The sequence below is a fragment of the Furipterus horrens genome, unplaced genomic scaffold (genome assembly GCF_987537825.1).
Source record: "Furipterus horrens unplaced genomic scaffold, mFurHor1.1.pri manual_scaffold_6, whole genome shotgun sequence".
Lineage (NCBI taxonomy): Eukaryota > Metazoa > Chordata > Mammalia > Chiroptera > Furipteridae > Furipterus > Furipterus horrens.
This window is the reverse complement of record NW_028327176.1, coordinates 102317228-102389316: the sequence shown is the minus strand read 5'-3', so window position 1 is coordinate 102389316 and position 72089 is coordinate 102317228. Positions and strand designations below refer to the sequence as shown.

Here is a 72089-nt window from a genome sequence, read left to right as displayed (position 1 = left end):
AGGGTTGTTTCTTAGTTTTTTGTAAATACAAACTCTAGGAAACATGTTAACCACATTTTATTCTCAATCCCAATCTGGCAAGGTCAGGGTAAAGTTTGATCTATCATTCATTATTTCTCATTCAAGGTCCACCTGTAATGAAGCTCCTTTTTTCTTTAGGGACAGTTTCATCTACAGAAGATAGAGGTATCAAGCTGTCAACCCCTCGCCAAATTTTTCCAAAGTAAATAAATGTAACTACAGGTATTCAAATACTTTAATAAACCATTTCCTCCTCCTTGATACTTCCTGTAATGCTTTATGAGTTTTCAGTCACCTAAGTACTAAATTCATTGAATAACTATAAAAAAGGTAATGATTTTTGAAACTTACTTTTACACTACATGATAAAAATTGATAACATTTGGACTCTCAGAATGTCACATGGCATTTCAGTCCCCTAAAGATATAGGAGGAAAAACCAATGCATTTCTTCTATATATACTCAGTCTGTCCAGAAGGTATCTATTCAGCCATTAATATGAAAAATAGAGACATTTATTGAAGAAGATACAAGATACAGAAACATTGTACATAGGATGATGCCTCAGTTCCCTTCAAAGCAGGCACCTTGGGACCTCACACGGTTCTCTTGATTGTCATCAGCTTTTCCATAGTATTTTCCTGAATCTCATCAACAGTCTGAAATCTCTTCCCATTCAAAGGTGATTTTAGTTTTGGGAAAAGCCACAAGTCACAGAGCACCAAATATAGGCTGTAGGGGTCTGAATCACTTGGGTGATATATTTCACAAAAAAACTGTTCATCAGCCGTGATGCACGAGCAGGCGCATTGTCAGGATGAAGCTGGCAATCACCAGTTGCCCACAGCTGCAACCTTCTGAATCATCTGAATAGTTTCCGTGGAGGAATGTTCAAGCTTAATGCAAAATTTGATGCAGCTTTGTTGCTGTGCTCCCTTAGTCATTTTGATTGTGACAGCCACATAGTACGCATGCTCACTGGACAATGAATTTGTCATTGTTCACACATGCACATTCCAGTCCACTTTCCTTACCTGTCAGGTTACATCAATGCAGTGCAAACCATTCTTGTTATATTAACAACAGCTGGACTTTTTCCAGACATACCTCATATATCTTTCCACCCCAAATATGCCCAGAAATACAAGAAATAAATAATATTTATAAGCCTATTTTTCCCTAATATAAGAAAAAATTATCTCAAAAATCTTAATGTTAAGGATATAAATGGGCTGAGATTCTGAATCAGGCAATGCTAATGCTGCTAGTCCATCGACCACTTTTGAACTGCAATGTTCTTGAACTTAACACCAGTAATTACATATGACAACTCTGTATGTGAGACTTCCTTCAGAATCAGCACATCTTTCTTATACTTTCTCATGTATCTTTTGGCCTCTCTCCTAAGAACATGTCAGCACATTACACCTCTTCCTTCCTTCATTTTAAATCTTTCTCCTATTCTTTTATAGGTATTTAGATACTATAGAGAAGTAATTAATTTAGCCCTATAAAGATGAACAGGATAGTTAATCATCTTTTTATTGTCTTTGGTCATGTACTCAAAAGGCATCTAAAGCTAAAGCCAAAGTTTTCAAATTGAAAAAAAAAATCTTCTCTTTAGAGAATTGCTTGCATAGGCGGAAGCCAGCCATTCTAAATTATATATCACTGTGAGTCGTCAAGTTTCTTGATATCAGAACCCACTATCTAATATGTTTCACATAAGTCTATTTTTTCTTTATTCTTTAATGTGCATGTATGTTTGTGTGTGTGTGTTTGGGTTGGGAATTTAATTGCTAGTTGTTGCAATGAAATTTGGCTTTGGGTGTCTTCATGTTGATATTTACATCTCACATCTATTTAAAAAGTCATCTTCAATGTCCTCCTACATTTTAAAAAATTATTATTTCATAGAAAGTAAACACATGAGCCAAAAGCATTACTTGGTAGTAAAATATATTATTAACTAAATAAATTTCTATTTATAACTTATTTTATTAACAGAGAACTTCAGTTATATCCTATAATATATATGAAGTGAAAATTCATACAAAAATATATAGAAAATATTTAAATATTTACATGTCACAGCTGTCTTAAAGATTGCACATGTATTTCCTTAATCATCACAACAATTCATGAGTTAGGCAATACTATTCCTGTCCACAGATGAAGAAACTAGAGAGAAGCTAAAGGTCTTGCCAGTGGTCAGCCAGGTTGTATTATGGGCAGAGGCAAGATTAGAATGCTTAACAGTCTGATTTCAAACCCTATGTCCCATATGCTATAATGCATGTATTTCTCATCCCCACTTTGTTACTTGACAAGCTCAGGTGACCTCCACAGCTTCTGGATGAGTTCTGTCAATGGATACAGATACTAAGGTTTCCAGAATGAGTGCAAGCTTGCTCTATTGAAAATCAATTATTTACTAAACAAATGCAAGGATATTAAAACTCAATGGGGCACAGAGATAAGATATAAGAATATGTATAAATAATACAAGACTGGATATTCTATGTGACAAGTATTTAGAAAAAGCTAAAAGAATTCTCTGAAAATGTTGTCAATAGTTTTTTACTTAAATACTTTATGTCAGAGATTCATTAAGTTGAATTTTGAACAGGTAGTAACTGAAAAATGATATGGTTGGCAGAGAGCAGGGTGAGGGTGTCATGAATCATGACTCCGAAGAGTGAAATAATAAATCATGACCACTTATAGTGTGTTTTCAAGAAAAATCTGTTGACCAAGCTGAATTGTAAAAGCCTTAGTAATGAAGATACCTGCTTTATGTTCCTCAAAGTATCTCCAGAACACTGGAAATTTTCAGCCAATCATTATTGTGATTAAGCTTATTAGAATGGTAATGGCAGAACATTAAAAATATTTCATCTAGAAAATCTTTTTAAATTCAATATTTTTAATTCTCCTTAAAATTAATTTTACAAAACTGCACTGTGGGCACACCATTTTGCCAGTTTTTCCTCTCAGTATGACAAACACTCCCCTCAGTAACCCGAAGGGCTGGTGCATGCATTAATTCATACTTTTACAGAAGGTAGAACTGCTATTATGTACAAATATAGATATATAGTTTTTATTTTGCTTGGGACATATTAGAAGGTCACACAGATATTGCAATAGCACAGAAATTACTTTGTTATAAAAAAATTTTCATAAACTGATTAATATCATGATTTGTGTTCCCTGTAATAGGATTTTATTTTGGTGTTAATATTCAAACAAACAAATATTATCTAATCCACAGCCTTAATAAGGAAAATAAATTGCAAAACATATCCTTATACTATATACAAACTAAATCATATGAAAATTAATAATATCAATTACATTCAGAAATAATTTTGTAATTGATTACTGAATAATTATTTATGATGTTCTTGTTCAATGCTTCTCTTGACAGAATGTTGTCAATTCTAATATAACAGATTGGGTCACATTTGACTGGTGCCTTAATTCTTCTTCACTTACATGTTCAGGATTTTTCTTCCCCATTGGCTATACACATTGACTACTTGCATAAATCTGAAAGTTATTGGACCTTATATTTATTTTGGGTAGCTATGGAAATAACTTAGTGGTACAATTGGAAATAGAATTTTGGGAGTTAGGTAAAAAGTTAAATCGCTTCTTAATTTTATTTGCTATTAGAAGGAAAACTAGCCATAGAAGGAAGATATAGCATTGTATCTACTATTTTTGACTGTAGTCTTCGACCTGCCTCTGATTCCCTTCTATGTCACACAGACTAAGAATGTTTTGTACTTGGTTCCTAGAAGATACTAAAAGGCTGTTTCAAGCAAACCTACTTGAGCTTTCTTGTTCTGACAAGGACCAGAACAGCAGAAGCAGAGTCCACCTCATCATCAGTATCACTGTCAAGGAAGGAAGAGTGCCAGCTGTGAGCAGTCTGCTCAGGCCTCTCTTGGCACCAGCAAGCGTGGTGCTGACAGCTTCTTGGCTCACTGAACATTTCCAACATGCCACATAAGCCATACCCTGAGGGCCTAAATGGGCTGCACCTACGTTTTTCTTGTAACTTAGCATTAAGTAGAGTCATGTATGCATAAAAAGATTTAACAAATGTTCTGCAACCATTTAAGTTATTGCAATAAATACATTCTTTAACATAAAATTAGGACTTCGGTAGTCATCTGAGAAATGACTTCTTTCCTTAGAAATATTGTCTAAATGGGATAGTAGTGGTCCAGTTAGGTAATAATAATAGGTGGTCAGAGTTGTATAGAAGGCTAAGATTTATGGAAATTTCAAGTAGTTGACAAGTGGGATTTTTAGGTATTAAAGATTCTAAATACTTGGGCATTTTACTAAACTTTGACTTAAATGTTTGAGATATATGCTACTCTTTTTTCTCCTAGCTCAGTTATTCACAGGGCAACTCATACCAATTCAGACTTTTCAAAACATTGATAGGTTCAGGGCTGTATATCTGGATTAGGGGGAAGATGCATCATTGACTCAGGAGACTTTAACATCTAATTTTAATACGTTACTTTTTGCTACCAGGCAAATTCAAGGCCTTATTGAGGATGATCCTAATGAGAGATCAATCAGTGGATAATAACCCTGTGAAATCCCAGACTCTCATGAAAATAATCACCTCTACTGATTCAATCTTGAAGTACATGAAAATTCTTTCTGCAAAAGAGATCTATATTTGAATGACTCTATTTTCTTACTTCTGAGATTACTAGTGTGTTCTTTTTACATATCCAACAGTTCTTGATACATATCCAACTGTTTTTGTTTCAGTCTTCTGTTTATTTCTAGAATGCTAATCATATTTTTGAGAAGCTTATTCAGTTTTATTTTAATTTCCTCTTAGATTACGCTTTTATTTATGTTACCTCAGGAGCAATCTCTTATTGGGATCCATCCACTAAATTAATTTTTCTCATGGCAGCCTTATTTGGGGAAGGAATTTCTTGGCTAGTTCATTGTTTTCTCTCCATGGATCCTCCTCCTTATTTGTTTTCTCTGTACCCCAGGGTTCGCAAATGAGAACCAGCTCTTTTATTTCTGATTCTGTATTGATGCCTGAAGAAAGCATAACCAATCCATTTCTGGAGTCAGTTTGTCATTTGACTCAGTTCTTGGTGGCAGGATCTTCATGGCCCTGCCTTGACTCTCCAGAGATACTGTCCATTAAGCATACAGATCCTATCCAGGGTCAAAGCCATTTCCAGCTTCCATTTGCAGACCCAGTGCACTGTTCCCTGACAGGGGATGGAATACTTTTAGAGCAGCGTCTCGTGGAAATTAAGTACAAAGGTGCTATGAATCATTTCCAGTAGTAGAGCCCTATAGGTTTGCCTCTTCAAGTTGCTATTGTGTGTTTTTATTTCATTTCTGCTCCCCAGATAAAGATATTGTGCTTTAGATAAGAATATGACTTTTTTAATGTGTATTATACAAATAATATTTCATCTGTCATGTTGTGTGTTTTGAGTATGGGGATCAGAACAAAAACATTTCTTAAAATAGATTTTTATTTAACTTTGAAAAATGTTATAATTTATATCTACTACAAAATCCAAAGATCAGAAGTAATACAATAAAGAAATACAAATCTGAGCATAAGATTTCTAGATATAAGTGTGGAAAGACATAGAAGGTAATTGTTTAGATTGGTAGACAGAGCCCTGGCCAGTGTGGCTCAGTTGATTGGAGCATTGTCCCATAACAGAAAGGATGTGGGTTTGATTCCAAGTTGGGCTACATACCTGGGTTGTGGGTTTGATTCCTAGTCCTGGTACATATGATCCCATGTTCGGCTGCATATGGGATACAACTGATTAATGTTTATCACTCACATTGGTGTTTTGCTCTCCCTCTCTTCCTCTACAAAAACAATGAAAAAAATGTCCTGGTGATGATATTAAATAAATTGAGTAAATAAATAAATACCCAGAATATTTTAAAGTTTCAAGATATTTAACACAGATACAAAATTTAAAATATCAAAACATACCCATTGGGATCAATCTATTTATTGATCAATTAATAAGTCAATAGATAAATATAATGAGCCTAGTTTAAGGAATTCTGAGACTGAACATGTGATTCTTAGGTGCACAATTCTTCAACAAAAAGGACATACTAAGAATGTAATTAATAAAGTACAATTGATTTATCTTATAAAATATTTTGCTCTATAAAATAACATCTTACTCTATAAGAATATTTTAAAGTATCGTCAACTGGTTTTTGATTTTAAAAATATAATATCACATTAAATTACATTATTGCTTTAGTACAAAAAAATTAACTTAAATTGGTAATATAAATAAATACTCAGAATGAACCATAGTATTGTGGTAGGCAGTAGATAGACATGAGCAGAGCAAGGACTATGGGCCAGGTACAGACAATCACCAGGGCAGAAAGCCTTGGGTGTCTAGCAATGGGCAAAACTGGGAAAACAAGGACCTCACCCCCATGATAACCATTCCTCCCCTAGCATATCACAGGTCAAGTGGTTTGGACACCCTGACTAGTCATATCTCTGGTAATGCAGTTCAAATTTTGCCCTGACATTTCCTTCCCTGGCATGTTGTTAGTCATACAGATTAGACCACCACCCCCCTCACCCCCTTAGAAGGAAAACAAACAAGGGGCCTGGAGTAAAGCATTAAGCCCTCAGGACAATGAGGTTCTGACCTGAATCAAATGCGTATTATAGGCTCAGTTGTGTTTCAGCTGCAGATCCAGAAAAGTGGCAAAATCAGATGAGCAATGCTATGCTGCCATCAAGACCAGCTGCAATGACTAATGACCTCCTGCCCTTGAGCCAATCAATCAGTAAAGACCATGACCCTGAAAGGACACACCTGGAAAGCTGATGAATATTTTATTGGGATCTTCCCCTGAGACCTCCAGATAAATACCCTCAAGGTGGAGGCCCCTGTGCAGCTCTTTCTCCGGAGCCTGCCTCTGCCTTTTCCCTCCCCCTCCCCCGGGTGCACTTTCCTTGGTTTTCTTTTTCCTAAGCCCTAAGGGTCTCTCTTTTGCCTCCATAAATTATTCCCTGAATCCACACACCTCAAGTGGCTCACCTTTTCCATGGCTCACTTCTAACTCTGTGACTTTCTAAATAAAATTCTGCATATATTTGAATCTTGACTCTGAATTCTTTCTTACCAGAACTCAAGTATCAAGGTTGCTGAACCAAGGTCCAATTGCTCGTAACATTCTGGTGCCGTTTTTGCTGCCAACAGCATAAGTCAAATTTATTGCTGGTTTATTCAATTTAAAACTGCAAAAACCAAGATAGGAATAATAATTACTTTCTCCATTAGAAAAAATCCATTTCTTCCAAGAATTTATATATTGATTCTTTTTGATGTTAATAAAACTAACACAAGTCAAAATTTTACTGTGGCCAGACTCAAAATTTAGCATACTAACTTTTTTATGTGTATTAGGCAATAAGTATACAAATAAATTTGAACCATTCATTGATTTAGTCAACAAGTATTTTGGAGCATCTACTTTTTATAGAGGATAGCTAAGTTTTAAGTGAAACACAAACCCAGTCACACTTTTTGCTACAGTAACCACCTATTACTTTTGTCTGTAACACACATACTTTTCTTTGTGGAATTTTCTGTCTCATAGAGCACCTGCACTTGGTATATCTACTTTCAATATGTAAGGAGTCTATTGATAGTTATTAAATTAAATCATTAAAATTAATTCTTACAATATAATTTAAAAGATGACAAATGTAGCAAATAATTTAAGAATATAAGAAAGATACTATAACTTTAAGCAAATGAGAATGCCATAAAATGATTACATTATGTTGGATATTTAAAAATTAATTTTCTGCCTCATAGAGAACACAAGAAAGAAGTTGTTCTACATATATAAGCCAGTAGTGAAAATCTGTCCAGTATTCAATAAATACTTGCTGAATTTAAGTGACTACCATTCTGAGATATTTCATTTGGGGGATTCTCAGCCATCAGGTCCTCACTTCTTCCCTCTTCTGTCTCTCCTTAAAAGCATGTGTTCTACCCTTAATAATGTCTTTGGAATATGTAGATAAAGACATGGACTTTGTTTTGTTTTGATCACATAGCATCTGCCATCACTCCACATGTCCTTCCCAGATTGCCTGTGACAGAAAATGTCACAGAGATTTTATATGTCAATATTTCTCCTAGTTGCTCCCAGTTTTATCCTTTCCATTATCTATTTATTCAAAAATAAAACACATTTTTATAAGAGGATTATGTTAAAATGTCCAACCCTATCTTTCTTAGACGTCTGCTCTTTTCTTCTAAATACCAAGATTTACATATTGCTAAAAACAACATTCAGCCAAGTAAACTTTAAAATTGAATTGGCCTTATTAAAAGACTCATGAATAGTGCAGTGCTTCATCTAGCAACTATTGCAAGGGCACTTGAGGGTGTATACAAAATGGAATGCTTTTCTAGGAAGAAGGGTGGGGCAAGGGAGCTATTAGCAAAGGAAAAGGGATTCCTTTCAAGCCACTAAATCTTTTGGGGGTTAAGGATCCAAGAAAAGTTTTATCATGCAGATTGCTTCTTCTTCCTATGGGGGATGCATAGGACCCAATGAAATTACCTCATTTGTGTTGACCAGAATATTCCAGACTGGTTGGTTAAGATTGCATTTCTGGAGATGGTCAAAACTGCAGTTATGTTAAGCATTAAATGTAGGTTTTGTAACATAAGCTTTCAGCATAAATGATGCCATTTGGGCCCATGGGTTTTGTTTTGTTTTTTAAATGACATCTCCATATTCAGTTTTACTTTATTGCTTTCATTGTCCCAAACTCTTACATATCAGCAAGGCTTGTTCTCATTTAACTTGAAGGGTGAAGTTAGGATGGTAAGAAATGAAAGAGCCATTGAGTTGGCACTAGCCTTTTGTTGGCTACTGAAAGCTCACTGTTTTAAGGAGATGTTTCAAAGGAGAATGAGGAATACTCAACAGTCTGAGTGAATTCATGTCATTACAAAATTATATCTTTTATAATTATTCATCTTACTCAAACAGCACTCATAATAAGTAGTTTCTATCCCCAAACTCTTACTAATTGATTGTCCTGCTATCTCTTTCCTTTTAGTTGCCATACTGAAAGAATGAGTTAAAATTGCATAAAAATGTATTACTACAGTAACCAAATTTAGAATCGTCTGTTGGGAAATAATGTAACTTGGTAATACACTGATAGTAAAAACACAAATCAAAGAATAATAAGCGCTATCTGTAAAATCAGATTCACAAAATGATGACAGACATTGGTGTGTTATGGGGGAAACTCCCAGAAACTTGATTCTTCTCACCAATGCAGTAAAGACTTAGAGATCAGTGCATCTATTAGCATGCAAGCAGGGTTTATTGGTGATCCAATCTCATGGAAGAGAACAGGCCCAACTAAGGTGGGGTTAAAGGTCTCGGCAAAAAAGGGTAAGGGCTGTGAAAGTAAGAGCGTCCAGAGGCCAGGCACCCAGAGAGAACCAAGAGGCCTGATGGGGGAAGGTGAAGTTACATATTGATTGACAGGTAAAGGTGGTACCAGCTTTGGTTGGGGGAGTGTGAATACCCAAAGTTGTTAATGGGCTTCTTCCTTTAGGCCCTATGGGCCCTTTCTGGCCTTTCAGGTCTTGGTATGAAAGCACAGTTTCAAAGGCTTTCCTTCCCAGGTAATGGAAAAGATACATAGAATTTCAAGGACTGCTTGAAATTCAGTGAGTGGGACATGTATCCCTCTTCCACCCTGCCTTGGTTTGCTGTCTATCCTGCCTAAGACATGTTCACATAGTCAGTCTGGGCACTCTTAATCGTCAATGTCACTACTTAGAGATTAGCTATTTTAAGTATTAAAGTGTTTTACAAACTTACTTTAAAATAAAAAATTAAATCTTATTAGGTGGAGGAATTTTAATGTGCTTGCAGTAAACAGAATTAACTATGCATCTCCAATGTAATATTTTGTTTTATATGTCAATTCCTAATTCATTAACTGAAATATATGGCTCTTTGACTTCCATCAAATTGATGATTTTTAGACTGAAAAGTATAATATTGAGAAAAAACATCCATAAGATAAGATCAATATCATGCCTTGAAAGGTCATGATCAGAAAATACAAAACACTGAATTACAATCCTAGCTCGAGAATTTCATAGCTATGTGACCTCTTTCATAGCTACTTAACCTCTTTCTTTTTTCAAGCAAGTTCACTGCAGGGTTGTTGTAAGAGTTCAAGATAAAGTAGCTAGCTGAGTATCTGGCAGTCAAGACACAAAATGATAAACTTCATCATATTCATCATTATTATAAAAAGTTCCTCTAAAAGTATATGCTATTTTTCTATCCCTTCTGTCAAAGATCAGGCACTGAGATATTCTGAAGATATACTTTGCTCGCAAAATATTTTGCAAAACTCACATATTCAAGATTGCAGAACAAAATGTTTACTTTGTAGATAAACTTAAAAAGACAGGTCCTTAACACTAAGTGTAAAATAATGGGTCTCTCCATCTTACCAGCTAAGTACGGGCATAGTAAACATTATTTGAGTTACCTGTAATGAAAAGTAAAAAGCATGTTAGAAAGTTGTTAACTAAGAAAATCCCTCTGAATGCACAGCGAAAGCTCAGTTGATTCCCACAAAAATAAAATAAGTCACATAAGTGTTTTTTGAAGCTTTCTTCAAAATGAATCTACAATGTCATTTTGGGACTGTCAACTCATAAAATATGAGTAGATTAAGAGCAAATTAATGGATTTCTTTAAATGGTGAATTAAATTCATTTTACATACATAGAAGAATCTCTTATTTAGACAAGATATTTTAGAATTAGTTTCCCTAAAATAAGTGGGCTTTTTATAACAATCTTTATATACCTATAAATAGAAAATAAGCAGAAACAAGTTCAGGTTAACTGGTCATGAAAGTAACATAGATCATCTAGGCATAAAGAGACTACATAAAATTACACATTTAATGTCATTCTGTCTAGTGTACACACTTTTACCAAGTCAGATGTCTCCTCTCTGTCTGTAAACTCTCTACAGAGGCAGTTTACAGATAACACAGGTGTTGAATAGAACCTACTACTTTGATTAGTTACCTTTAGAACTCCATATATTCATTGACTTAAGAAGACAACAGAAGCCTTGACTGTTTATGTATTAGTGAGGTAAAGAAATTTTAGGGGGATATTTTAGCCTAAGTTAAGGTTAGCATACTTCAATTTCTATTACTCAAAGGACTGCTAAGTATACTTGGGAGTGGGATCTGACACTATACATCACCTCACATCTGCCAGATCCTGACAATAACCCATTTGGGGGCTAATATCCTGACAAACATCAAACTCTTGTAATTTATGTTTGGCATATATGCAAGTATTTATGAACACTGCCAGAAAATAAGTTATTCCTATAGGAACTTTTAGAATTAAAATGATCTTTTTAGTTATGGTTATTATGTATTGATATAAAGTAACAAAGCAGGAAAATTAATGGGCAAAATAATTGCTTAATTGTATTGATCACATGTATATAAAATACTAACCATGATTTTATAATTTGATCTTAAAAATCAAAAAGAAAAGAAAAAGATCACAATTACAACATTAATAAGAGCAAAGAGGAAAATTTTCTCAGGCATGGCTGTGTGTTGGAAGAGATGCCTCTGCATATGTATGGCTGATAGCTAGTTTCTTAGTTATGCAAATGGCTATGGCTGCTCCACTGCACCAAAGAGATGGGAGGGGCTTTTACTATAGGATAGTGATGAAAAAGCTTACGGGGCCTGTGTTAGATTCTGCGAGTGGCCAGGACCAGTTACCACACCGACTGCATCACAGGCCATGATCAGGGTTTAAAAATAAGGCACCAGCCATTAAAGTGAGCCATGTGGTCTGAAAGAAGGAGAGGAGCCAGGCAGAATGAAAGGCAGCAGCCATTTGGTGTGCTGAGCCCTGCGGTTTTGAAATGATGTAGAAGGACCTCCACAAGGTCTGGTGTCTGAGAAGGGAGCTATAATGTAGCAAGTGCAACTTTGTAGTCAAGCTGGTTCTCTATGGCAGAGGGCCATGCGGCCTGGGCTGGTGAGAAAGCAGGCACACTGCTACTTTGATCGTACCAGCTCCAGCTGACTCAGAAGCCACAAAGTACTCTGCCTTGCAGACCTGGACTCTTTCTCTGGGCTCTTGGAACTCAGGACATGTGGAGAGAACACTCTTGGGACTTGTGCCTTTCCAGGACTTCACCATGTTTTTCTGAACTAATATACAGTGGCTGATGACGTTATACCCCAGAGCCTGAAGGAGAGAGCTCACAGATAAGGACTGGAGAACTGTTGGGCTTTGTTTTGGCTTATAGCCTTTTGGGGAGCAAGGGAAGTGCTGGGTCTCAGGGAAGAACTGGGCTCTGAGCTGAAGTGCTCCCAGCTCCCAACCCCAGGTTGGAATATTGTAAATAAAGACCTGTTTTTCTCAACACTATTTGTTGGGTCTTACACCAAGGCACCATGTGAAGGAACCCCACTTTACTCAGTAACATTATGTGAAAAGTTTGTAGTTAACATTATAGATAAAAGTGACTACTTTGCTATTCTTCACTTAGATCCTGTATTTTTTTTAAAAGGGAGATTCTGGTGGTATTTTGCTAATTATGAGTTATAATATGCCCAAAGCACAGTTTTTAAAGATAAAAGAAGGCAGCAAAATTTCCCCTCTAATTTGGTCAGTTCAGTTGTTCATGTTTTAAAACCAGGAATATAAAATCTCACTACATTACATAGGAAGCAGAGTAATTTACAACTAGCTGTAAAAATAAAGACATATAAATGTCAGAATTACTTTTTAAAAAATCTGTGATTTGAGGACCATTTAGAAAGTGAAAATTGTATAAAAACTAAAATAGATGGTATATAGCTTAAAGTTTCTGAAAATTAAGTTGAATTTTCCCCCTCAATTTAAGTATTGACATTATATTCATATTTGAGACATAGTTAAGGTTTATATCATGACAATCCTTTCCTGAAATAAAAACATGATTTGTGTTGGTTATGTATCATTGAATAACAATGGTACTCACCAGATATTCCAGCTGCTTCCCCATACTTCTCTGCCCCCTGAAGTTAGTGGGTATACAAACATCTGCAACTATTAAATATGATATGAATTATTTCTTGGTCTAAGAATATAAACTAATAAGTAATAATCTAAGGGTATCTTCCAAAGCTACAGTGATTCAAGAGTTCACAATGTATGTGAGGAGTTTAAATATTGCCTTAGTCATTTTATGTTTGTGTTTTATTTAATATTTTCAGATATCCTATGTAATAATGTTATATTTATTTTATAAATTAAGAAGTTGAGGATAGAATTTGTTGATAAAATTTATTGTCACTGGCATGATGGACATAGTGATTAAAAATATATGTCTTGAGATCAAACAGAAAAACATTCAAGCCCTGTCTTTTGCCCTTTTCTTATGTGATCTTGGCCAGGTTATTTAATATTTTACCATCTCAGATACCATCAGCTGAAAAGTAAGCATTATTATAGTACCTCCTTATAGGATTGTAGTGGGAGTTAACTGATATATTACATGCTAAGCTCTTAATGTATTATAAACACTCAATAATAGAGTGCCAATTTTCTTATATTGTTACAAACCCACAGGCTGTTTGACATCTTTTAACCTTTCACTTCTTGTTAGTTGGGTCAGAATGCAGGAAAAATCAGGTTTAAGATGGGGAATTTTCCTATTTCAGAGAACCAAGTACAATTAAGTTTCCCAGCATGGCACAAAGACATAAATCCTTACATGAATTACATGAATAGCATTCTTTCCTTGGTGGTTCTCCTCCTTCTCCTCTCTCCCTTTCTCCCCGTGCCTTACTTCTTAATGTGGATAATGCAATTTACTGTTCTTGTCTAAAATAAACATTGCAGAATTATAGATTCTGGATTCCATAGCAAATTTTTTTAGAAAATATTTGTTTTTTATCCCTTTGTCAATTTTAAAATGAACACATTTTAAGGAAGTAAGATGGAGGTGTGATAGGAGTTCCATTAGTAAGATTCCTTTGTTAAGATGTCAGGAAGTCTATGAACAATATTTGTACCTAAGAATAAAAGGGGTGATAAAGGTGATTTTTTTAAAATTACTATCTAAGACTGCCAATTGCCTAGCTATATTTTTTAATTTTCTCAAGAATAAGGTATTGAGCAATGAGTATTTTGAACTGCTCTTGAAACTAAAGGCCCCTATGACTTTGATTAAGTTTAGTTTTAAAGCTTAGCTCTAAAAAATTATCTACCCATCTATCTATCTACTTATCATCTATCTACACCTGAGAAACCTAGCCTTTCCCCCCAGATAATCAACAACCTCCAGGGAAGCAGGACACAGTAGTCCAGACTTGGCCAATGGTCAAAAGGTCTGGACCATGGCAGTAAAGATAACATCTCCATCCATGTGAGAGAGAAATATGGATCAGCCCCCCCACCCCCCATAGTTGCCCCAACAAGGGATCAAATTCACAACCTATCTGTGTGCCCTGGCTGTGAATCAAATTCACAACTTTCTGATGTAAGAACAAAACTCCAACCAATTGAGCCACCAGGCCAGGCAGATAACATCTTGACTGGTTATGTTTTAAACCCTGAGCTCTAAGGTAGAACAAACTCCTGGATACTTTCTTATGAGACCAAACAGGACACGGGAGCAAACTTCATAACTGTGTTCAAAGCCTGAGAAATGATTTATTACCCTTACCTCACCTCCAACCAATCAATTCCCAGCATGACTGAACAATATCATCCGTAACCCACACTCCATCAAGGAGTTAGGACTTTAGAACATTAGCTTCTGTATTGGCCTCCATATTGACCAATTCAATATTAAACCATTTTTCTTTCTATACTGCAAACTCCTGCTCATGCATCTCTTTGGGCCAGTACATGCAGTCAGAGACACTAAAGAGAAAAAAAAATTGGGGTCCCAGTAACAATTCTGTTGACTTTTCAGGCCCACTTCCCATTTTGTTCTATTTAGAGTTGAATAGAGCTGTACTCAATTTCTCACATGATCCATACTTCCATTTGCAGCTAATTTCCATTGCAAACATGGGAATTACTATTTTCCAAGATGGGAATGTAACCCAAATAAGAATAGAGTCATTTTCAGGGATGAGTAAAGAAGTTGTTCAGAAAGTAAACCTAAATATCCTATAGAAAGAAGCCCAGCAGAGACAAGCAGACTAGAGAACTGGAGATAAAGCATTTGAGCATATGAGTGTAGCCTTATAAGAAGTCGGAAGTATCCCATCTGAATTCCCATATACAGACGACAAATATAATACCATTTCTTCTATTTGCAACTCTACTTATTCACAGACTTTCATTTTTCTCCAAATTCTCTTAAACTGGGGACTCTAAATTTAGTGTGCATAAGAATCCCCGAAGAAAACTGTTAGTTACAATTTTAGGGCTTTACTCCTAGAATTTATCTGTGAACCATTTTAGGAAAGAACCCTGGAATATGTATTTTAAGACAAAATCTCATGTGTTTCTTATACCTATAAAGGTTTTCATACCTTAAGAAAAACTTCCTAGAAGAATTAATAGTTTATACAATTTAGTAGTGCCTGAATAACATTATCACAATGCTTGACGCAAATGTTAGGTCTCCTTGTATCTATGTAAGTATAAATTTAATTATTAATATCTGCTTTACTCAATAAGATTACTGAAAATATGAAATCAATGACTATTTTTACAAAGACATATTTCTGATCAATAATCATTGGTTGTCTTTACCTAACACTCAACACCAGTGCACCCTAACAAATAATTATTTGAATTAATGACTTCATTTTGTAACAGGTTCAGGACAGCTGTTCCAGAATCTTTGAACGTGAACTTCTACTTCTCACTGCTGATGGCTGCTGTGACCTATGCCATTGCACCACCTGCTCAGCAATCACTCCCCACAGCTGCTCTCCTTGCTTTGGCACCCTCCTCCTGGCTATCTCTGAATCCCATCTGTACTTCTCCTTGGCACTGCTAAAATTACAGCACATTTCACTCTCTGCTCCTAAACAGAGGAATTCCTGAGTCATTTCTCCTTTTAGGGTTAGAAGAGCCCTTTGTGGAACATCTACAGGACTGACTTTAAAAATCCCTTTTGTTTTACACTTAAAAATTTTATACTATTAATGACTTATTAAGTTTGAGGGGGACTTGGTCCTGTTTGTCACGGCAGAAATACAGAGCTTCACAAATGCAATTTTAATGATACTTAGTGTTCAGATAACAATAATAATAATAATAAATAATTAAAATAATTTTATTTTATGTATTTATTTTAACATTAGTAAATGTGTAGGAAATGGTAGTGCATAAATGCTTTCACAAATATTGTCATTATTGAAACATAAACACATTAGAGATTTTTTATTATTATTGTGGGTTTTTTTTTTGTTTTGTTCTTGTATGTTTTATTGATTATGCTGTTACAGTTGTCCCAACTTGTTTTCCCTTTGCTCTCCTCCACTGAGCTCCCCCCCTTCCTCCATCAATCCCACTCCCTTTAGTTCATGTTCATGGTTCATGCATATAAGTTCCTTGACTTTTCCCTTTCCTATGCTATTCTTAACATCCCCTTCTATTCTGCACCCTCCTACTATGCTTCTTAATTCCTGCACCATTTCACTCCTTCCCCCCTCTTTCCCGTCCCAGCTGACACCTCTCCACCTGCCCCCCATACCCATGATTCTGTTTCTATTCTGGTTGTCTGCTTAGTTTGGTTTTGCTTTTATTTTTTTAGATTCTGTTGTCAACAGTTGTGATTTTGTTGTCAACTTAATGTTCATAGTTTTGATTTTCTTTTTCTTAAATAAGTCCCTTTAACATTTCATATAATAATGGCTTGGTGATGATGAACTCCTTTAGCTTTACCTTGTCTGGGAAGCACTTTATCTGCCCTTCAATTCCAATTGATAACTTTGCTGGACAGAGTAATCTTGGTTGTAGTGCCTGAATAACATCATCTTTGCTTTTCATCACTTTGAATACTTCTTTCCAGCCCCTTCTTGCCTGCAAAGTTTCTTTTGAGAAATCAGCTGATAGGCTAATAGGTACACCTTTGTAGGTACCTCTTTTCTCTCTTGCTGCTTTTAATATTCTCTCCTTATCCTTAATCTTTAGCATTTTAATTATGATGTGTCTTGGTGTAGTCCTCCCTGGGTTTACCTTGTTTGTGACTCTGTGCTTCCTGAACACTTATGTCTATTTTCTTCCCCAAATTAGAGAAGTTTTCTTTCATTATTTTTTCACATAATTTTTCAATTTCTTGCTCCTCTCCTTGTCACCCTTATGATTCAGATATTGGCACATTTAAAGTTACCACAGAGGTTTGTAAGCCTCTCATTTTCTTCAATTCTCTTTTCTTCCTTCTGTACTGCTTGTCTGTTTATTTCTTCCTTATATTCCAATTTGTTGATTTGAACCCTGGTTTCCTTTCCTTCACCACTAGTTTCATGGGGATTTTCCTTCATTTCATTTGGTATAGCCTTCATTTCTTCCTGGTCCTGCTTAATCTTTTCTGTCAAATCTGTGACTGTCCTTATCACCAGTGCTTTAAACTGCACATCTGTTAGGTTCGATATCTCCTCATCTGTTAGATTCACTATTCCCTCATCACTTAGTTCTCCCACTGGAACCTTGATCTGTGCCCCTGACCCCTTTTGGGCTGCTTCTCTGTCTCCTCATCTTGACAGTGTTCTATGTTTGCTTCTGTGATTTAGGTAGAGCTGTCACACTCGTTATAAGGGACTGAAGCTAGGTATTCGTTAGTGCTGGTGATCCATTTCACCACACTGTGGCGCTGTATGTGGGGGAGGGGTCTGAGAGAGAACAGTGCTGGTTGCCGCTGCTTTTGGCTGCAGCTACCGACCCTGTGCCGCTGCCGCCGTCTCCAGCCCCACTGTCACTGCCAGGTTCTGTCTTGACAGCAACACAGCCCTGCACCTCTGGCTTTCCATCCCTGGTTCACCCTCCTGCCTTTCTGAATGAATATTTCTTCTTTATTTCTTTGTTGAACTTTTATGTTAGTTTGATTTTCTGGATCTTCTGGGTTTTTTTAGTTTTGAAGTGGTTGTAAATTTCTTCTTAGTTGTGAGGGAGACACAGCATATCTGTTTATGCCTCCATCTTGGCCGGAAATTCAAATTAGAGATTTATTTCAAGATTTTCTATTGTTATTCCTCAAAGAGAGAAACCGAATACTTAAAATAGTCACTAACAATTTGCTTCTAAGTTACTCTTCTCTGAAAGTTAAAGCCCATATATTCATTTAGGTTCTAGATGTTAAGATCTTGAAGTACTAATGCTGCATAATCCATATAGGACAGCCTCTCCATTTTCCAGGGTTGATGAACGATGATGGAAGAGAGGCAATTGGGAAAGTACGTGGGAGTTTGCCTTATAATACCTCCAGCTTGGTGAGTTAACCTCTCTAACTATAGGTCCAGAGGGAAAGATTCACTTTCCCACAAACTATTCAGAAACTGGGATGCCCACTTCTTCACTCAAATGTGTTGTGTACCAATAATGTACAAAGCTCATATGTTACTCAGCAAGACTTACAATTTTTTGTTTCACTTTGCATTTCTTAAATTGTTTAACATTTCCTAATTTCTCTCTTTCTTTTCCCAGATTTTCTAACTAACCTGAGTCTAAGTGACCTGTTGTCTCCTCAAATGGATGGTACACAACATCAGATCTGGAACATAAAATATGAAAAGGAACTGAGGAGGTAAGGGAACTGAGGAGGTAAAGAAACAGTAATGCAGATAAGGTAAAAGAAAAATTGCGCCTAATACTTGCTAAAAAATAGGAAGGAAACATGTATTCAAGACTGTTAAAATAAGGGTCAAGACTATATTGCAGACAGGAAGAGAGATTGAACTCAACTCTTAAAACAAAAGTCAGAAGGATTTTTAAATGCTGGCATGGGTTAAATGAAAAGTACTGAAGAATCCAGGAAGTAGGTTGGTCAATGTGAGTAGCCCATCTGTGTTAACTTATTATTCCTTCCTGAAATTAGGCTCCTACACTCCCATAGCATCTGGGAGTCAGGAGCTCTATTTTTCTTCATGGTTACAGTAAAAAGAATAGTTCCAAAGTCCTTGAAAAAGACATTCCTGGAATATAGAAGGTCCACATCTCAAAGAGGCGGAAAGAATCTACAATTGCAAGTTTTCTAAAGTTGTCGTCGGCAGCCGTCCGTCTCGAGAGACGATGGTGTAGCTCCTTAAGGGTCTATCTGCACCGCCGAGAATGGCTGTGCAGTCCGACTCGGGAGTGACACGGTATCTGTCTCCTCCCGTGTTGAATCGACATCTTGCGATGACGCTGGAGTGTCCTCTCCAGTGAAGCTGAAGCTACAGAGCCTGGGCAGGGTGATATGGAGGGTCTGCTGTTGCCCATGCAGCAGACCCCCCCTCTCTTCGCAGCTGAAGGGTCCAAGGGAAAGACGGAGTCGATACAGCTTGGCTTCAGGTGCGCCGCAGGAGTTGCCGGTGTTGACTACAACGTCAAACCGCCTTAGGGACTCCGGCTCCGGATTTTCTGTCGGGGTTTACTCCCTTAGCCTTTCCCCTGAAGAGGTATGCCGCAAGGCAGCGGAGGTTTTTTGGAATCAGAGTTTTCCTTCTCTGATGTGCCCTGACTGGAAGATCGAACCAGCGACACTTAGCTCGCAGGCCGACGCTCAATCCACTGAGCTAAACCAGCCAGGGCTTTCTAAAGTAAATGTTCTAATAAAGGTGAGGGCAGGGACCTGCAGTCAGAAATTCGTCTTTCTAAAGTTTTGTCAAGCTGTTAAGGCCATGTAGGTCAGTAGCATAGAGAGTATTCTAGGAAATACATGTATTTAAATTTAATTTATCAAGAACTTGGAATATATATGTATAACATAATCAAATTATGCTAAAATATTGTGCTCAATGTGTTACAATAATAATATAAATGATATCCATTTTTCTCCTTCACTTTTCATTTTCTTGTTCTTTAACAAGTATTTACTATGCAATTCTTATTTGTTAAGTGTTTTTTTTTTTTTAAGTACAAAGTGCATACACATAAAAGGGATAGCAGTGGATAGCAGTGGGAATTAAGCTCTTGAAATTAAGACTTTTGCTCAGACCTATCAAATGCTAGAAAATTTTTTTACTAAACAATGTTCAGTCAAATATGGAGCCAAAATGGTGGGTTTATTGGGAGTAATTGGGCAAGGAAAGTAACTAGGAATAATTTCTCAACAGCATCATTTTCCCTTAACCTAAAAATCATAAGTCAAAGAAGAAGGATGGGTTACTAATTCCTATGCACAAAATTGGGACTTAGAGGATAGCAGGTCATGAAGGGCTCTGCTTACACCTTCAAGTCTTGACCTTAGCGGGTATAAAATGAGAGTGACCCATAATGCCACTGTTGAGAATGACAGTCAGATCCTACTGGCCTCTCCACAGGTTAAGCAGTAGGCACTTTAGAGTTTTATTTCTCAATAGAACTTGGACAGTCATAAAAAAAATTATATATATCCTCTTCAGAACAAAGGAGAAACTCCTTACTATAGTAGTCCAGGCGGAAGCTTTCTCCTTTATGCCCAAGTACATTGTCTGTGGGTGGACAGTGCTAGTGAAGAGTTTAATATATATAGGATAGTAGGCATTCATTCTAGAGGCTGGATTTAAAATGAAGTTGAACATGACTCAGCAAATATAATTTCTATATCCAACAGTAATATGCACATGTATTTTAAGAGACATCCAAGAGTTTATGATACTATTACCAAAAATGGAGCATTCTTTACAATTGCTAAAAAAAACTAATAAAAATGATTAGCAGTTAAATAAATTGTTTATAAAATGGGTTCCTATTCAAAAATAAAAATATATGACATACAAGTATACATAGCAACATAAATAAATGTGATAAAAGTGATATTGAGCAAAAACAAACCAGGTATTAAAATAAATATTGAATGACTTATATAGAATTCAAAAGTATCCACAAATCATCTATGCTCAGGGAAACAGTTACCTTCAGGAAGAAGAGTGGACTTGAGAAAGCACAAGAGGGGCTTCTTAAGTGCTGGTAATATTCTACTTCTTAACCTATGTGGTTATGCGGGATATTTATTTCTAAGGCTTCCATAACAAATTATCTTAAACTGGATGGCTTACAACAACAGAAGAAATTTTCCCTCAAAGTTCTAGCGGCCAGAATAGGAAATCAAAGTGTCAGCGGGGCCACACTCTCTCTGAAGTTTCTAGGAGCTAATCCTTCCCTTCCTCTTCCACCTGGATATGATTTTTCCTAATTTGTGGCTGCATAACTTCAGTCTTTTTCTCTGAGTTTGCAATGTCTTTTTGCTGCATCTGGAGCCTCTCTCTCCTCTTTTGTCTCTTATAAGAAACTGTCACTGGATTTAAGGCCCGTTTGGATAATTTAGGATGATAACCTTGAATCTTTAATTACATTTGCAAAGATCTTTTTTCTAAATAAGGTCTCTTTCACAGTTTCTAGGGATTAAAATGTGGACATCTCTTTTTGAGGCCACCATTCAACTCATTGACATGCTTATGATTTGTGTTCTTTCCTTTTTATGCATTCTACTCCATTAAAAAATAATAATGGATTAGTACCTCCGCTTTGTATAAGCTTTCCAGTTAGACAAATCTTGTTCGATTCAGCTTATATTAGATGTGTAATGAGGAGAGAATATTGGTCTCCTTATGATTCATAATTTTTCAGTCACAAATTGCATTGGAAAATAACAAGTAAATTTATAATATACATTACATACATTATGTTTAAAAGAGAAATTTTAAATAAAACACACTCACAAAAATTAACACTGCAGAAATTAACAACAAAAATAAGAAGTTCTATACCAATCATAATAAGACTATGGACAGAATACTACTACATGACATTTTCAAAAAATATTTTTTCATTCTAACAGGGCTATCAAAATAGATGCATTATCCCTGCCTCTCTGAACACACACAATTCAAAATGCCTGCCCTGGAAAGGCTACAGTGACATGCCTTGCTTTGTGTGAGAACAGATATAAGCACAGTTAGGAGAATATCAAGATGGATACAGGGAGAGCCAGCAAAGAGCTGGGACAGACAGCAGGCTTCCTCCAGCGGAGAACCTTAATCATTAACCTAATCTAAATATACAACACCAAGTCTAAGGTGCTTGGTATGCTTTCCTGACCATAAAATATACTGAACACTTCTGTGGCTTGGTTTTCTCTCCATCTTATTAATGCAGGCACATCTAACACAATGAGTAATACTGAGCTGAGGTACCAGTATCCCAGATTATTTCACCAGGTTTTCACCACAGACTCACTCTTCTATGCAAAAGGCCTTTCTTACCTGCTAATGTTGTTAGTAAATCTTGTATGCTCTTGGTGACCAATTTAAAAATTAACTAGAACTATCACCTTCACTAAAAATATGTAAGAGAGAAATGGTATTTTTATTTTTGTTTCACTTTATCTATTTTGAAATCATATGAAGTGCTAGAGGGTAGAGTTTAAAAACCTAGACTCTGAAGTTTAGGAACATGGATTCCAGTTCTGCCACTTCTAACTCTGAGATTTTTATTTAAATTATTTCTTAGAGCCACACCCTATTTATCTGCAAATTAGAAATAATAATAGCTCCTACTACCCAGGAATATTGTCATCTTCCTAAGTGGATTAAGAAAGATTTATCAATAAATTAAGAAGCTTCTTTCTCCTCTGATAATAGCAGAGAGAAATATTCCCTTGCAGGCCAGAAGGTGGGCAATCAGCATGATCTAGAATCAGTAAACTGTTCACTTTGTGAAAGGCTGAGACAGCATTCCAGACATCTTCCATAAATATTTTGCTTTTAGAAAATATTTGCATAATATGTTTCCGTTGCTTCACGTTGCCAGCAATATATAGACTAGAATGGTCATCAGTTCGAAAACAGGTGCTAAGTATAAAAAACTACACTTATGTAGTTTATTGTGAATGTTGAAAGGGAACCGTATGCTAATAAATACAGACTTTATAATAATTAATATTGTGAATACAATTTTTTGCTACACCCTGTATTAACTGGCTAATTACACTTGTGTCTTTTCTCACTCTCTGACCAGCTATAATTTAATTTAGGACATCTCAGAATTTCTTTTCTTGTCATACCCTACCTACACCTTTGGAAATTCTTTCAATTACTCTACTTAGGGTGCCATGTTTACTGTTGGTCCTGACTGATACAAACTCCAAATACTATATCTAATTCTCTACAGTAGTATTTTAGAATGATCCATATGATTATAACACTTGACATCGCTTAGTAACTTTAGGGGGGTATAAGTACATTTTATTTATCTGTTCTTCCTTTTCCATTTAAGTTTTAGGCATGATATTTAAACTTTTACTTCTGAAAAACCTTAAAATGCAGACTAATTTTGCATTTTAAGCTTCCTACGGATGTCTTCCTGAAAACAGAAGCAGAATTACAAGTCTTTCTTTAAATTGGGCTTAGGAAAAACTGCATATAAAATTGAAAGGGAATTGGGGTAGAGGTTACAATAGTGGCCTTCAGGGAGACTCCAGTAGTCCTTGCCTCTTGTTATTTACATCCTTGTGTAACCTCCTTCTTAACTGAATCATGGCTAGTCTCTGTGATCAACAGAATACTACAGGGTGTGACTTTGCACTGCCAAGAAAGGTACTAGTTCTAGTGCTATCTGATCACTTTTTTCAAGTAGATAACTGCCTCCTTGTAAGAACATTCAAGCATCCCTGTGAAGAGGCTAATCAAGAGAGCAACAAAAGGGTCTCAGCCAACAAAGAGAATGGATTTGCAAGTCATGAGAATGAATCACATTTGGAAACAGTTAAACCATCACAGAGATAAAGATCATTGCATTTGGTTCCAATTAATTAGAGACTCTAAGCCAAAATTGCTTAGTCAAGCCATCCCAGATTCCTGATCCCCAGAAATGGTGAGAGGCCATATTTATTGTTTTAAGCCAGTAAACTTTGATATAATGTACTACAAGAAGTTAAGACTAAAACAAATTAAACACAGGAATGTGTACTGACTTCCCTTCCAGATTATGGAAGGGAGGAGGGGTAGAATATGCCACCCCAAAATGTACCACTTTGGCATGTGGGTTATTTTGAGCTGAAGGTAATTAAGACCCAGCACACTCAGAAAAAGCTTTGTGCCTCTTCCTTAACTGCCTAAAAAAATTTAGATAAAACCTGTAGCAGGAAGCGAACTAACACACCAGAGATCATTTTTTACATCAGAAAGACTGAAACATCTCTTTATCAAACATCTGCTCCTCTAGTCCTCCTGTGAATTATCTTCTTCCTGTTTGAAGTCCCAGACCCCTATCCCTTAATCGTTATCCCAGGATGATGTATCAATAAAAGTTTAACTGCCTGATTACCTATGAGTCTCATATTTTTATGGGACTTCCATAGGTAGGAAATTTGTTTTTCTCCTCTGAATGTCTTATGTCAATTTAATTATTAAGCCAACAAAAGAACCTAGAGGGGAAGAAGGGGAAAGAGCTATAAATCGTAGAACAAGAGGAGAAAAAATGTTCAAAGGGCTGTGATGTTCAAGTTTCTTAGAATCCAAATTCAAAAAATTACTTCAACTTTATTCTGTGTGTGACCGATGTATGGATTTCATAGGGTCTACAAAGGTGAGTGGGCCCAAGTTGCCAGGCAAGTTTAGAGTTGTTGAGGCCTTACAGCGCAGAGAACTTTGCAGTATAATTACAATTACACTGGGTGGTATAAAGAAGAAATCAGCCTCAAATGGGCTGATTTAGCAACACTTACTAGGTTGAATCTTACCCTTAAGATGTTATAGCCTTAATGTATGCAACTGTTCTTGTACATGTATCATTTTCAAATTATATTTAATATATAGATGTTGGGTTTTTTCTTTATTTTGTTTATATGTTTGTGTTTCTAAAATTTTGGGTAGCCAACCTCTAGTTAAATAATTGATTTTCTTAAGTTTTTGTTACAGGTGATGTTCACTCTCAGTTCTTGAGTTCAGCAAAGAAATAATTCAGAACCAAGAACTCCAATGCAATTCAGAACCAAGAATTAGCATGCAAAGTGAAAGTACACTCAAAGAGAAGATTCAGAAACGCGGTTCAGAGAGTTGCCTTGGCCCTTTAGAAAGAAACTCACAGAGACAGAAGAAGGGAGCCAGCTGGGCTGTGTGGACTCAGGAAACAAGTTACAGAGACAAAAGGAGGGCCCTTGGAGATAGGTTCAGGGGTTAGCTGGAGATAATCTACCATTGCCCACTGCTTCCCTGGTTGCAAGTCTCCTGGGGACCCTCAGAGCCTAGGAGAAAAAAAGTGAAGATATGTACCTGCAGAAAGAAGTGTGGGCCTGCTCCTAGAGAGAGCATGCACTGGGTCCTTTGTTTTAAGGGTTCTTATCTGTCTTCTTTCTTTCTTTTTAATTTATTGATTTTACAGAGAGAGAGAGAGAGAGAGAGAGAGAGAGAGAGAGAGAGAGAGAGAGAGAGAGAGAGAGAGAAACATTGATTTGTTGCTCCACTTATTTAAGCATTCACTAGTTTATTCTTGTATGTGCCCTGACCAAGGATCGAACATGCAATCTTGGTGTATCAGGATGACATTAACCATCTGAGCTACTGGCCAAGGCCTATTATCTGTTTTCTAAAGAGGAATTTTAGGGGAGATCTCAGAAGAAGATCTATTTAGAATAGTCCTTAGCTTTCCAGGTGTGTGTCCTTTAATATTCTGATTCATCAAAATGAGCATATAGGGTCAGGGTTCTCATCTCTACTGATTGGTTGGCACCAGGGCAGGGGGTCATTAGTCAATGCAGCATGTCCTGATGTCAGCCATGGCATCACTGGTCTGGGTTTTTTGTTTCTCTGAGCCTGGAGCTAAAACACAATTGAGGCATAGATGTTATCTCTGGTTTGACCAAAACTCTGCAGCTGTGGTCCATAGACCTGAGGCTTTGTTCCTGAGATTATCTGATGCTGATCAGAACCTCATTGTCCCAAGGGTTTAATGCCTAAGGAAGTGTTCCTGCAAGGGAGGAGGCAGGTGAGCCAGGGTGCTGGATGAGGCCAGTTTGAATCAGCTATCTGTGCCAGTTTCCCTATTCCACTTGTCAAAAAATATTCCTGGCTTCTTACTATCCTGCCTTGGTTTTATTTTAAAGGCATATATTTTAACAAACATGATATGCTTATGAGCACATTATTCTTCAGCTATCACCCAAGGGTTTTCTGGGATAGTTCCAATCAAAAACATTCTATCATGTTGTTATATCATATGTTAGACCAATGTGTCTTGGTTTTTGGTTTTAGAAAAAAAAGCTATTTCAGATTATTTCTTATTATGCTAAGAATCTTAAATGTAAAAAAGAACAATATATGAAAATAAGAGAGATGTGAACAGAAGCAGCCAACTGGCATCCATGCTTGGGCTCACATGCAAATCAAGTTATTTTTTGCTTTCAAACACTTCCCAATTTTTTTAAAACCATATTTGAGGCTGGATAGGAACACTATAAGAAAACATCAATGATATAAATACAGACAGCATTGTGTTGGGTAGAGCAATGCCAGGAATTGACAGGACCAACAGATAAAACCAAAGCAATTAAGTTTCCACAAACACTTGACTTGGTGTTGACTCAACACTCTTCTGGATAAACAGCAGTGTGGCAAGCATACATGACAAGTCATACATTTCCAATATATAAACCACACTGGTTTGATGACGTAGCAGAATTCTTCTCCTGCTTTCTTTTTACAATGTGGGAGAAAAAATAAGTTGCTCAGTAATTTGTGAGTTTTCCTTTGCAGATCATGTGAAATTCTCTTTCTGCAAAATGTTAAATGCTTTACAGATGAGCTTTGGCATGCCTCCAGCTTACTACTATCTACCTCCAACAACAACAGGATGCTTATGGCTATCGGTGAGTGATTCTTAAATGACATTTAGTACTCCTATCCCACAGACTGCTTTTCTGGCATTCATTAAGAACTCTGGCAAGGCCAGAAAACTCTGTCTCAAGAGCCTCCAATATTTCTATTATTTTATATCCCCCACCTGAACACACAATACAAAATAACTCATGAGTACACACTCTTATCTTATTTTGTTTTGTTCCCTTATAGATATTCAATTGACCTTTCTCAGGAAAGATCTGAGGAGAAACGTCCATTAAATAATAATGCCTTCTTTCTTCCAAAGAACAAAGGCATTATTCATTAAAAAAAAAAAAAAAATGGAAAAGGATACAAGCAAGCCACGTAGTTAGAGATTTCAATATAAATGTTAATACACTCATATATACAGATATTTGCCAAGTTTTCTCAATAATAAGTCAAAAAGAAATGACTATATCTAATTTTGGAGTGATTTTTAAATCCTCATATGATTTCTATCTGGGGAACAATGTCCTTCTTTGTTTTAAAAGTCCTATTAATTTTTCATCATCTAGCACAAATGGCATCTGACTGTTTAGTATTTTACTATGTAGTATAAAATTACTTTAGTATTTTCAGACTTTTCAAGGCAGTTATTTGCTTCCACATTACTTCTGGACAAATTGTTTTTAAAATGTTCCCATCTTGCAGGGGATTTTCCCATTGAACAGAAAGTTTTTTAGGAAAATGGACTCTAGCTTTTTAGTCCAAAATCTCAAAGTATCTGATATTTATAGCGCAGTTTCCATAAATGCACTATATGCAGTATATGCCAGGTACTGGATTGCAAATTTCATGAGATTGTGGATTATATGTTTGGTTATTTATGGATCCTCAGAGTCTAGAAGACAACATGGTTTATATTAACACTGCAATAAATATGTATTGAATGAAGGCACCCCTGCATGTAATAAAGCTGATAGATTGCCTCTCTCCTCTGGGCCATGAGGTCACTTTTCAGAACTTTTGCTATCAGATCGTGGCTCCACTGAATCATGTAGCTAATCTTTGCAACTTGTTCCAAACGTGAACATTTAAGAGCAGTGAGGTCCATTGAAGACATTGCCTGGATTATAAACTAGAAATACATTCACAGTCATGATTCGTAATCTTCACAAGCTCTAGATTTGTTCTGATTATCATGCCTCCATGCCCTTTGTCTGCTATAAATTCCTGGATCCTTTACAAGCATGTTACTTGCACTGACTTCCTCAGAGACCAAACCCTTCCCATGGAGTGGTGTTCGAAAGCAAGAGCACACTGTGTACCATGTATCTGATTCTCATCATGACACTGAATTTTACAAACTATGTCAACGTGGGTAAGTTATACCATGTCTCTGAGTGTCACTTTACTTATTTGAAATGTGAGATTAATGATAGGTGATTACCAAATAGCATGATTATAATGTTAAATAGGAGATATGTGCCATCTTATCTTAACACCATCAATTATCATCTAAATGTTAGTCCTTTCACTTTTAATAAAGGGATTAATATACTTAGAGGTACTACACAAATATGAAATAATACTACTTATTCAGATCATTGTCATGAACTTCTTGTAGTTAGGCAGATTACCATGTAGTTACATAGATCTCGAAGTGCCAAGGTAAGCATATTTCATTTCATGAACTACATGACTTCTCCAAAGAACCAGACTCATATTCAAACAGGCAGAGGCCCTGTCTTTTTTTATAACTGAAGGTAGGCTATTTCCAAATCTCACCTTGAAGAATTGCCAGGCATTTCATGGATTGTCATAAATCAGTCAGCTGTATGCAGGGATCTGTTTCTCTATTCTATTATATCACGTTGGTTTATTTATGTAACTTGTGGCACTAGTACTCTGTCTTCATTACTTACAGCATTGTAATAAGTCTTGATATCTGATAGTATAAGTCATCCCGCTTTGTTCATTTTCAATATTTCATCAATGTTGAATCAAGATTCTAGAACAAAATATATTTATGGTTCATGACTTTAGGATGACCAGAATTTTTAGAAATGGAATGGACACACACATGCACATGCACACATACGCAACACAAGTGTTAACCATAAAAAAAGATAAACTGGACATACTTAAATTAAGAACTTCTGTTTAAAAAAAGATACAATTTAGAGTTCAAAAAGTAAGCCAAAAAGACTGACATGATATTTGTAATATATACATTTTACAAATACTTTATATCAAAACATATAGAGAATTTCTAGAAGTCAATAAGATACAGTCAATCTAATTACAACAGTGGCCAAAAAAATTGACAGATTTTACCAAAGATGGTAACAAAGTGGCTGATAAACATAGAAATCTATTCAATATAATTAGTCATGAGACAAATACAAATTAAAGCTGTGATATATACCATTACACAAAAATAATGGATAAAATGTTTCATTTCGTTTTTAAAGAGGAAAAAAATACCACATATGGGTGAGGATATGAAGCTAGTGGAAGAAAAAAACCTAAGTTTTTATAATTCCTTTGAAAAAAGATTTTACAGTACCTACTGAAGAAAAACATATGTGTACTGTATGACCCAATGATTCTACTCATGTGTATATACTCAAAAAATGTGAATAGTAATATGTACAAAGAGACATGCATAAAATGTTCATAGATGTTTTACAACAGCTCTAAACTGAAAAGAAAATGTTTAATAATGGAACAAGTAGGTAAATTGTATTGTGTGCATACAGTAGAATAACTATTAACAAAAATAAACTTCACATGCAACATGATTGAGTAGCATAAGCCTAATATCAAGTGAAAGAGGTTAGATAATAAAAATGTATATATTTTTATTAATATGAAGTTTCAAAACTGATCAAACTAACCTGTAGTTACATAAATCAGACTGCTTTTTACTCTTGAAGTTACTGACTGGATGGGGGAACCAGGGATCTTCTTGAGTGCTGAAACTATTACATATATTGCTTTTGGTGGTGGTAAATATATATAGTTACAAATTTATCAATCTGTACACTTAAGATTTATATACTTTATTAAGTGTACCTTAGTAATCTTTTAATTGACAAATTCCCTGAGGCAAAGAGGATAAAAAGATTGACAATATTTTCCTTGTAGTGTTCGTTCTTATGAACTCTGGCTAAGACAGGGAAGGGACTGTTCTTCATGTAAGTGCTTTCTGAAACAGGCATGGTCGAACAATTTAATACATCAGAATGAGTACATAAGGGCATGCCAGAGGGCTGTACTCAATTCTCCTCAGTTTTTTTTCCTCATTTTTGATCTTTCCTTCTACTAAATACAACTTGCAAATTTCCATGTTCTGTTTACAAATAAATAACAACACAATGTGAAACAGGAAAATAAATTTAAATAGTGTGTCATGTTTCTGACATTCTTGTCTGAAGATATTTTAAGAGCTTTGGCTTAAGATTGCCTATTGTGTATGTTAAAGTCAATGAGGTGATACCCCTGCTGCTCCTGTAAAGGTAAAGCTTCCTTTACCTCAGAACAAGCAACTATAATTTTTAAGTTAAAATGATCTCCTACTTAGTTTCTAAATCTGCAGTCTTCCAAGTAATGGAGAATCATTTAGACTATTCTGGAGGCTTGGCTATGGCCCAGGTCCTGGGACAAATCCTGTTCTAATTCTCTAGTGAGAATTAGACCACAGTCGGGGTCCCCAGAGTCTCCACCATGGGCCCACTTATTTTTCCACCCCCACAATCTCTACTCAACCTCTAAATCATGCTCTCCAATTCTAATCTCCATGTCTGCACCTTTGCTATTTCTGTAGGAGTTGCTGGTTGCCAAAAGCTCTTGTCTATTCTCTGCAGTCTTCCATCCCTCCAGCCCCACCTTCTACTCATCCCTGAGGACCCTCCCAGAGCCCAAAGGCTGTACTTTCATGAGAGCTCTGAGCCAATGGTGACACCTTCCTAATTACCTGAATTCAATCTTCATTCCAAAATGCTTCATGTACTATTGATACCCAAGTATCAACCTTTATCTTGATGTTTGACTCAGTTGCTCCCGTGGATATTTGAACCTCATGTAAACAATGTATTTATAACATTACTTATAGAGAAAAATATTAATAGGCTAAAAATCAGACTTTAGCCAAAGTAAATTATGAGTCATTTGCATTATCAAAATAATGCTCATAATGAATCACAATAGAAATTCTGGGAAAAATAGCAAACAATATATTTTGTAGAAATCCTTGTTTATGTGTAAATCTAAGTACTAAACTACATTTGTACATAAGGAGAAAAAATGGACTTAAAGACAAAATCTAAATTGTCAGTGCCAGTGGTTTAATTGACGTGAAACAAGTAATTTTTTGGTATATCTTAAACCTCTCTAACAGCCTTTTTTAGATAAAATCAAGGCACTTATTAATATATATCCATGAAAATAGCATAACAATTAAGATAATGAGCATACTCACCAACCCCAAAAGTTTTTCCTCAGAAAATGCAACAGAAGTTACAGACAGCCTCATAATGGGACTTAACTTAAATAATAACACTTTAGTGACCATATATAAATGTGTGTATATATACATATATAATTGCAGTTTTATATAATTGTATAAATAATGAGATAACAAATATAGTATTTATATATATTAACTTACTATATTTCAGTAGGTCTTTTTTATTTTATTTTTCTTCAGTTAACTCAGGGGAAAAATTGCATTTTACTGGATTTTTTTTGAGGGTTACATAAGAGAATAGGATGCTATTTCAACATCTATGTCACCAGATTACTATAAATTTTGGGGCTTAGGGGTATGTGACATTTTGGAGGGGAAAAGAGATGAAGGGAAAGAAAAAGATGACTAAAGAGCAACAAAGAGATTGTTTACATGTGCATGTTCCCTGAAAAAAATAATTCACAGAAGTGTCCTGACATCAGACACATTTAATAGTGAGCAGGGGAAGCTTGAGAGCAGTGACAAACCGTGTCATGGGCCTTATTCTGCATGTATCATTTAATCTACTTTTTGGAAGTTTTCTTTAAAAAAAGAATCAAACTCTCAGCCTTTTTTGCTTACCACTTATCAGGAAGGACTCAGAAATAAACTTGGCAGTTTGCGAAGAAAAGGTGCCAACCAAACTTAAAAACCTATATTTATTAATATCTTAAAGCAAACTTTTTTGAACAGAAATAAAGGAGAGGGTATATTAACTGACCTTCCTGTCTCCCAATGACCACCATTCTTAGTAGAATAATCAAATGTTATAGAATGTGTCTAAATCATGTACATAACTTAATAGTACCAAGATCATACCTCTCCTCTATAAGCAATAGAGAATTCAAATCTAATTTTTTTTATATTTTTATATTATTTTCCTGTTGCTACTATAAGAAAATTACTATAAACCTAATGTACTACAGCAACACAAATTTATTATTGTACAGTCCTGGAGGTCAGAGGTACAAATGGGTCTCCCTGGGCTAAAATCAGGGATCAGCAGGGAGAATGCCAGGAAGCATCCACGTGCCTTCCTTTTCCTACTTCCAGAGGTGCCCTTATTCTTTGGTGTGCATGGTCCCTTCTCTATCTTCAAAGTCAGCAGTGGCTGGCCAAGTCTTTCTCATAACTCAACACTGACATTGCCTTCCCCTTTCAAATTTAAGTACCCTTGTGATTACATTGAACTCACATGAATAACCCAGAATAATCTCCCTATTTTAAAGTCAGCTGATTAGCAATCTGAATTTCACCTATTACCTTAATTCTCTTGTCATATAATGTAACATATTCAACACTTCAAGGGATTAAGACATTAAGTCTATTATTCTTCCAATCACTGTCCCATCTTCCCTTCTCAATCTCAATGACTAATATATTAAACCTTGTTAGGATTCTTCTGGTTTCTTTTTGCAGAAAATATATAAAATTGGTTTTTAAAAGGTCTTATTATAAAACTTTGTCTCAGGAGCTGACAAGAATCTAAAACTATGTTACTTTTCTTTCCAGGGACAAGAATGAAGCACTTCTTATTTTTCGCTGCTGCTGCCAGCTTTCTGCCTATTTTGATTGTAAGGGTATTGTGAGGTTTATGTATTTCATGATTACTTCTTGGAAGAAATAAGAGCTAACATTGTAGTAGACTCACCTTGTTATAGGAACTGTTGTGAGAACTCTATGCCTGTTACTTGCCTAGTTCTCACCATTGAAAGTACAATTCTTAATACAATATTACAAAGAAATGGTAACTCCTGTAGTCAAGGTTAGATAACTAGGAAGTGGCAGAGCTTATCAGTAAACCCAAGTAGTTTGGTTCACTGGGCCCATACTATTTTATTATAGTCCCTCTGGATAATTCAAAAACACTGAGAATGTAGGGGAAGAATTACTTATTGATAATTTTTCCATGGACTAAATGGGAAAAATACTGTTTTGTTTTGTTTACTCAGAAAAAGTAAGTATTCCATTGATATCCAGACTGAGCTATCTGACTTATAACTATAACAAGATTTTACACATCAAAATTAAATATAAAATGAATGCTGCCAACAGTAACGAGAGAAGTATTATATAAGGAGTTATTAGCAATGGAGTGGATATGTAAGGCCTGAATATCGCCACTTATTAAAGACAAGTACTTCATCAATCAGAAACACAAACAAAACACTCAAAGGTAAAATAAGAAGTAAGTTTCAAATACGTTGTGTTCATCCACTAATATGTACCTGTAAAAACCTCAATGATGTAGAGAAAATATTACACTTGTTAACGTTTCCCAAAATATTTTTATTATGAGCTGAAGTTAATAGCTTTGGTATAGAAAATGGTTTTTATATTTTTATATGCTAGATAAGTCAGACATGGAAGGTACTAAATATTATACACAAGAGAAAATCCATATGCATTAGACTATTGAGGTGCTGGTTTAGATCATATCACTCACACCTTTTCCCAAAGAGAAAGCAGGTGGAGCTGTTGTTCAATCCAAAAATCATCGAGGAAGCTGGAGGTAGAGTGTTAAAGAAGACTCCTTCCTTTGCCTTTAATACCTACTTAATACTACACTGGTCTAGGCCACTTAGCCTGAGTTCTGGGAGACTGTCTGGCCTAGGTTGACATGTTAAAGAAGGAATCAGTATCACATACTGATATCCAATACTGACCAAAAATACAAAGGAAAAATATGAAAAGGTCGAAAGCACTGATAAAATGATATGTCTATAGACAGAGAGTTATTATAACACTTGCATATAATTTAGACAATCTGCTCAGAAAAATAAGGCTTAAGAATTTTAAATGAAAACATGAATATAAGACAAATAGAGCCCCAAATAGATGAATATCAGTGAAAGTAAATAAAAGCTGTTTCAGTTTGCTATTAAAAGAAAAACAACAATTTTTAAACTCAGATAGAAAGTAAATAGGCTGACCTCCAGGCTTGAATGTTATTTTAAACTTCTCTTCAGTGTCAGAGTATACTGGAATACTAAGCATCTAATTGGACAGAATTTTTTTTTTTTTTTTTACTGAGAGATTAAGTGTTCCGTGAGAATCTGGTAAATGTTACAGAATAAGGTCTTTGAATAAAAAGTGTAGGGACTGGTAAGCAGGTAATTAAGCTGGTTTGATCTTGTTGGAAGTACTTAGTGACTTCTCTGGTGATTAGGACCTGCGTAGGCCTCAGATCTAAAGGGCATATTGACATGGCTTGGTAGAGCAAGCTGCAAGAGCATACTAACAAAGGGACAGGCTTAGGCAAATATTCTGAGCAGTGTGGAAACTGGCACATTGGAATAACCAAAAGAAAATCACTGAGACTAAAGCAGAGAAAAGGAGGGGGCATGTCCTAAATAGAGTTTGGGAAGGCAGCAGGGTATTCATAGGCTCAGTTGAAGGTTTAGTTCTTTCTAAGACTTGTAACTGGTAAAGACTTTTAACAGAAAAGTGACTCTATTGTGTCTGCATTTTGAAATGTTCACTCTGGTTGATAACTGGAGAATGGGCTGTGAGGAGCCGGATTGGGAGTGAGAGGGAGAATGCAGAGACGATGGGTCATGTGCTCATTCTGGAAGGCCAGCAGAAGGCCAGCAGAGGACCCGGCTGTAGCCACAGTCAGTCCAGGGGAAGGAGAACTATGAGAGGTAAGAGAAAGGTGAAGAGAATATGGCATCCCTTACACTAAGAAAAAGACTATTTCTACACTGACAGCTTAGCCAAAGGAGTTAGTTGCCAATAGACTAAGGAGGACAATGATATTTGAAGAATATATTGAATTTACATTTTGAGTTTGTTGGTGACTCGAGGCCGTTCCAGCCTTTTTAAGATGTTTGGAAGCATCAGTAGCCTCTGTCCACCAGGTGGCAGATTACTCTCCCTCATCTAATCATGACAATCAAAAATTTCTCTAGATATTGTCTAATGTCTAGTGGGAGAAAAGAGTTGGGGAGGAGGTGTATCACCACTGGTACGAATGCATTGTTTAAGTGGAATAAATGAGGAGAGAGTGAATGTAAGACTATATTAGTTAGACAACAGGAAATTACAGGCAGCCAGTGCTGGCAACATTTTCAGAAATTTTGATAGGGAAAGAAAGTAGAGAAAGGACAATGATTGAATGAGGAAGAGAGATAATTCAAGAGTTTTGTTTGTTTACTTATTTTAAGATACAGGCAACATCATCATGAATAAATGACAGTGGGAAGGACCAAGACAAAAAAATGGTTGAAGATAAAATGGAAAGATAATGAGTAATATGAGATTTGGGGAAAGGTGGATGCGAATGGACTAAATAACACTGGTGGTGAAATGTGCTTTTGAGAGAATGCCCTGTTTTTAATTCCTTGAGGAACCCTATACAATTTTTCATAATGGCAGTACCACTTTGCATTTTCACTGTGTAACAGGATTATCTTTTTTTTTAACATCATTGCCAACATTTGAAATATATTGGTTTTAATAATAGCCATTCAAACAGATGTTTGGTGATATCTCATTGTGCTTTTGATTTGTGTTTCCCTGATGAATAGTGAGGTTAAGAACTTTTTCAAGTACCTGTTGGCCACTTCTGTCTTCTTTATGTCTTCTTTGGAGAAATGTCTATTCATGTCCTTTGTGTAAATTTTAATGGGTTTTCTTTTTTCTTTTTTTTTTTTTGGTACTATTGGGTTGTATGAGTCCCTTATATATTTTGGATATTAACCCCATATGATATATGTGGTTTGCAATATTTTCTCCCATTCTGTAAATTTCCTTTTCATTTTTTGTCACTTTTGCTGTGCAGAAGCTTTTTAGTATAATGTAATCCCATTTGTCTATTTTTGCTTTTATTGTCTTGCAAATGAAAAGAGGCCACATACTCAGTCTGACAAGCTCAGGAGAGGCCTATATGGCAGCATTATAAACTCAGAGATCTAAAGTAACCACATAGAATGGTCTGAAATTAAAATCTTTCTAACTAAAAGCAGACCATGGCAGGCAGTCATGTCCTGGGCTAGAATCTTCTGAAAAAGTCAATCTTTACCTTAATACAGCCCATCTATTTGTCTTTCTTCATCTATGATAAGATACCTTTGAAATGACCTATTTCCTCTTTAAAGATCACTCAAAGCTTAGGCACCACACCAGAGGGAAACCACAAATTTCCTTATTGTTAGTTATTGTGCTAATTGTTGACTGTTAACTATCCTGTACTCCCCTGTGTGAAAGAGGTATGTGTCCCTCATTTTACTTTTTATCCAATCCCAGAGGTTTCCCCGCTTTGCTGTATCCTGCCTGCCTTCCTACTCGATCACCAATAGATTTCATGGGACCCACTTATGCCTCCTCTATTGACTGTAATATATAAAATAAGGTTCATAACTGCCATTCTCCAGAGCATTTTCTCAATCCCTTGAGGTTTTGCTTCCTGGCAATTGATATCAGTTTGGCTAAAATAAATTCATAAAAATTCTCTACAGGTTTGAATGTTTCTTATGTTGATAGTCTGTGCTGGCCAAGACCAAAAGGCACTTTATCTGTATTTTTGCCCAAGACTTTTATGATTTCAGGTCTTGTATTTAAGTCTTTAATCCATTTTGAGTAGATATCTATGTATGGTTTAAAATAAGAGTTTGGTGTAATTCTTTCACAGGTGGATATACTGTTTTAAATTTGCCAATAGGACATATCTTATGTGAAGTGTTTCTGTCACATACACAAAATAATAATAGTTATAATGAAGAGGGTGGGAAAAATCTTTAGGAAGTGATGGATGTGCCCATGGTCTTGATGTGGTGATAGTTTCCTGAGTGTGTACTAATCTACAAACTCACTGAGATGTATACATTCAATATGTACACTATTTTACATCACAATTATGCATCAATAAAATAGGTTTTAAAAGAACACAGAAGAAAGTATAACCTGTTCCATAGGACCACAAAAGAGTTACCTGCAGTGTGAAGAGAAGTTGAAGCAGCTACCCTCTGATAGCTTCTCTTCACTGAAGAAAGTAAAGCATACCACAATCTATTGAGAGGGAAAATGTTATTGGGGTAAAGTGTACAAGTTCTGCAATAACATTGTGGACAGAAACAATGTGAGGTAAGCAGGTAAATGAGTAAAATTAATGTGCAGAATTAAGGGACAATTTGAGATGAGACATCCTGATAATGGGTGATACCAATATTAGTTATTTTCTGATATCTTTTGGTCAGTACTTAGCTGACTTAATGCAGGCAAGGACATATTTGCTCCCATTCAAAGTTGGTGTGTTCCTATATGAGGATGCGCAGGCAAAGGATTCAATCTTTCAGCAAGACAGTTGTTGAAATGAGAGGACATGGACAGAAAAGAAAGAAACGACGAGAAAGGGCAAATAGAGAAAATAAGGAATGAGCTTGATGGCTAATAGAGTGACTGACCTTAGCAACTTGGAAGAACAGAGAATCATGGTCAGACACTGAAATGCTTGACTGGGTAATTAGGTAGGGAGGTATAGACTTTTGGAGTGATTGTGAAATATAGATTGTGAGTATTGAGGTGGAGAACTGAAGAGTCTTAAAGAAAAGTTTTAAGAAAGGAAGAGTTCAAAGGCCTGAGATATCAGACAGCAAGAATTATCTCTGTGGATGCTGGAGTCCCTCAAGTTGACTGAGTCGTTAGATGGACAAAATGAATTGTTTCAGGAGACCCAATTTCCATGAATAAGAGGAAATAACAGAAGAATTGTTATAGGAGAGTAAATGTTCAGGGATGAGGTGGTAGTGCTAAATGCCATTAGTTTTATTGCAGATGTGTTTTTTGGAGGATCAAGGAGAATTATAATCTGGAAATGATAAGGGGATTCCTGTGAGTCATCGACCTCTCCTCCAGTCTAGACCAGAGCTACCTGTAGTACAAAGGGAAAAAAAACAACAAAATAGTGTATTTTTGAGAAAATGATGTCCACATAGAACAGTCTCTAGGTGGGTCTTCTGAATTTCCATATTTATGCTTTTTCTCTATACCCTAAAATTGGTTCCATAAAATAAATGACAAAAACTACTTTATATTTGAGGAAAGCATGACACTGTATCCTAATTATTCAGAAATTATATTGATAGTCCCATAGTAGTTTAGGAATAAATAGATATCACTCAAATTATACTACATAAGTTTTACCACTCTTTTTGAGGATATGAGGTACATGTGATATATTACAAACACAGAAAAGAACCTGTTCTTTATTGAAATTAATGTAAACCTAAAATATTAAGGAGTTATTCGTCTTCTGAGTTGCAAGATAAAATGTAAACATTTTTTTATTCACACAAACTCTAGATTGTAGCTAATTTGAGTCCTGTGTTATACTTGCAGATGCAAATATTAATGTTTTCTCATACGAATAAGACAAAGTTGTAAAATATGAGTTAAAGAGATTTGAGTCTTTGTACTCATGAATGAATCTCTTACATTAGGTTCTCCTAGACACATACCTTTAAACAGGAATTCAAGTATAAGTGGTTTATCTGGGAAGCAAAGAGAACACTTGCGGTAAGGAATGAGCCATGGAAGCGACATCAGTCAGTAAAAGGTGTGCTACCAAGACATCCTATTGTGGTTCATATTGCCTAATAACAACTGCTTCAATCTGGTCCAAAGTACCAATTACAAATTTGGAAAACCCCATCACATAGTACTGCACTACTCTATAGACTTGTATAATGTCAAATGGGCATTCAGAAATCTTTTAAACTAGTGCTGGAGAAATGGAAACTAACATATTGAGATAACATATTTTAAAATACTCTCTATCATTACTTATTGAATGTAAACTATAAATTAAAATTGTGTACAGGTCTGCAAAGTAGTATTTGTACATGACAAATTCCACTTAAAAGAAGGAAGACTAATAATTTTCTGGTAACAGGCAAGTTCAGCTATGGTTGCATATGACACAATCTTTACTGAATCAGCAAGTATCCAAGAAGAAATTGTTAATCTACATAATAAGCTCAGGAGAGAAGTAAATCCACCAGCCGGCAACATGCTGAAAATGGTAAGATTATTCAAACAGCAGTAACAATGATGACAATAATAGTAATGGTGTTTACTGGGTTTTTATTAAGTTCTATTCACTTTCAATATGCTAGAAGTTTGGTCTTCACAAGCAAACCCATGGCATAGCAACAGAAGAAACAGAGGTCCAGAGAAGATAACCTTCTCAAACTCATGCAGTTTGTAAATGACAGAGCAGCAACTCCATCCAACCAGACAGGCTGGCTTCATTCACAGTGGGCCCAGAACAGTGCTTCTCAAGCCTGAGTGTACTTAAGAATCACCTGAAGAACTTGGTTCAGCATAGGTTCCTGGGGCCCACTCTCTGAGATCCTGATTTGGAAGGTCTGGGATGAAGACCAGGCCAAGCTCCTGCTGGTGTTAATGTGGCCAGTCAGCATCCTCAGTATAGCAAACTTTTAACAAGTTATTGAGGTGTTTTATAGCTGTTTTCCTTAGGCAACAGCTCAGAGGCTAAGATATTCTTCTGAGAATAAAGATGTCCAGATTCTAAGCCAGGTGATGCTGCCAGGTAAACAGATATTGACAAATCTATTTCCCAGTTCCTTTGCATCTCATAAAAGGAGAGAGAAATTGTCTTTCCACTAAAAGCTTGATATGTGAGCAGTTTAGCTGCTATAAAACAAACAAAATCTAGGGAGGTCTCAGGTGATTAATGTCATGTTCATTATCTCACAGAAGTATCATTCAGTGTTTTGGAAAACCTTATTCTGGTTCCTTGAACCCTGGACTGGCCTAAAGTAGCAATGGTTAGAAATAGTACAGATTCTGCAGGGTGATTCTAAGTGACAGTTTCCTCATGCAGATGAAAAAGGGGAGGAAGCAAGTGAATAGATACGTGATTTCAAAATTTATCTCTTGGTCATCTTTGGATCTAAAGTGTTATTTGAACAAAACAATGAAAATCAAAGGCTATTTATCAACATTGTTACATTGTGAGGGTTGTAATTGACATGTCGTCGGCAGCCGTCCGTCTCGAGAGACGATGGTGTAGCTTCTTAAGAGTCTATCTGCACCGCCGAGAATGGCTGTGCAGTCCGACTCGGGAGTGACACGGTATCTGTCTCCTCCCGTGTAGAATCGACATCTTGCGATGACGCTGAAGCTACAGAGCCTGGGCAGGGTGATATGGAGGGTCTGCTGTTGCCCATGCAGCAGACCCCCCCTCTCTTCGCAGCTGAAGGATCCAAGGGAAAGAGGGAGTCAATACAGCTTGGCTTCAGGTGCACCGCAGGAGTTGCCGGTGTTGACTACAACGTCAAACCGCCTTAGGGACTCCGGCTCCGGATTTTCTGTCGGGGTTTACTCCCTTAGCCTTTCCCCTGAAGAGGTATGCCGCAAGGCAGCGGAGGTTTTTTGGAGGCAGAGTTTTCCTTCTCTGATGTACCCTGACTGTAAGATCGAACCAGCGACACTTAGCTCGCAGGCCGACGCTCAATCCACTGAGCTAAACCAGCCAGGGCCTTAATTGACATGCATATTGTGCTTACTACTGACAGTCACTCTTCTGGAACCTATTATATTAATTCATTTAATTCAATAACTCTGTGATTAGATACTATCATTTCTATTTTGCAGATGATTAATCTGAACCTCTGAGAAATTAAGTACTGTCTCCAGTCCTAAGTACTGGATCAGAACAGATACAATTGCAGATGGCCAGCTCCAGGCATCTGCTCTTAATTATTTACTTCCCTCAGGACAAACATTGTCTAAACTCCTTGGTTTCCAGATGAGCAAATAAGTGTAGCTAGGAGGTATTGAAGAAGTTAGAGAGTAAGTGGAAATTATAGCCTCTGATTTCTGAATTTCATTATTGTGAATTAAAGGTTTATACAATAGAAACATAAGAACCTAAGAATAGATATGTTCAAGTGCTAAGTTACAAAGGTATGAGAGAGCAACAAGATGATAAATGAAGTGCACCGATAAAACTGAGAAACATTTTAAAGGGAATATGGGAACTAAGCTCTTCCACAAACAATGCCTAGAACACGGGTAAAAAGTAACTGATAGAATTACTGTAGGGCTGAAAAGCCCATCACAACTGCCAGGCAGTTGTTTTTTAAAAAATGTTTAAAAGTTTCTGTATATTGGGTTAAAAACTGATTAAGCAGAACCACTTGTTAAAGGCAGACTTTATAGCTTTGGTGTAATAAGCATACACACTCACTTGTGATTTTAATCAAGAATGTATCACAGAAAGAGTATCTTATCAACATAAATCAGAAGTAATGTCCTAGAGAGCTTCCTTAAAGAGGTCTGAACAACAGACTGTGTAATGAATGTTGCAGGTAATTTATACAATAAGATAAGCAGACTCTGAGATGGAAATTAGCATGTGGGATATTTATTGGGAAACAATCTCCAGACTTAGGCCTACCTATGAAAATAGAAAGGGAAATAGCATTGGGCATGTGGGGGAGCTGCATTATTATGCGGTCCTGATAGAGGCCTCAGCTACTCCCTTGGGAAACTCTACAACTAGGAAAAACCTTCTGAACTGTCTTGAGTGGGAAGGAGGTGGCCTGGCATTTACAGTTCCCATGTGTACTAGCTGTTGGATATGGGCTGCCCAGAGAAGGGATTATGCTCATGAATAAGGACAATTTTAGGGAGGACAGGCAGTAGTAGAGTTGTCTGTGGGCAGGACTCCCAGCTTAAGAGGAAACCAGTGCTCCAGTTCAGAAAGGGATCTTGGTTGTGCATCACAGTTTGTGTGACAAGCAGTCAGCTGTAAGTTGCCAGGTAAGCTCCAGCCCCAAGCATTTGGTAACCTGGCCCTTATGGGCAAGAGTTTGTAAGAGTGAGTGTGATTGTTGATGGTATTCCCACTGCCAGAGGATCTTGTGCCTAAAGGGATGTGTTGTGTCATCTCTCCTGTATGCACTACTAAAATATTTTCTTGAATGAAGCAATCAAACTCTACAAAAGCATGTTTTTACTTTGACCCTAGGCTAATGAGTTACTTAATTCATCTAACACTTTACTAAATTCATCAGTCTGTGGTGTAATTCTAAGAAACGAACCCAGATGGCAGCATATATACGTAATAAACGTTGAGGCCAAGCTAAATATTATAAATCTTTGTCAGGGTGTCATCCAAAAATTATTCCAAAGAGTAGCTAAAGGACTTATGTAAAACCCCAGTGTAAAACACCAACTCCACAACTTCAGTTGATAATGTGCTGGATGTAGATATTTGAACAGTCTTTTAAATGAATGTTATGAAGTGTGAAAGGAAAGAGCATTTGAGAGAATGTCAGAGAGTCCCTTAACTAGTGATATAGACACTCTGCATTTCATTTTATTGGGAGATATAAAAAACAAAATGCTTCGGCTCTGCACAGTTGATACACATTGAGAGTTAAGGGCACACATTCTGGAGCCAGAACAGCATAGAATCCAATTCTCTTTTTGCCACCTATTTGTTGTTTTATATTAAAAAGTAATACAACATCTCTGTGCCTCAATTTTCTCATTTGCAAATGGGTATAATAATAATACTTCCCTTGTAGGATTGCTGTGAGCAAAAATGGGGGAATATACATACAGAATTGGTAACAGATCCTGGCATGTTGTATTAGCTATAATTTTTATTATTATTCACAATTTTATATGGAGATGTGTGACACTATACTTGTTTCTGATCACAGCCATCAATTATGTATTGAGCATGTAACATGAGATTTGCCATATCACAATTGAATTGTATAAGTTATCATATTAACATTTTTGAATAAACAATTGGGTAGAATTATAGGTTATGTTTTCCAGATGAAGAAACTGAGATTCAAAAAGATTAAATAATATGTAGCAATAAATGTTGGAAGGGATTTCTAACTTTGGTACTTTTTACTGGAAGTGTTTACTTAACCTTTTTAATACTTCTGAGAGAGAAGCTACATCTGAACTTTATTACCAAATTCTGAGTTAGTAAATCAAAGCTTAAAACAATGAATTGGAAGGTGTATCTTCCTCTTTCAATTGGACTATTTACAGTAGTATAATTATTTAAATTATTTAAATTGAAGATATTTCTAGAGTTGGATTTTTAAAAACAATAAACTGAAATCTTACCGTGGAAATGTTAAGCTCATGTGTTTGTTCAATATTTTACCCTTGCACTGTAGAGCTGGAATGAAGAAGCTGCGCAGAACGCCAGAATATTGTCAAAGGATTGCACCTTGGTAGAGAGCAATGCACTCAAGAGGAGAATTACAAGTAGGTATATGTTTGTATGACTTACCTTTGTGCTCACAAGTCTTCAGGGATTGTTAAATAACCTTGAAAGGGTAATTTAATTCGTGCTGTCTATATTTACACTTGCCCCATAAATGATAGTGAATTGTGGCCAACTACATTGTTTCATTATTATTATTTTTTTTTAATTTGGATAGTCAATTATTTTAAATTACAAATTCCATTCATTGGAAAAAAAAATCAAGGTTCTCAGTGTTACAGAATAGTTGAGTAATACAATAATGACTGTATGGACAGCTAGATAGCTAGATTTCCACTCTATGTTACTTCAGCTACCCACAATATCACCATACCTTAAGCTTGGAACATTAACACAGTTGAGAAGTTATACTCATCTCTACTGAGCTCAAAAATGACTCCACATCATGGCATATATAACGGGTGTGTCCCTGTTAGTTTCCAGGAAAGCCAATACTACTTACTACTCAAATAGAGATTAATAATATTTATGAAATATTGTTTATTACAAAATAGTTTTAAAATACTAATGAAACCTCCATATTTATAGATTATTGGGCATCTTTGCCCAATATTGTTGAGCAGTGAATTAGCAATGTGACTCTTCCTAAATGCACATCATTCCCAAATACCATGTTTGATTAAGAGTTCACTGCACAAGTGAGATGGCTAAATGAGCAAATGCTTATTTCAAGGACCTTAAATGATTAATACCTCTGTATAGCTGTTTTCAGACCACAAACCCTATTACAATTCATAGTCTGCACTGACTGATTTCACCCTTCTCCATCAGCTAAGGGGCAGAGACTGAAATGTTGACTTATTTGATTTCCAAGCTTTCCACATCATCTGGTACTGCCAGCTTCTCACCAAACCTGAGCACCAGATGTTTATTCATCAATGAGAAAGAAGACTGCCAGCAGAGATACAGACATTGGTTGATGACCAGTAAAACTTTTATAAAGTAAAAAGAAGGAAGTCATCCTCCTTGTAAAGTATTTTTAAAATTTTAGCATACAACTCAGCCCTTTTCTCTCCTTCCAGATACATTTTGTGGAGAAAATAAGCATTTGACATCTCATGCTACCACATGGTCAGAGATAATTGGAACCTGGTCCAATGAGTCTAAATATTTTTATTATGGCTTCTGGTCATCAACAGATGAAGAAAACACAATTGATCATTACACTCAGGTAATGTGAACTGGCAAATATACACATTGCTTAAGTGACTATGATCATGTGCAAAAAATAGGTGACTTAGAACTAAGGAAAATCATTCTACCCACCTTTTTGCAAACTTATACTAGACCCACTGAATTCCTCTTGTAATTTGCAACACAAGGAAATGTGATTCCCTTAATAGACAACTTAGAGAGGATGTTTCCTTCTTTACGAATTTGGTTTTCTGGGAAGTAAAAAGAAACATAAAATATCAATGTCATTTACAAATTATGTTTGTAAAGAATGAAAATAACTTGTAACTTATAATACAGAGAAGCCCTGCTTTTACCAGTTTATATTTATTGTGGTAACATAATATTCATATATAGTATAAATATTGTCATTTTAACTTTTTAAATTATGTACCATTAATGTTCATTGATACTAACTACATTCAAATTGTTACACAAATATCACCACCATCCTTCTCCAGAACTTTTCATCTTCCCAAACTAAAGCTTAGTACTCACTACACAATAACTCCCCATTCCTCCCTCTCCCCATTCTCTGGCAACCACCTGTCTACTTTCTGTCTCTACAAATTGAATCAGACAATACCTGTCTTTTTATGACTGCCTTATTTCACTCAGCATAATATCCTCAATCCATGTTCATCCATGTTATCACATGTGTTAGAACATTACCCCTTTTTAAGGCTGAAAAACATTTCATTGTATGTATATACCACCTGTTGTTTATCCATTCATCTGTCAATAGATAATTAGGTTGTTTCCACCTTTTGACTGAGAATAATGTTGTTATAAACATTGGTATACAAATATCTGTTCATATCCTAGTTTAATTATTTTGGGTATATACCCAGATGCAGAATTACTAGATCATATGGTAATTCTAATGTTTAATTACTTGAGGAGCTGGCATACTGTCTTCCACAGCAGCAGTACTAGTTCACATTCTCAACAGCAATGAAATTTCCAATTTGTTCACATCTATACTCTCTTGTTCTGTTTGGGCTGCTTTAACAAGTTATCATAGGCTGGATGGATTAAACAACATAAATTTATTTTCTCACAGTTCTGGAAGCTACAAATCTGTGACCCTCTGGAGCATAGTCAGTTTCTGTGAGAGCTCCCATCCTGGTTTATATATGGCCATCTTCTCACTATGTCGTTACATGGTCTTCTGTGCATACCTGGAGAGGGGATTGAGCTCTGGTGCCATTTCTTATAAGAACACTATTTCCCTCATATCATGGCCCCACCCTTATGACCTCATTTAACTGAAATTAATTCCTTAGAGACTTCTTCTCCAAATAGAGCCACACTGCTTGGTTAAAGCTTCAGAATATGAATTTTGAGGGCACAAAAATATCCAATACATAACACACATGCACTTCTGTTTGTTTTTGTTAGTGCTGTGTTTTATCTGTTTTGATTATACAACGTATGGTAAGGGTGAAGTGGTATTTCATTTTGGAATTGATTTGCATTCCTTTAATGATTAGTGAGGTAGAGCACCTTTTCATGTGTTTATCAGCCGCTTGTATATCTTCCTTTAAAAGAATTTTTTATTGTTATTTTATTAGAGTTGTCCCAATTTGTTCCCCCTTTCCCTCATCCACCCAGCCCAGCCCCCTACTCCCACAGTCAATCCCCACACTGTTGTTAATGTCCATGAGTCATTCATACATGTTCTTTGACCAATCCCTTCCCCTTCCTTCCACCATGTTGTATATCTTCTTTAGGGGAATGTCTATTTAAGTCCTTTGCTCAGTATTTAATCAAGTTGTTTTTGTTTGTTGTTTAGTTGTAAGATATTTACCCTTTATCATGTATATAATTTGCAAATCAGAGAAGGAAAACTCTGACTCCAAAAAACCTCCGCTGCCTTGCGGCATACCTCTTCAGGGAAAGGCTAAGGGAGTAAACCCTGACAGAAAATCCGGAGCCGGAGTCCCTAAGGCGGTTTGACGTTGTGGTCAACACCGGCAACTCCTGCGGCGCACCTGAAGCCAAGCTGTATCGACTCCGTCTTTCCCTTGGACCCTTCAGCTGCGAAGAGGGGGGGGGGGTCTGCTGCATGGGCAACAGCAGACCCTCCATATCACCCTGCCCAGGCTCTGTAGCTTCAGCTTCACTGGAGAGGACACTCCAGCGTCATCGCAAGATGTCGATTCAACACGGGAGGAGACAGATACCGTGTCACTCCCGAGTCGGACTGCACAGCCATTCTCGGCGGTGCAGATAGACTCTTAAGAAGCTACACCATCGTCTCTCGAGATGGACGGCTGCCGACGACGACGAATTTGCAAATATACATTTTTATTGCACAGATTGACTTTTTACTCTGATGATAGTATTTTATTTACACAAAAAGCAGTTTTAAATTTTGATGAAGTCCTATTTATCTCTCTTTTTGTTTTGCCTGTGTTTGTGGTGCTATATCAGGAAATTATTTCCAAATTTCATATCATAAAGTTTTTCACTTGTGTTTCCTTCTAAGACATTTATAGTTGACAGTATTATGTTCAGATCTTTTATCTGTTTTTGAGTTCATTTTTATATGGTGTAAAGTAGGGGCCAGCTTTATTTGTGTCCATGTAGATATTTGTCTCCCCAGCATTATTTGTGGTAAGGCTTTTCTTTTCCCGTTGCATGGTCTTGTCACTTTGGTTGAAAATTATTTAACCATATATGTGAGGGTTTATCTCTGGGTTCTCTATTCTATTTCATAGGTGTATATGCCTATCATTATGCCAGAACCAGTTTTATTACTGTAGCTTTGTAGCAAGGTTTGGAATCCAGCAGTATATAAGCTCCAACTTTGTTTTGCTTTTTCAAGACTGTCTATTTGGGGTTCTTTGGGGTTTCATATTAATTATAGAATTATTTTTATCTGTAAAGAAAATGTATTGGGGTTCTGAGAGGTTTCATTCTATCTATGGAATGCTTAGAGTAATACTAACATGTTAAATATATGAAGTCCTCCGTCTTATGAACATTGGATGTCTTTTCCATTATTTGAGTCTTCTTTAATTACTACCAGTTATGTTTTCTAGTTTTTAGTGTACAACTCTTTCACCTACTTAGTTAGGTTTATTTCTACAGGGGTGGGCAAAAGTAGGTCTACAATTGTGAGTACACAAAATGGAGAGTTTATTCTTGTATTAGTAATTTATTAATTATTGTATTATTTGTTATTAACCTACTTTTACATACCCCTGTATTTTATTATATTTGATGCTATTTTAAATTGAATTGTTTTCTTAATTTTTTGAGATTGTTTAGCACAAGTATATAGAAACACAATTGATTTTCATGTGCTAATTTGATACTCTGCAGATTTGTATTTTTTGTTTATATCAGTTCTAATAATTTTTTGTGGTATTGTCAGTTTCTACATATAAGATTATGTCATCTATGAAAAGAGATAATTTTACTATTTCCATATTGAAATATATTTATTTATTTTTCTTGTCTAGTTTCTCTGGCTAGGATTTATAGCACTATGTTATATTTCAAACTTTAAATGTATTAAGACTTGTTTTGTAGCTTAACATATAATCTCTCTTGGAGACTTTTCCATGTGTACTTCATAAAAAGTATATTCCATTGTTATTGGCTGGAGTGTTTTGTATATTTTCTTGATCATTTTGGAAATTGTTTTCTGCTTTTTTTGTCCCTCATTTTCTTCATTACCACATCTTTTGTTTATTTGTTTAATGGACTTTTTGTAGTAGAACATATTGATTCCCTTCTCATTTCCTTCTGTGTGTATACTATAGATATATTCTATTTGGTTACCATGTGTATAATATGTAATATTCTAAAATTACAATAATCTGTTTAAAACTTTTAACCACTTGCATTAAAAATTACTCATTTACATCTCCAACAGCTTGCTTATGTAACTGTTAACAAATTATTTTTTTTTACATTGCTCACCTATTAAGTTACTATTTGTATGCATTTATTTTGTAAATTCTGTAAAAAATTTAAAAAATTCCACTACAAAACAAAATTATAATGACCCTGGTTTTTATATTTGACCACGTATTTATGTTACTAGAGATCATTATATTCTCATATGTCTTCAAGTTACTGTCTAGTTTTTTTTTATTTTTTATTATAATTTCACTTGACAATTCCCTTCAAAAATGTTTTGTGGGGAAGATCTAGGCAAATAATTCCTTCATGTTTTGTTTTGCTGAGAATATTTTAATTTCTCATTTTTGAATGACAGTTTTACAAGATATATGCTTTTTGGTCCACTACTTTTTTTTCTTTCAGGACTTTAAATATATCACAGCACTGTCTTCTGTAGTGCAAGTTTTCTGCTGAGAAATCCTCTAATAATCTTACCGGAGATTCCTATACATGATGAGTCACTGTATTTTTTTTCTGCTTTCAATAGTTTCCCTTAAGACTTAGTCTTTGACAGTTTGAATATAATATATCTTAGTATAAGTTATATTCTACTTGGAGATCACTGAGCTTGAATTTGTAGATCCATGCCTTTCCTCAACTTTGGGAAACCCTAAACAATCATTTCTTCAAGTAATCTCTCTACTACTTTTATTCTATATTCTCTTTTCTTCACTTTCAAAATGTATATATTGATCTAGTTGATGATGGCTCACAAATTCCTTAGGCTATGTTGAGTTTTCCTCATTCTTTTTTTTTCCCTAGTCAGATACAATGATATCAAATGAACTATTTTATAGTTGGTTGATGCTTTCTTCTGTCTGTTTAAATCTATTCCTGATCACACCTAGTAAAATTTTTAATTTAGTTATTTGCAACTCCAGAATTTCTGTTTGATTCTTTAAAAAAAAATAATTTTAATCTTTGCTGACATTCTAATTTTGTTTATATATTATTTCCCTGATTTACTTTAGTTTTCTGTCTGTGTTTTTCTTTAGCTCCTTAAGCATATTTAGGATCATTTTCTTGAAGTCTAATGTAGTAAGTCTAATGCCTGTGTATATTCAGGGATGGTTTCCATGATTTTTTGTGTTCCTTTTAATGGGCCATGCTTTTCAATTTCTTCATATAACTTGTGATTTTGTTGTTGTTGTTGAAAATAGTGCATTTGAACAAAAAGAGCAACTTCTCCCAGTTCTGCCAACTGCTAGGAAATATCTTGATTAATTAGCAGGGCACATCTTGAGACTGGGGATCAGTCCAGGGTGAAATTTAGAGGTCTTCTTACATTATTTTTCTGAGCATGTATCTTTCCTGACACTATGTATCTAATTTTTTGTAATCCTTCCAAATGCATAGCTGCTTTTAAATGTCTTAATTTCCCACAATTTATCATCTCATCTTCTTCTTGGCACTTTAGGTGTTCTATAGTATGTCATTGCACAAAGACCCATGCCCCAGGTGTCAGTGGACCTGTAGTTTCTCTTCAGCTTTAAGGAGTTAAGGCCCCCTGTTCCCATAGCTCCTTCTAGCCTGAGATCTGAACTATGCCACAGATTACCATCTAAGCTCTAAATCAGGAAGACAAGAATATTAATTGGGAAAGTACATAGGAGTTTAGAACATTGTAAATAAGATCCTCTCTACTTCCTCCAGCCCAAGTGAGGAAACAGAATCTAAACCATCTCTTTCCAACCATGCTGTGGCAAGCATGGAGGCAGTGTGTCAAGGAAGAGTAAAGTTATCAAAATTTTCTGCCATTTTGATTGTGGTTTTTTCTTGGTTTGGTGTTCACTTGGTTGCTATAAATCTTTGACAGCTTTCCACAGCTTCTATAAAGTTATTTTAGCCAGACTCTAATAGTTATTTTTAATATATCCATAAAAAAATAAGGACTTGGAACTTCTTAATCCATCATCTATCTTCCCAGCTTTTTATTTCAAAGCATCTTGAGCCCACAGAAGATTTTCACTAAAGGTATAATAAATACCCTTTTTACTTATATTCATAAATTCTTCACATATTGTCAAATTTGTTTATATCTCTATAAGAAATACACATTTTTCTGAACCTTTTGAAAGTAAGTTACTGATGCCATGACACTTAAGTTTTAGTATGTAACATGTATCTCCCAATTACAGGGACACTGTCTTACAAAATTATAATATCATGGTATATCATCCCATCGGGGAGAGGTAGAGATAAAAATTTGAACCCGAGTTATTTTGCCAACTCGTTACTCTGTACTATGCCTACTCTCTGATGTTTAAGTAAAGTTTCTTCCATGTTTTGACTTTATATAATCACCTAGCCACCTTCATCATGCTATCTGATTTTCTATATAGATTTGGGAAGGAGAAGAGAATGAGCCACAGTCAATGATGGCTACTGAGTGTGCATATGTATGTGTATTAACTAGACACATGGGAATCTTTCTGTTTTTATGACTTCCGAATAAGCTATAGTCAAAGTATCCTAGAGCGAAAGTGTTTGCTTCCAATCATAAATAACAATATTCATATTATAATCATTTAGCAAAATATCAAGATGTTAATAAAATAATCTCTTTATATTTACAGATTATTTGGGCTACTTCTTACCTCATCGGCTGTGGTGTGTCACTATGCTGCCAAAGACTGACACCTCAATTTCTCTATGTTTGTCACTATTGTCATGAGTATGTACTATACAGCTTGGGTTCATATAGCTTTTAGAAATTATCCCCCACCCTTATTCTAGTTTCTCAAACATAAAATAAAAATCAAATAAATATTTCATTTCAGTTAAGCAGAACTTTAGAGATAAAATGTCATTTAGCCATTAACTAAAATATTAAACACATATGTACTTTCCTTTACATCATATTTTTCCAAATAAATTTATATATCACTAACAGAATGTTCAAATTATTACCACTAGTCTTGTTATGTATTATTGATTCTTCAAGCATATTAGTTAAGGGAGACAAATTTGAGCTTAAGGGGAAAAAAGGATATTTACTTCAACAATGCACAGTACTTTTACAATGCAAGGGCAGAAATGGAGTGGAGTATCAAGAATAAACAGAAATTTTCAAGTGTTCTTATATTTAGCTTTTTAGTGAAACTATTGGTATATGCCTTTCCTTTAGAAATTAAATTTACATATTCAAGAGTGTATCAGTTTCAAGAAGAAATTATCTGATTGCTTCAGTGAAGGAAAGGTGTACTCCCTTGTCTCCATGGTGTTTTACCACTGTCTCTCATATGTGTAGCACAGTAAAAGATGTTCAATATGGACTAATGAAAATGATTTATCTGATCATATGCTACCACCTTTACACTTTATTTTTTTAATAATTTATTTATTTGTTTATTTGTTTATTTTATTTTTAGAGAGAGGGGAAAGGAGAAAGAGAGGGAGAGAAACATCACTGTGTGGTTGCCTCTCACTGGGGACTTGACGTGCAACCTAGTCATGTGCCCTGACTGGGAATTGAACCAGCAACACTTGGTTCGCAGGCCGATGCTCAATCCACTGAACCCCAGAAGCCAGGGCTCATCTTTACACTTTAAATCAGTGTTCCAAATCAATATAGATTCTAATAATATTCATATGGAGCTATGCATATATAATAGCTCCATATGAGTTATTTCTGGTCTTATTATGTTTTTATTTTAGTAGTTAATACTTGTTGTGATTTTATCTATGAAATTAATGTTGAAAAAGTAATTTCTGCTTACATTTATAACACATCAATTGTACTGAATCTTTGAAGGTGTTGATGGTCTGTGGTGAACTTCTGACAATATGAAAGAAAGTAGAATGCATGGAGTTGTGACAGAAGAATTTTCTTGGCAAAAGATTTTGCTATGGTTCTGACAAAAATCCTTACTTAATTAATTGATAAACTTATTTTATGAGGTAAAATTTTAACAATTTAAATATCAAAAAGAAAAAGTGTTAGGTAGAATGTTCTTTCAGCCAGACATTTACTTTATTTTTTAAGCGGTGTTAAGTACAACTTAGCTATAGTCCACATTGTTTCTTAGCTATCTGCAGATAAGCCTGTCTTCTCTGCAGTTTCAAACTACTTCAGAATTGGAAAGTCTTACCTATTCACTCTGTCCTCCAACTCTCTAAATTTAGGCATGCTGGTGTACTTTGATATTTTATAATACTTCGTATGTTTCTATAGAAGACACTAACAGGTATCAAGTTTCTTATGATGTAGTGTAAGATGAAATTAGAATATCTCCACTCAAAACTTTTCTTAGCATTGTTAAGAACATGTACTTTTATGTGACTGTTAATCAAGTTCTTAGGGGTATAAAGAAGTTTCCAAAGGTAAATGTCTCTAAAGCTGTTCTACTACTTAGGACTTGACTGTCTAAACAGGTGCAAACTGCCTCAAAATATTTTTAAGACACCACAGTTGCCAGTTGTACACTTGAAAAAATAAGTTATCATCATTGTAAATCTAGAATACTAAACCCATCTTAAAGATTAGCATAGTTATATACAAGTGGCTTTCAAAAGTTGTATTTAAAATTGGTTATAAATAGTGAGTACATTTTATATGTATTTTTCAAACACCAATATAATTAGACTACTTTTTCTTTAAAGGGGAAATGAACCTGACATGAAGAATCAACCTTATAACATTGGATATCCATGTGAAGCCTGTCCAAAAAACTGTGAAAATAAACTTTGTAGTAAGTTTTACATCCTGGTTTGCTTAATGTTGGCTGTTGATTTGGGAGTCATGAGTCGTTTAAATCAAGCAGTTAATAATATTGCACTTTCCTATAATTTGTATCTCAATTATTTCACAGGAAATATCAACATTATTTAATTGTCCCTTGTCTCCAGAGTGACCCAGACCATTGATTGAATCTATTAGAATGGGAATTAGAATATCTAGGTCTAAACTTAAGTGTCTACCTTAAATTTTAAAGACTGTAACAAGGCGCCCTAGATAAAATGTTAACATATGAATAAATTTTTCTACGCTCTATAAGAAATTTCTGGACTGTCTTACTGCAGCCCTTAAATTAGACATACTGCTTTCAAGCTACCAGTGTTCTCACATTGCTTTCTGTGCCATAATTTCCCTACCCGACTAACTTTATTATTGCACATAGAAGTAAACCTTTTTAATTGCAGATGACATGATATTGTAATAGAAAATTTTAATAAGTCCCCAAAACTGCCAGAATTCATAATTGAATTCAGTAAAGTTGCAGATACAAAATCAATACATGAAAATTAGTTCAGTTTACATACACAAATAACAAACTATTGTAATTTTTTAAATCTTAATTACAATTATATCAAAAATAATAAAATACCTAAGAATAAATTTAACCAAGAAAGTGAAAGATCTCTACACTGAAAAGTATAATACATTGATGAAAGAAACCAGAGAAGACATACAAAATGAAACTATGTTACATACTCATGGATTGTAATAATTAATATTGTTAAAAGGTACATTTTACCCAAAGGTATCTACAGAATTATCAAAGTTCCTTTGGCATTTTTTATAGAAATAGAACTATTAATCTGAAAATTTGCATGAGACTATAAAGGGCCCCAAATAGCCAAAGCAAACATGAAAAGAAAAGAATAAAGCTAAAGATATCACACTCATGATTTCAAACTATATTACAAACTTTAGCCATCAAAACAGTATGGAATTGACATAAAAACAGAAATATAGATCAATGTGACAGAAGAAAGAGCTCAAAATTAAATCAATGCATATGTAGTCAATTAATTTGCAACAAGGGAGCCAAGTACAGTGTCTTCAATATATGGAATTGGAAAAACTAGACAGCTAGGTGAAAAATAACGAAACACAACCACTATCTTACACCATATACAGAATTAATGTAGATTAAAAACTTAAATGTGAAATCTGAAATCATAAAACTCCTAAAAGAAAACATGAAGGAAATCTTCTTGATATCAGTCTTGGCAATGACTTAAAATTTGATACCAAAAGCAAAGGCAACAAAAGAAAAATAAAGAAGTGGAACTATATCAAACTAAAAAGATTCTGCATAGCAAAAAAAAAAAAAAAAAAAGCTATCAAAATGAAAAAGCAACTTATACATGGGAGAAATTATTTACAAATCATACATCTGTATCAGGGTTAATGTCCAAAATATATAAAGAACTCATACAGCTCAACAGCAAAAATCCCAAACAATCCAATTTAACTATGGGCAGAGGAACTAAACAGAGATTTTTCCAAAGAAGACAGTGACTGCCCTTGACGCTCTGGCACGCTATACTATCGGGTACATAAAAGACACTTAACATCACTAATCATCAGAGAAATGCAAATCAAAACCGCAATGAGTTACTTCCTCACACCTGTTAGAATGACTATTATCCAAGACAAGAGATAACAAGTGATGGCAAAAATGTGGAGAAAAGAGAACACTTGTACCCTATTGAGAGGAATGTAATTGGTGCAGTCACTATGGCAAATGATGGAGGTTGTTAAAAAATTTAAAATGCAACTACCACATGACCCAGCAACTCTATTTCTAGTTATTTATCCAAAGAAACTGAAAACACTAAGATCAAAAAGATATCTGCACCCTCATGTTTATTCTTATTATCAATAGCCAGTACAGATAAATGAATAAAGACAATCTAATATTTATAGTGTGTGTGTATATGTATATACACACATTTGTATATGTAAAATTCATATATATTTACATATATAAAATTATTGTGTTGTACACCTTAAACTAATACAGTTATATAGCAGTTATATCTCAATAAAACTGAGAGTAAAGAATAAAAGAAAAAATTAATGAAAACACTTTAGAGAAGTCAAAGAAGAACCATGTTACATAAAAAGAAAAAAATCCATCTCATCATATTTTTCTAAAATGCTACATAGCAGAAGACTGGGATAATGATGGATAATGTATTTAAGAAATATTGATGTATGTATGTGCCTGTTCATAGGATAGAGCCCACTGCATTTTTATTTCAGAAAAATCTCTGGATAAAGAGATTATTTGAGAAATTTTGCTATTCTACATGTGGATTTTATATAATTTCACATTGGCTATATATTAATTTTTTCATTAAAAATAGTGCTAGAAGACTTACACTTTCTGATTTCAAAATTTACTACAAAGCTACAGTAATCAGTGCAGTACTGGTTTAAAGACAAACATGTGACTATGGAATTAAATAGCATGCCCAGAGATAAACCCTAGCATATATGGGTGCATATTAATTTTAATAATCCAATGTAATGCCTTATTTATTAAATGGTAGGGCATCGAATAAGCAGACTATAATGGATAAATAAAACTTTTATCACTTTATTATATATAGTGTATGATGTTGATGGCTTCAAAATGACAATCTAATTGATAAAGATGATTCATCCCTAATCTGCATAGATATGTCTGACTAAAAAAAAAAAAAACATGGTTAAAGAAGCCTGTTTAATATCAGACCATACTTTCATCTTCTTTTTTTAATCACTGACCTCACGTAACTCCTTACCTATTTTCCATTCAAATTCTATTAGCTCATGATAATCAAAATCAATTAGTTATTGTTAAATTTTATATCTTACAGAAATGATCTATTTTTCTGGTGACTATGAGTTTTTGAGATTAATATTGTGTAACCATGTTTTTTCCTTTCAGCTAACCCCTGCATCTACTATGATGAATACACTAACTGTAACATACTAAAACAAACGCTTGGATGCAACCACCGGTCAGTTAAACTACTGTGCAAAGCCAGTTGTCTTTGTAACACTGAGATAATGTAACCTATGTTATTTACAACTAGAGTGTGATACTGAGGAAATATTCGCTAGATTATATCTTTTTACCTTACTTTGCTTCAGTAGCTTCTGCTGAATTTCATTTGGTTTTAATTATACTTGAGATCCTAATTTTTTACTAATCATATATGAGCATCAGATATTTACACCAATGTTATCCTCTCCTGTCTTAGTATGTCCTGAAGTAACATTGTTTTAAGTGTTCTTACTCTTGTAGTGAATGGTCTAGTTCAACACCTGCTTCATATTTAAACCCTGTGACTTAGAGTTCTTAGGTTGACCTAATTCAACTGATGGCATAACTGGGTCCCTCTTTCTCTCTTTAACTCCTTCCGTTGCTTTCTCATATCTCTAACCAGCTTGACATTTGCCTTCCTGCACAACATACATAAACTAAAAATTTTTCACTTCTTAACTTTACTTTTATTTTAAATCAATCATTAAAATAATCTACAAAGCAAACAAAGGGTCCCGTCTCATTCATTCCAAAGTAAGTATTACTAAACTGCAAGTGGCTTAAGTGTTGTATTAATTCATTGCTACATCTATACACATTTGTACATCAGGGGGAAAACAACTTGTGTGTCCTTAATTTAACAAAATATGGATTCAGCCCTGATTACATACAAGGCTTAATTCACAAAGCATAGAGGATATTGTCTCCCTCACTTCAAATACAGATGTAAATATTAGTGAATCTGAACATGAAATCAGTGTAGGGTACAGCTACATGGCTACTCATAGATCCCGGTACCTGATATTTTGTTTCCAGTTTCAGGATTTTTTTTGTTTCATAAATGTACTCTTTTGTCATAACACATATAAGAGGCAGTAGAAACCAAGTTTTACTTCAAGGATGAGAATTGTCTGTGGGACCCCAAATAAGCTTCACATGCTAAATATCTACAAGGAAATGTGACACAAATTACAGTGTAACCTTTTTTAAATGCTTCCCAGCAGTACTCCCATGACCACAGCTTATCAGGAATGTTTGTTTTCACAGCAGCACACTACTCATAGAATGAAACCTCATGATATGTTCCTGGGTCAATATCAGGGGAGAAGATCATAATTGGACTCAGGAGCCCAAAAGCATTGTTCCATTCAAAAGAGGTGTGTTTGTGTGTTTGTGTGTGTGTACATATACTAATGGGTGTCTAGAAGACCTATGAAGCAAAGATAGTAAAGAGCATCATTGTGGACAAAAACCTGGTTAGGTTGTGGGATTCACAGCAGAGAGTAAATGGGCACAAAACTGGACCCAGATTACAGGGAAACTTGAAGGAAAGGCAAACTGAATGACTTGCATTAGAAACCACTCCTAATTTCCATTTAAAAGAGCTTTACAAAAAAAAAAAAAAACAAGTTCTACACAAATTTATAGAGAGGCATGTATAATAGAATGATCCAAGATGAGCAGACTGGCAAATGGCCTACATTAGGGGTCACTGTGGATTTTCAAAATGTGTTCAAGGCTTAGGCAGTTGGAGCAGCATTGTCATGACTTCTTTTCCATAACATGCAAAGGAGAGCATGACTGTTCCTTCACAGCTAAGGGTGCAGAAATCCCAAGACATTTCTGGGATCATATAGCCTGAATCACTGAATAATAGGGAGGCATGCTATTTCTCCTACTTAGATCAGTCTATAATGTTCAAATCTTTTTATGGAAAGGAAAGAGATAATGGAGCATAGAATATTTCACTAGGGTGAATCCTATCACCTCATGTAGAAATGAAATAGAGGATTTATCGAATGGATGTTCTTACAATAGCCAAGCGCTATCAATAGATAAGCATATAAAAAAGCTGCGGTGCATTTATAAGATGGAATATTACTCAGCCGTACAAAGAATGAAATCTTACCATTTGCAACAGCATGGATGGATGCTCAGTGAAATAAGTCAGTCAGAGAAAGACAAATACCATAAGATTTCATTTATATGTGGAATCTAAAGAACAAAATAAACACAAACAATATTAAAACAGCCTCATAGATAGAGGGAGAGAACTGCTGGTTGGCAGAGGGGAGGGGAGCTTGGCGTGCTGAGTGAGAAAGGTGAAAGGACTAACGAGCACAAATTGGTAGTTACCAATAGTCATGGGGAAGTAAGTAAAGCATGGGAAATATAGTCAATAGGCAGGATATTGGAAATGCCGAGTATATGACTGTCTGCACACTAAGCTGTATACCCAAATCTAGTACATAATTTAAAAAATCAGATCTATGAGAATTTTTTTAAAGTGTGTTCTTTAAATAAAGCTCAATTATCCCTGAAAAACATGGCAAGCGCTTTATTTCTGCAAATCTCAATTGCATATATGTTTCTGGCTTCAGGTTGTGGATCCTTATCTCCAGAGAAACTGCCTTCAAGTATTTAGAATTTGGCAAAATATATAGCAAACATTAAGTTATGTATATGATATCATTTAAACTATACAACATCCTTCTGAGGTGGAATTTATTATCACAATTCTACATGTGAGTGTTACCAGAGGAAAAGGGTTCTTGGGCAGTGCCGCAGGAAAAGAATTTCAGCAATACATGTATAGGAGGAACTTTAAGTGATAGTAACAAAATTTTTAGAGTGAAAAGTGACAGTGTACTCTTAGAGAGCAGGCAAGCTATAGGGCAGTGGCTGCATGGACTCAGGAAAGGAAGTGACAGAGGTAAAAGGAAAGTCCTCTGCTGCTGCTTGCTGCTCCCCCAGACGCAAGTCTCATAGGAACCCTTAATGTTTAGAAGGAAAAAAAGGGATTTGCAGAAATAAAGCTGGTTACCTGGCACCAAAATCGTGTGATTAGGGCTGGATCTTTCAGTGTCATCCCTTAACCTCTGGGGAGGGAACAGGGCTGTAGGTTAAATTCATCAATCTCGACTATGTAATGAAGCCTCCATGAAAGCCCGAAGGAATGGGTTTGGAGAGCTTGCAGGTTGATGAGCAAATGGAGATTTGGTGACAGTGGTGTATTCAGAGGGGGCATGAAAGCTCTGCACCCTTTTCTGGTACATCACCCTATGCATCGCTTCCATCTGGCTGTTCCTGAGTTATATCCTCTGATAAAAACTAGTAATCTAGTTAGTAAAATGTTTTTCTGAGTTATGTGAGCCACTCTAGCAAATTAATAAAACCCAAGGAGGGGATCATTGGAACCTCTGATCTAGTCTGACTGTATCTGTAGTGGGGTGGGGCCAGTCTTGTAGGACTGAACTCTTAACCTATGGAATTTGAAACTATTTTCTAGTAGGTAGTGTCAGAATTGAGTTGAACCGTAAGACACTGAGCTGGTGTCAGAGAATTACTTGCCGGTGTGAGGGAAAACGCCTCACTCACCATACAGGAATCAGGTGCAGAACCTTATGTACTAAATGTGTTTGCAAACTACTCATATGGAATGCTCAGCTTCTGTTCTGCATGAAGATGGCAGATATATTAAGAGGAAGCTCCCGCAGTGTGTGATCATTTGCAAACCAAGTTTTTCTCTCCTTCACAGCTGTTTTTAGAAATTTACTAAACACTGAAGCTAAATAGCAACTTTTTTGATGGTACTATTAGTTTGAATATGGACAGAGCCTGTTGGCAAAGATAATCCCAGAAGTGACAGGAAGCCATTGAAAATCCACAGTGTATTTCTTCCTTACAGTCAGAGTCAAGGCAATCCTTTCAGTGAACAATATAGAATCAAAACTGTTGTATAGGAAAACCATATTGTTGTAACTGTACAGATAACTCTGAACTTTTGAAAACATGGACATAAGTTATCAACTTTCTGACATTGATTGTATAACAACATTCATCTTTCAGGTTTTCTCCTTCATTAATTGGTGTCATCCATTTGTGAGAGATGACTTAACAGTTTCACATTAAATTGTTTCACATAAAACTTTTTATACAACAATTTTCTTTTTTAAGTATGTTTTATTTATTATATTATACAGTTATCCCAATTTTCCACCTTTGCCCCCCACCTCCAGGTACCCTCCTTCCCTCCAGCACTCTCTGCCCTTAGTTCATGTCCTTGGGTCATGCATATAAGTTCTTTGGATTCTCCATTTCCTGTACTATTTTTAACATCCTCCTGTCTATTCTGTACCTATCAATTATGCTTCTTAATCCCAGTAACTTTTCCCCCCTCCTCCCTCTCCCCTCTCCCTACTGATAACCCTCCAAAAAATCTCTATATCTATGATCCTGTTCCTGTTTTACTTGTTTGCTTAGTTCATTTTTGTGTTTGTTTTTAGTCAGTTGTTGATAGTTGTGCTTGTTGTCATTTTAATGCCCATAGTTTTTTTTTTTTTTTTTTTTCTTAAATAAGTCCCTTTAACATTTCATATAATAGGGGCTTGGTGATGATGAACTCCTTTAGTTTTACCTTATCTGAGAAGGACTTTATCTGCCCTTCCATTCTAAATGATAGCTTTGCTGAACAGAGTAATCCTGGTTGTAGCTCCTTGCTTTTCATCACTTTGAATACTTATTGCCAGTCCCTTCTTACCTGCAAAGCTTCTTTTGAGAAATCAGCCAATAGTCTTATGGGAACTCCTTTGTAGATAACTCTCTTTGTCTTTCTTGCTGCTTTTAACATTCTCTCTTTATCTTTAATCTTTGGCATTTTAATTATGATATGTCTTGGTGTGGTCCTCATTGGGTCCAACTGGTTTGGGACTCTATGCTTCCTGGACTTGTATGTCTATTTTCCTTACCAAATTAGGTAAGTTTTATTTCATTATTTTTTCACATACATTTTCAGTTTCTTGCTCTTCCTCTTTTCCTTCTGGCACCCCTATGATTCAGACGTGGCACTTCTGGGGATGTCCCAGAGTCATCTTATTCTCTCCTCATTTTTTTAAATTCTTGTTTCTTCATTTTGTTCCCCAGTTTCCTTCCCTTCACTGTTTGTTCCCTGTGGATTTTTCTTTATTTCACTTAGTGTAGCATTCACTTCTTCCCTTATGCATTTGCCTTACTCAATTAGTTCTTTGAGCATCTTTATCACCAGCGTTATGCATCTGATAGACTGGTTACCTCCATTTCATTTAGTTCGTTTTCTGGGGTTTTCTGTTTTTTTTCATTTGAGCCATATTTCTTTGTCTCCTCAATTTGGCAGCCTCCCAGTGTCTGTGTATTAAGTAGAGCTGCTTTGACTCCCTGTCTTGGTGCACCTGTTATGTCATATGGTGTGGAGCCTTAGGTAATCGCTAGAGTGAACCAACCTGTTTCACCACTTGGTGGCTCTGTATGTGGGGGAGGGGTCAGGGAAGGGACAATGCTGCTGTCTGGCTGCTGGAGGGTTGCTTAGCATCCCCCCTGTTTCCAGTCACTTTGCTTACTTCCATCGTGTCACTGGCAGCCCTCTAACTGTTGCTCTCGTGGTGGTTCCCAGAGTAGGTGGGTTTGCATACATTCTAGGATCATGCAGGCCCTTTAAATGCACTCTGAGAGAATAGCAGTTTCTTCCACCACCCCAACCCCCACTGGTTTTTACAGCCAGAAGTTATGGGGCTTTATTTTCCTGGCACTGGAACCCTGGGCTGCATAGTCTGGCCTGGGGTTTCGATTACTGACTTCCCTGGTATCCTTCCCATTTTTTATCCATCACACATGCATGTGCAACAGCTCATTCCTCCAGCCGCTGTGGCAGTCACTGCCACCATGTTGCCGCCAGCACATCACATCCTATCTGCCCCAGCTTCCTGTCTCCACCTCTCCCAGATGAATATGGCTTCTTTAAATCCTTGGTTGTCCAACTTCCATACAGTTTGATTTTGTGGCAGTTCTGGGTTTTTTATTTGTTTGTTTATTTGTTTTGAGGTAAATTGTGGTCCTTCTATGGTTGTGCAAGGAGGGGAAGCATATCTACCTATGCCTGCATCTTGAACGGAAGTCCAAAGCCACAATTTTCTTAAGATATTTTTTTTACTTCCCATTACTCACTGATTTATTCAGAAATATGATTTTTCCTGGTAGAAGAAATCTGCCCATATTTTTTTTCAAAGATAACCTCTGAAATAAATGCTTTTACTTTTTCTATTATTAAAATATCTTTATTTTACTAATTTATTTAAATTATATGTGGAAGGTAAAATTTTTTATTAAAATAATTTTATTTACATATTTTGAAATTGTTTTACTCTTTTTGCTTTATTTTCCATGTTTATTTAGAAAAGTTAGATGTCAACCTTTTCCTTACATGTGATTCACTTTCTAAAAACTAAACACTTTTTCCGCTTGTGATGTTACTTAAATTCATCATGTCATTTCTAGGTGTGGAAGGTGTGTATGTGTGGAAGGTATGTGTATGTGTTTTACATCATGACTATCATGCATGATATACACTCTTTTAATCTGAAATCTTTTGTTCTTTTATTATACAATTATCCTTTCCTCAGATATTTTGTCACATTTATTTATGCTTTCTCTACCATGACATCTCTCTGATGAATCTTGATAATTTCTTTTAGCTTCCATATATCTTAAATTTGTTCTCATTTTAACTCTTGATCTCTAATACATTCTGAAGGATTTTCTCTATCAATGTTTTTTCTCACTAATTCATTTTTACCTATTTTTGTATCTCATTATCTAGGCAATCCTTCCTTTTGAGTTTTTCATTTCAACTATTTTTTTTCATTTCTAGTAGTTATAATTTATAATTACTTAATAATCATTTAAATTTCTATTATGTTTGGTTCCCTAAGGATATTGTTGTGTATTGACTTTTTGAATAGTCCTGCTTCCCTTGGCCTGTGTTGTTCCATTGTTGCCTTCCTCTAATAACACTGGAGATATGCAGATATATTGAATATTCCTTGCAAATTTATTAGTTTGGTTAGTTAAGTCTACAAAGATTAAGCATGGCTTTGTCTTCACATTGTTTTTTCTTGATGTGCTTGATGGAATTTGAAAAAGGCATCATTTCTGAGGGGCTTTATATAGTAGCCAATGGTCCCTTCCTCCTTCTCTTCTGTCCCCACAAGTAGACATTTCCTGTCCTCAAGATGACATCTCTTCTTCTCTATCTCATAAATTCTCTTCTTCCTAGCTGCTGTGTCCTTTTTGATTACCAAGGGCTAAAGGCTGCCAGAACTAAGTATATTTATTGTTCTAGGTTCTTGTCTCCCGACTCTAACCTGCCTCCAGCATTGTCCCAACATTACTCTTGGCATAGTTTGAACATCAATATTTCGAATATATCTCTAGGACACTTTTCATATTCATGGTACAAATTTCTCTTCTTCCTATTGTTTTGAATAATTTTCTTTGATGCATACTTTTCTGAGTTCTTTTTTCTTTTTTTTTTTAATTGATTTTAGGGAGAGAGAGAGAAGCATTGATTTGCTGTTCCACTTATTTATGCATTCATTGGTTGCTTCTTGCATGTGCCTTGACCAGAGATGGAACACACAATCTTGGCATATGGGGAGAATATTCTAACCAACTGAGGTACTTGGCCAGGGCTACTTTACTGAGTTCTAAGATCAAAATTCCAAGACTACTCAGGACTCATTTCACAATGTTCGCACCTCTTCCAACCTCTACCCCAGTTAAGCCCATTTTTGGTCAGTCACTGACCTGCTGTCAACAGGGCACAAGGGAGAGAAAGTAATGCAACAGAAGTCCTGTATAGGGGCCAATTTCCTCTCCTGGGACTTTGGACATCTCCTACTAAAGCCATATCTTTGCATCTACAAAGAAAACAAAAGGGCTCATCCATCTTAGGGATCCACCAGCATTACATTGATTTTATGATTGCAAAAAGGAGTGCTTTTACAATTTCTCTCTCATTTCTATCATTCTCAAGAGCTAGATTTGGGACAGAGAACAAGTTGTTTAAATTGCTCCTCTAAAAAGAATTTTGTGTTGTCTTGCCATTTTTTGGAATGTATATATTCTTAAGGAATATTTCCTGTAAGTTTCTCAGAATCAATTATCCTTGTCCCCTTAGTGGTTTATCTAATAACTCTCCTTAGTTCCTCTCCTTAATACTGGAAACACAAAGACACATATTCTTATTCTATGTTTTTCTTTTAGTTTCACCTGCTACAGACTACAAATCTCTCCTCCTCCACTTTACCTCCTTCTATGGCAGTGTAATATTCCACATATTATAATGCATGAATTCACATGATATACCACACAGAAATTTTTGAAGACATGGAAAATTAGTTAATTGGGAATAATTATTTATATTAAAACATGTCATATTTTGCAGACCCCTAGAGGGTACAGAACAACTGTGATAAAAGATAAGTAGGTTTGTTTTATAACTTAGTAGTAGGTTAGTAGTCCTAGTCATATTCCTTTATTTTCTATTGAAGTTGTGAAATCTGCAATCACAAAATTTTATATAAGAAAATAAGACTATCAGGTGTGTGAATTAGAAGACAATTACACAGGTATGTAGAGTTTAGTTTCAAGTTTTAATTAATAAATTTATATTTTCATCCTATAATAAAAACATTCTTAAAGGTATATTGTAAAAAATATTAGTAACTGAAATACTGTTAGAAAAATAACTCTGTTACTATGATTTAAACTCTTTAGCTCCTAATCAAAGTTTTGTTAAAATTATAATTGAAGGGATAATTTTGAAACATTTTATTAAAAGAAACATTTTAGAATGCAATGTTCTTGTTATTTCTGGAGACTGCACCCATATAGTGAGTATAAAAGGACAGTCTGTTCTGTAAATGGTGCTGGGGAAATTGGCTAATCACTTGTGAAAGAATGAAACTTGACTCCTTCCTTATACCACTCACAAGAATTAACTTGAAATGGATTAAAGACTTAAATGTAGTACCTGAAACCATAAAGTGCATAGAAGAAGATATAGGGGAAAATCTTTTTGACATTGGTCGTGGCAATGGTATTTTTTGGACATGACACTGTTTTATGTAAAAGCAACAAGATAAAAATTAAAAAGTGGGAATACATGAAGTTAAAAAATTCTGCACAGCAAAATAAATGATCAACAAAATTAAAGGCAGAAAATATGTGCAAATGGAATGGGAGAAAATATATGTAAATCATATATCTAATAAAATTTTAATATCAAAATATATAAAGAACTATGCAATGCAATAGCAAAAAAACTTCTATTAAAAAATAAGCAGAGAATATGGATAAATGTTTTTCCAAAGAAGACATACAAAATGGCAACAGGTACATGAAAAGATGTTGAACATAGCTAATCATCATGGAAATGCAGATCACAACCAGAACGAGAGATATCACCTCATACCTATTAGAATGGCTTATGTTTAAAAACAAAAACAAACAGAAGAAAAAATATATAAGAGAAAACCAGTGTCAGTGAGGCCATGGAGAACAGGGAACTCTCATGTGCTGTTTGTGAAAATGTAAACTGATACAGCCACTATGGAAAACAATATGGAGATTCCTCAAAAAATTAAGAATAGAACTACCATATGACCCAGAAGTTTCAATCCTGGATATTTACTCAAAGAAAACAAAAACAGTAACTTGAAAAGACATATGCACTTCCATGTTCATTTCAGCACTATTTACAATAGCCAAGACATGGAATAGAAGAATAAATAAGAAACCTGTGTTCATTTACAGATGAATGGTAAAGAAAATGTGGAATATTTATTGAGCCATAAAAAAGAAGAATATCCTGTCATTTGTGATAGCATGGAGGAATCTGGAGGGCATTAGGCTAAGTGAAATAAAGTGAGTAAGACATACTATTTGCTCTCACTTCTATGCAGAATCTAAACCAATAAACAAAAACCAAACTTATAGAAAAAGAGATCAGATCTGTGGTTACCATAGGCATGGATGAGAATTGGCTGAAGTTGGTCAAAAGGCACAAACTTCAAATTATAACAAATAAGTACTGGAGATATAGTGTACAATACAATGACTATCATAAACACTGCTGTGTGGTACATTTGAAATTTGCTGGGAATGTGGATCTTAAAATTATCATCACAAGGAAAAAAATGGTAAGTATATGATGGAATTGATATAAAATACACTTATTGTGGTGATCATTTTGCAATATATATATGTCAAGTCATTATATGGTACACTTAAATATATACAGAACTATATGTCAATTGTGTCTCTATAAAATTGAAAAGGTATCTATATGTAGAAAGAGTCCAGACTTCATTAATATAAGAAGGTCATTTTGCACAACATAGATATAATCTGGCAGCCAAGGAGAGTGGACTGGAATGTGAACGATGATGACTTTGAAGGGGGCCAAGGCATCCTTGTCCTATGTACAATGTCTCCTGTATCTTGCATCTTCTCAATAAATATCTCTATTTTTTTTTCACTTTTTCATATTACATGGCTGTATACCTTCTGGACATGATACGCACACACACAGAGGTACACACACACACACACACACACACACACACACACATATAACCTGACACTTATAATTCTCACACCCACCAGATATTGGATGTGAGCTTCACCAGAGAAGAGTTTATGGCCATAGGTTAGGTCACTTTTAGAGAGATCAGAGACTAAAGCTGTTTGTGGGTAAGGCTTCCAGAAGCTGGAGGGGATAAGTGCCAAAAGGGACCTGTGTAATGCATCACAGCACACTTAGATGCAACCATTCTTGAGAGAGAGTCAGATAAATTTCAGTTCTAAGCACTTGATAACCTGGCAAGATTTCCATACTAGTGAGTGCATTAGTACTCCCTTTATCAGGAGAATCTATATCTTAATTAGGTCTATTCTGTCAATTCTATTCCTTCAGTTGTCTAAAAATATGTCCTTTGGTATGAAATAATTAAAAGCTGCAAAAATATGATTTTGTCTCTGTTCCAGACTGTTACTTAATTCATTTCATGGTTTAGAAAAATTCATTCACATGAAAGAATAATTCTAGGAAATGACCACAAGATGGCAGCATATGTATGATAGTTAAACTTCTGAGGCCAAAGAAAATAGATTGGTATGCTAAAATTATTTGGGGGAAAAAAAACATTCTATTTTATTGGCAATATGTTTCAGTCCTTTAAGTGGATGTACCACGAAAATATGAGTGTTTATTTTGTGTCCTATACCTCCCTTTATCTTATTTGTAGAACAGCTGTTGCTGACATCTACCTGGTAACATCTGTGCCTCAGTTTCCTCATTTGCAAGTGGAGATAATTATAATACCTCCCTTTTAGATTTTCCAGGCGGATGAAGTAAGTGAAAACAGAATTTGTAACAGATCCTAGTGTGTTGTGTTTCCTATTAGTTTTTATTATTCACCATTTTCAATTGAGATGCCTGACACTTATTTCTAATCAAAGCTGTCATTTATTAATTGTGCACATAATACAAGATTTAAAATTCACAATTGTGTTGCATGAGATATCATGAAAACTTTGGAACAAACTTTGAGTGTGAATAATGAGCCACACTTATAAATGCAGAAACTTAAATACAAGGAGATTCAATAACATCCCAAGTAAAACTGCTAATAAATGGCTGGGATGGATTTCTGACCTTGGTCTTATTTACTGGAAGCATACCCTTCAACTCTTTACTACATCTGAAAGAGCAGCTACATCTGAACATTATTACCAAATTTTGATTTTGTGAATTCAATGGCTGATACATTACATTGAATGTTTTTCTTCCTTTTCCAACCAGAATATTTAAGAATAATGTCATTATTTAAAATTGTATTTTATACAATTAAGTATATTGTTAGCTTTGGAGTTTTAGAAATGTGAGAATTTTAATACAACCATGTGCTGGGTTGTCAGCCTTCCACTGTAGGAGTGGAGTGAAGACGCACACGACGCCACAATGTTGTCGAAGCAGTGTGAACTCCCAGAGGACAATGCACAGGGGGAGCAGACCATAAATAGGCATATGTCTAAATGGTGCAACTTTCTGCTCAAAAACCACCTGAAATCACTAAGTATACTGGCAATGTTGAATCAAGTCATCTAGACCCTAAGCAGAGCCAACATCGTAGTTGGACCAGCCCCTGTGGTTCATATTATGGTTGCTAGATAAACCTCAGCAACAACCATTAGGGAACTTTGGAAAAAACAAAGTTTATATTCACAAGTCTTGGTAGAAACATGAAGTGCCTAGGATCATACAGCAAGGTTGTGGGTAGAGAGAAAGAGAGAGCATGGAATTGGAGTTGTGCTGTACTGGGGTCAAGGCAGGTGCCTGTAAGTACTACAAGTTTACTCTTCATTGGTGAATTTAAAACAAGAGTGGAAATCAAAGTGTGGAAAGGCAAAAGCAAGCAGTTAGTGGAAGGTCAGTTATCTAGGTCAACCAGTTTTCCCAAAAGGAGAATTAATGGGAGGGGTAGCTTGCCTCTATCTAGTTGTGTAGCTAGCCTGCAATGTCTTTATTCCAGATGACTGCCTTGGAAGTGAATGCCACAGCAATCAAAAGCTTAGGTCAAAGCACGTAACATTGCAGTAAAAAAAACCTGTCAGGTGCTTACAATATAGTTATGAATAAGAAATTACAGTAATATTTGAAAACTTATTTTAAAAATATTAAGTGTACAGTATGTTAGAGCGTGGTCCTGATATGCCAAGGTTGTGGGTTCAATCCCTGGTCAGGGCACATACAAGAAGCCAATGATGAATGCATAAATAAGTGAAACAGCAGATCAATGTTTCTCTTTCTCTCTCCCTCTCTCTCTTTAAAATCAATAAAATTAAAAAATTAACTGTTCAATAAAGTGGTATTAAATACATTCACATTTTGGGACAATCATTACCACTGAACATCTCCAGCATTTTCATTTTTAAAATCTGAAACTCTGGACCTATTAAACAATAACTGCATAACTGGTCTTCCTCCCAGTTCCTGATAACTGCCATTCTACTCCGTCTCTATGAATTTGACCATTATATGTACTTCAAATAGGTAAAATTATTCAGTAATTGTCCTTTTGCAGATGATTCATTTCAATTAAAATATCTTTAAGAATCATCCATGTTGTAACATGTCAGAATTTCCTTCCTTTTTAAGGCTGAGTAATGTTCTACTGTATATTAAACTACTTTTCCATATCCGTTTATCTGTCGGTGGGAACTTGGTTTGCTTATACCTTTTGGTTTGTGCATAATTCTCCTAGTGAACATGAGCATACAAATATCTCTGAGTCTCTGTTTTAATTCTCCTTTTTTTTTTTTTTTTTTTTGGTATATACTCAAAAGTATAACTACTGGGTTATAAGGTAATTCTATTTTGTATTTTTCAGGTACTGCCATACTGTTTTCTAGTGTTACTGGAAAGGAGACCTGGCTCTTAGCGGGTCTGCCTAGGGCTGGCTGGTAGTGTGTGGGTCCTTGACTTTGTGCAAGAAAGATTTCACCCCTGACTGCTGTGGTTCAGTGGATAGAGCGTCAGCCTCAGAACCAAGTATCTCTGGTTTGATTCCCAGTCAGGGCACATGACTAGGTTGCATGCCAGTTCCCCAGTTGGGTGCGCGTGAGAGGCAACCACACATTGATGTTTTTCTCCCTCTCTTTCTCCTTTCCCCTCTCTCTAAAAAGAGATAAATAAAACAAAATAATTTTAAAAAAAGAAAGATTTCACAACACTAGTCTATGTGAGTAGGAGGAGGGTACATTTATTAAAGCTGAAACAGTAAAACAAGGAAGGGCTTAGCATAGAAGAGGCAACAGGAGACCCTAGGCTGGGCTGTCTTAGTTCACTGGGAGGTCAGAGATAAGGGGACTATGGGACAGGTTTAGGGGTTAGTCTGGGGCAAGCTGCCAGCTGCCCATTGCTGCACTGGTTACAAGCCTTGTGGAGTGCCCCAGAGTTTAGGAGGTGCATGTCTATGGGGAGAAGAAGAAGGGAGGGGAGGGGGAAAGCTTGGGCATGCTCCTGGGAGAGGGAAGAAGAGGGTGTGTTGGGTCCTTCATTCTAAAACAGTGGTTCTCAACCTGTGGGTCATGACCCCTTTGGGGGTTGAATGACCCTTTCACAGGGGTCGCCTAAGACCATCGGAAAACACATATATAATTACATATTGTTTTTGTGATTAATCACTGCTTTAATTATGTTCAATTTGTAACAATGAAAATACATCCTGCATATCAGATATATACATTATGATTCATAACAGTAGCAAAATTACAGTTATGAAGTAGCAACGAAAATATTTTATGGTTGGGGGTCACCACAACATGAGGAACTGTATTAAAGGGTCTCGGCATTAGGAGTTTGAGAACCACTGTTCTAAAAGCTTTTAAGGGCAGAGATCTTAGGGGAGGTCTCAGGGGAGGATCTCAATAAAATATTCATCAGCTTTCCAGGTGTGTCCTCTGAGGGTCTTGGGCTCCGATGGTTGGTTGGTGCCAGAGCAGCTGGTCCCTGAGGTTTTGCTGCTTTTCAGGGCCAAGAACTGAAATACAACTGAGGCCTTTGTGTTATCTCCAGGGAGGAGAGGCTGGAAGCAAAAGTAATCCTGGGGGTGAGGTCTTTGTTTTCCAAGTTTTGCCCCCTGCCAGACACTCAAGGACTTCTGCTTTGGCCCTTAAGAACATCTGCACCTGGCTGTAAGTTGTTCAGCCACTTTGTTAGGCTATTAGTTTCAGTTTCCCTATTCCACTTGCCAAAGAATTTTCTTACCTTCTTATTATCCTCTCTCAATATTATGCATCATTTTATATTTCCACCAACAATGCACAAGGGATTCAATTTATCTGTATTACACCAACACTTCTAATTTCCAGTTTTGTTCTGATAATATTCATCCAATGTGTAGCTCATTGTGGTTTTAATTTGCATTTCCCTGATGATTAGTGATGCTGAGCATCTTTTCATGTGCTAATGGCCATTTAAGTATCTTCTTTGAGAAATGTCTTCTAGCTTTCTTTTCTCATTTTTAATTGAGTGGTTTGTTTTTATATTATTAGATTTTAGATATATATAGTGTTAATAATATATAGGATATTTATATATGAGATCTGTCCAGAAGGTATCCAGCTTTGTAATATGAAAAACAGACACTTATTGAAGAAGATACAAGATACAAGAAACATTATACACAGGACAATGATGCCTCAGTCCCCTTCAAAGTAGGCACCTTCGTACCTCACACAGTTCTCCCAATTTCCACCAGCTGCCCCATCATATTTTCCTGAATCTCATCAATGGTCTGAAATCTCTTCCCTTGAACCCGAGTCAATTAGCCTCAAAATCCAATTCAGTACTCCACAGAATACCTGTTTCCCTGCCCTTTAAAGAAACTTGTATCCATGCTTTGATTTTATATAACCAAAGTCTTAAGTAAACTGAAACAGGAGCCCTCGATTCTTTCCTCTGAAAATCTCTGCATATCTCACTG

The 72089-nt window shown here is 35.7% G+C and overlaps 1 protein-coding gene across 1 annotated transcript; it reads left to right on the top strand.

The window, feature by feature from the left end:
- Nucleotides 1-28389: 28389 nt before the first annotated feature.
- On the top strand, nucleotides 28390-57130 carry CRISP1 (cysteine rich secretory protein 1). Its single transcript, XM_090280469.1, has 8 exons — nucleotides 28390-28464; nucleotides 33106-33167; nucleotides 39485-39613; nucleotides 43767-43857; nucleotides 44899-45047; nucleotides 51541-51638; nucleotides 53567-53655; nucleotides 56629-57130. The coding sequence occupies exons 1-8, from the start codon at nucleotides 28413-28415 to the stop codon at nucleotides 56754-56756; spliced, it is 798 nt and encodes a 265-aa protein (XP_090136595.1). The 5' UTR covers nucleotides 28390-28412; the 3' UTR covers nucleotides 56757-57130.
- Nucleotides 57131-72089: the final 14959 nt, after the last annotated feature.

What these genes read in the sequence shown, in the direction of transcription:
- CRISP1 (XM_090280469.1), top strand. Translation starts at nt 28,413, where the DNA reads ATGTATCTGATTCTCATCATGACACTGAATTTTACAAACTATGTCAAC. An exon ending in TACAAACTATGTCAACGTGG is followed by an intron (nt 28,465 to 33,105) that starts GTAAGTTATACC and finishes TTTTCTTTCCAG; the next exon opens with GGACAAGAATGAAGCACTTC. An exon ending in GTTTGTCACTATTGTCATGA is followed by an intron (nt 51,639 to 53,566) that starts GTATGTACTATA and finishes TTTTCTTTAAAG; the next exon opens with GGGAAATGAACCTGACATGA.